This window comes from Zingiber officinale, chromosome 1A (genome assembly GCF_018446385.1).
Source record: "Zingiber officinale cultivar Zhangliang chromosome 1A, Zo_v1.1, whole genome shotgun sequence".
In the NCBI taxonomy this organism is placed as follows: domain Eukaryota; kingdom Viridiplantae; phylum Streptophyta; class Magnoliopsida; order Zingiberales; family Zingiberaceae; genus Zingiber; species Zingiber officinale.
Window position 1 is genome coordinate 192947759 of NC_055987.1, and position 71834 is coordinate 193019592.

Sequence of the window (71834 nt, forward strand, 5' to 3'; positions counted from 1 at the left end):
TGTCAATATATACAAGATTAATTAAATAAACAAATTTGAACAGCTCGTTAAACTAAACAAATAAGCTTGAACACATATGTGTTCAGTTCGTTAACATTCGTGAACAATATTCGCGAACAATGTTCACGAATCATATTCATTAATAAAACTCTTTTCAATATGTTAAATAAATAATAAAATAAACTAAAACAAATAAATAAGTTTAAATTATCAAGCTCAATAATCAATCAAACAATTAAAGTTTTCAAACAATCAAACAAGCTTGAATTGAGAGCTCGATAACATCTAAACAAATCAAGCTCGAACCAAGCTCAAGCTAAGCTTGAATTGAGAGCTCGATAACATCTAAACAAGCCAAACTCAAGCCAACCTTCAAACAAGCTCAAACTCATAAAAAATAAACCAAGCCAAGCTTGAACAATCATTTCAAAAGTTTGGTTCATTTTAAGCTCGGCTCGGCTCGCTTACCTTATCAAACAAGCTTTAACATTTCAAAATTTGACTCGGCTCGACATGTTTACAGCACCTAACTAGAACACAAGATTACCATCAAAACAAATAATAAGCTAAAGTATGAAACTTGGTGGAGAATGAAGAAAATCATTTTTTCTGGTTATATCTAGTTAGGATGAAAAATGAGAGTTTTGGTGAAAGGTGAAATTGTTATTATATTGGGGGGGGGGGGGCGAAAATATTCACTCAAACGCCTTAAAAAACAGTGTTTATGCACTAATAAAATAACAGATTTTCTAAAAAAAAAACTCTAACAAACTTGTATAAAAAAACTACATAAACCATTGTTTTGAAACACAAACTTTTAGATTTTTTTTAAAATAAACTAACTCTTTTTTGGTTTTTACAGTCTTTTATATATATATATATATAATCGGAGATTTGAAGGGGAAACGATGATTTTTGTCCTATAAGAGCGTAAAAAAAATGATAAAAATTTAAATCCTTTTAAAGTTAAAAGAATAAAAAAAAAATTAACTTCGGCGCGGGCGACCTGCGAGTCGCAGCTACCATTCGTCGAGCCCTCACTTCGTCCTGGCCGCGGTATTCCTTGATATATTTCCCTGCCGGAGAGTCGACGAAAATGGATATGGCAATCGCGATCGAAGCCGATTCAAGTGTCGATCTCTCATGGAACTGCCTTCTACTGCTCCACCGAATTTCTATGATTTTCTCAATCGGATTCGCCATCCCACTGCTGCCGATCTCATTCGCTCCATCAAAAGGTTCTCCCAGTTATTTTTTTTTTTTTTGCTAAATCCATGGATTCCCTTGTCTTCAATCTGCGGTTGATTTTGGGGCTTTAGTTTGTAGATAACTTAGTGGACCGCCATGGCTCCTGTGACGCTTAGATCGAGGTTTCGAAATCATTCTATCATGGGCTTCTAGGGTTTAATCGTTTTTGTTCAGATTGGTATTTATGAAGACGAGACTCCCAAGTTTTTTTTCCCTCTCAATAAATATTTCAGGTCATTAATTATTTCTTGGGTTAACTAAGTGGGAGTATACTGGTTGCGGTTTCTAAGTGAGTTCCTACCTTTCGTTTTTCATTCGGGAATTTTTCAGAAGTTTGTAGATTTTGCCAGTTCGAAATTCCTTGAAGTCATGCGCCAAATCCGCCGAAGTTTTTCTGTTTCTCTTTTGAACTTCTCGGCTTTGCTTATCCCTTCAGAATCTCTGTTGTACGTACTTGTATATTCTCTGATTTTGGTCCTACCTTAGTGTAATATTGTTACTGAAATTATGTGTAGTTAGAATCATTTATTTGCTGTGCGATTCTGGTTAAAACTACTTCTCTTTCCGTAATTGCAGTTTCATCGTGTCATTCCCATTTGAAAATTCTGATGCTGAAGATGAAGGCCAAAGGGTACAAGCTTTCCTGGCTAGAATGGAGACTACCATCAAGGAGCATCCTTTGTGGGCTCATGCTGCACATCAAGAAATAGATAATGCAATGGAGGTAACCACGAAGCTAAGTATTTAACATTTTTTTAGCTAACTTTTCTTGCTGCATGTTTCTCTCCCCCTTTCTACACTGATATATATACTTTTATCTTCTTATTTTCATTGCATGCCCAATCTCTGATCCATATAGCTGACTCCAAATAACTAGGACATTTTTTAGTGTCCGTCTTTAATTTTGTGGACCATAAACTCTGATGTTTGTTTAAGATAAACAGATACCGATTCCTTGAAGGAAGAGAGATGGACACAAGGGAACAAGGAGAGACTCCTATGAAGTACGAGAGTAAAAGAAAAAAAAAAATATTGGAAATGAACTTGAAACGTGTAGTGATTTTAGGAATAAATACAATTGGAGAGGAGCATTCGTTTCATGCAGCTTTCCCGAGAGAAAAAAAAACACACTTGTTTCATGTCATTCATTTGCATCATGCCCATGCCAATATGCAATCATAACCAGCTAGTTCCCAATCTTGACTTCATCTTGCCTATTGGAGCAGAGTGCTAGACAGGGAAAATATTCTATTCACCCATGATTGTTGACCAATGCGAGGTGGTCATTGGGAAACTTGGGAACAGATGTTCAATTGCTCATAATCTTCTTTGTTTTGATCTGTTGTCCACTAATGACTTTCTTACTATCTAATATATCAGGCAAACTTATTTCATCTCATTTCATTTCAAAAAAGTTTATTTTTCACTGGTTTAGTTTGTCAAAATCATGTACTAGTTGTTTAGAACATAAAAGCTAGTATTATAGACTAGACAAAAAGTATTGTTGAGGTCATCAAATATAATAAGCCTTGATTGTACTGTGTAATAAATTGTGAACCTAGTTCTACGATTTATCCAACATGGCCCTATTTCACTTTGTAGTTGTCATATGTGAATGTTTTACTTTCTATGCAGGGCCTAGAGAAGTTCATTATGACGAAATTATTTGATGGTACATTTGCTTCTTCCTCAGAAGATGTGAAGTTGGACCAAGAGATTTCTGAGAAAATTTGCTTGCTGCAGCATTTTGTTACACCAGATCAATTGGATGTGCCTAGAGTTCTCCAAAATGAAGCTTCATGGCTGGTATAACTCTAACACAAATTCCTCAGTGCTCATATTCTTGCTCGTGTGACTCTTCATATCCATAATGGCTCACCAGTAAGAATGACTCTTGTGTAATAAGTTGCATAACGGATTTATACTAACCACTACTTATTTACCTGATTCTTATGTGAATCTTTCATAGTTTCTATAAATTGAAAAAGAACCCTGTGAATATGGTTATAAATATGTTTCCTAGGTATCAACCTTTATGGCTATCCTTTTTTGTTTTGCAGTAGAGATGAGTATTTATCAAGTCCCACATCCAAGTTATAATCCAAGTGTCAATTCAAGGTTTAAATTATGGTCCCAGTACTAGTGTTGACCCTTTTTTACACACAATATTGGTCATCACAGATCAGTCATTCCAACAGTGCAGGATGAGAGATAAGAAGAGCAAATGGAAGAAGATGAGGAAGCGGAAGAAGAGAAGGAAGAGGAAAAAATAAGGGGAATAGCTGACGAGGGGAATGGAGATGACTCATCATACCATTGATGCCTCTCTCAAGGGGTGGGAAGTTGGTTGTGAGTGGGCAGGGGAGGTTGATTGTTCTCAATTAAGAATAATCCTTTACTCTTGATCGAGAGAAGTTGTTTGAAATTGGAACACAGATAGGGTTATGCGATTAAGGTAATTACAAGCCCCCCTCAACGAAGTTGTTGGCAGAGATTGGCTACGTCAAGCCCCCTCAATGAATCTTAGGTAAACAGCAACAATGCATTTGAGGTAGGCCGGCCTAATTTTTGTCCATTTCTGCTTGTTTTCCTTAGTATGATCCAAAATATACCCATGCATTGCCTATTGTATGCAATAGAATCTTGTTTACAAGCTGCAGGAGCAAGCTAAGTATAACCTCCTGGGTCGATCCCATTTCAATTTGGATTCACAGAACGATAACTCATGCTGTGCCAATTGAAACAAAGTGATATTTTGAAACTGTTACAATTGGCAACGGTATCATCTCTGCAAACAGTAGGCTGCGACAAACCGGTTGGGGATCCAAGTCAAGAGGTTTACTAGTTCAATCACATTGGCTCTTTGACTAAAGAGATAGTAAAATATATAATTTCAAACTAAAATTGAAAATTCAAGTCAACAGGACTAATTCTGTAAGCACTACTCAAGGTAAATAATTCTATGGATATCAATTCTAATAATCTTTTTGAACAAAATACAAAAATGTGTTCATTGTAGCTAATAAGATGGTTTATGAGTTATTGCACGCCTCATTGCATGTATTTTTGTTTCTCCCTAAATAATTTCCCTTCATGTTTTTTTTCTCTCTGCGTCGTCACACAAACTTAACTGAAACATGACTTCAAGCATTGTGCCATTAAGGATGAACACACACAAGCACAATACTCGTTTTGTTTGAACAAATGCCTAGCATCTTATCAATAGTGTAATGAGTACCTGAAAGGTCTATATGAAACTTTGATATGCATAAATTTGAAGGAATAAATAAACAGGAATAACTTGAAACATGAATTGTTCTAGCAAGAACGATATGCAAGAAAAGATTCTTTAATGTGTGTTTTTAAATCTACCAACAAATTGATTTCATGGTTTTTAAATTGATTGTTAATGCTGTTTCAATTGTGTTGTAGTGGATCATGGATAAGGTGTAAATATCACAATAACCAGCGTAACTATTATTTAGTGGATCTGAAATTAATGGTAAAAAGAAAAATTTAATAAATCAGATTCTTGATCTGACACTTCATAGGTTTTTTTTTAAAAAATTTGTCTCTAAATTTCTATGGACACTTCTAGTTATTATAACCAATTTGCTCCTGCTGGGTTATTGGGCTAACTTGTTTTCTCTCTACTCTTACCAGTTTGCAGCAAAAGAGCTCCAAAAGATTAATTCTTTTAAAGCTCCACGGGATAAACTGCACTGCATTATGAATTGCTGTCGTATCATAAACAATTTATTGCTTGAGATTTCAATGACAACAAATCACAAACCAGCTGGGGCTGATGATTTTCTTCCAATTCTTATATTCACTACAATCAAGGCAAACTATCTTTCATTCTAATTTAAAATTTTCCAAATGTTACCGTTCCTAAAAATTAGCTTTGTAATCGTTTTGCTTGGTAGTTCCTTTTTTAGTCTATGTTTAAGATTCAGTTATTTATGTGGGTCATTTTTCCTTTCATCCTATGGAAAATGATGTGACTTCTTTTTTGTGCAAATATCTAGGCCAATCCACCCCACTTGCATTCAAACCTTAAATTTATTCAGCTCTTTAGGAAGCATTCCAAACTCGTTTCAGAAGTGGAATACTACCTTACCAATCTGATTTCAGCAAAAACATTCATAGCAAATATCAATGCTAGTTCACTGTCCATGGATGAGAGTGAATTTCACAAAAATATGCAATTAGCTAGATCAACAAATGAGATGACTATCAATGAGCCTAGTGCTATGGTCCACTCATCTGAAGCTAACTCCAGCACACCGAGAAGTCATGGCAAAGAGATTATTGCCAAAGGTAGCTACTTATTCACTATAATGTTATGTTAAAGTTTACAGAGATCATGTGATAGCCTTGTATACTATGTTTTCAATCTGTAGTTATTAGCTGTAACCTGAAAACGATTCTTTGGATTTGATTCATGTATCATTGTGATTTTACAAGGACTTTATTACCTCAACAAACTATATTTTGCCCATAGGCATATGATTTATGCATACCTATATGGTTTTATCTCGTGATTACTTCCATACTTGCAACATTCAGTTAATCTCGTCACTTGATTCCATATTTTCCTAGATTCTAAAGCCGCAAAGCAAAGTGGTATTTACAGAGTTTATTTTGTGACTCGGCATAGGAAAAATCGTATTAATGACCACTTACTCAACTTTGCTTGGTGCATACATATTGGTGGGATATCCAAGTAAATGAGCTAACTATATATAAAAAAAGTAATGCATGAAGCACCAAAGGCAACAAAGGATGATAAGGCCATAGATATGTCAAGCATATTCCCTAAGACCAACTTTAACATGTTATGAGTCAAAGTTGAACTGTCATTTACAAGATTCAGCCTCCAAGTTTGGTATCGTAGAGAATTTTTACTTGAGTGAGAGCAGAGATGATAAATTGATTGAAGTGCATGCTTTGTTCATAGCAGCTCAAATCCTCTAGTGCCATTCCTACTCAATGTTGTCTTGTCACCACAGAATGTGCTTTCAAGGGTGCATTTCTGATAAGCTACAATTACCTATATTGTTTCCAGAATCAAGTTTCAAATCTCTTTCGTATCTAATGAATTACAATAAAACGTTTTGCAATTCTAATATTTTTTTACTGAGTCCATGTTGAGATTAATAGTATTGACTTTGTTAACTGAGAATCTATCTGTTTTGCCAGACTACAGATATCCATTCATGGAAGCCAAAGCACAGGATCTCAGGTTCGAGGACGTGCAGAAGTTGCTGGGCTTGTATAAACACATTGTAACAAAGTACGCGGCACTGTCAGATGCGCTCAGCCGGCTTTCCATCGACCAAAATCACCTCCTTCTTGCTCTCCAAAATCCAAAAAGCAAGGCCAAGATGAAAGAGCAGATTGATAAAGGTACTGAAAGAACTAATCTTGATTTCTGATCTGTCTATTTCCTCCAATTCATGTCAACTTCACACATTCCATTTCTTTGTATGGTACAGCCATCAATAATAGAACTTCAAGGATGCATCCTTTTGATGAAGAGACTGACTGAGACATTACAGTGGCTTTATCCTTCGATCTGTAATATGTACATAGTTCCTTCACTTCGTCCTCGTGTCCATTTTCAGTTGCAATTACCAAACCAGAACGGACTGGTAACTTCTTGTTTTTCAGATGAAGTGTTTACAATAGTGTAACAGTCGGGAATAATATAATGTTTATTTTAAAAAGAATACAAACCGCTTTGTTAATATTAATTTTCATTCCTCTCATCCTAAATAAAAAAAAAAAAAAACAAAACTGGCAGCCACTTGAGGTGAGTCGACTGTTAGTTGGCCGTCCACCAAACTGACGGTGTCAAATTAATCCTGAAAATAGATGGCGCTTGAAAGCAAAGGTTATTATTCGATAATTTATGAAAAGACGTATTTAAATTTTTAAATTTATTAAAAGGGGTATACCATTTTAATATTTATTAAAGGGTATATTTTTTTACAATGGTCTTCTTATTCTACCTTCCTGATAAATTTAATTGATTTTTTTTTTTTTTTGTCATTTTTCTCTCTTTTCTTCCATACTATGCATGCAACGTATTTTCCTTTTCTTGTTCTCTTTTTTATCTTCTCTTCTTTTTTTTTTTTTCAATTTTTTTCTCAAATATGTTATAGGAGATCAGAACCATGTTGGGCTTGATATCTCTCCATATCAAGTCTAATATGAGCTTGATATGAGGAGGTATCAAGCCTAATAACAAAAAGAAAGAAAGAAAGAAAGAAAGAGATATTTGGATTTTTCAAAACCTCTAGTCCACTATTAGGAATGTCGAAAATAACAATGAAGAGTATATTTGTACTTCTTGTAATTTTAGAAATCCACAGGAATTGAAATGACTGCAATATGAGATCTCTAGATCGATCAGTGGATTTCGATCAAATATATTCTCCATTGTTATTTTCGACATTCCTAGGATCAGAAGTTTTGAAAAAGCTAAATCTCTCTCTCTCTCTCTCTTTTTTTTTTGTTATTGAGCTTGATACGAAGAGATATCATGCCAAATGTGGGCATGATATGGGGAGATATCAGGCCTAACAACAGAAAAAAAGAAAAAAAGAAAAAAAGAAAAAAAGAAAAAAAAAAGAAAGAAAGAAAGAGAGATTTAGATCTTTCAAAACCTCTGGTCTACCATTAGGAATGCCAAAAATAACAATGGAGAGCATATTTGAACTCTTTGTAATTTTAGAAATCCGCAGGACCTGAAATGGCTACAATCTGAGGTCTCTAGGTCGATTAGTGAGTTTTGGTCAAAATTCACTGATGGACCTAGAGAGCTCTGATTGCATCCATTTCAGTTTTTGTAGATTACTGATGTTGCAAGGAGTTTAAATATGCTATCTATTATTTATTTCAACTTCTAAAAGATGTTAAAATATAATAAGAAAGAATCAGCAAAACAATCCTCATGGTTTTAGGTTTTTCAAAACCTCTAGTCCACCACTAGGAATGCTGAAAGTAACAATGGAGAGCATATTTGAACTCTTTACAACATCATAAATCTACAAAAACTTAAATGGGGTGCAATCGGAGCTCTCTAGGTCCATCAGTGGATTTTAACCAAAACTCACTAATCGACCTAGAGACCTCAGATTGCAGTCATTTCAGGTTTTGTGGATTTTTAAAATTGCAAGGAGTCCAAATATACTCTTCATTGTTATTTTCGACATTCTTAGTGGTAGACCAGAGGTTTTGAAAAACCTAAATCTCTTTTATTTTTCCTTTTTTTATTGGGTCTAATATCTCCTCATATCAAGCCTAACAATAGAAAAAAAGGAAAAAAAAAGGAGAGATTTAAGTTTTTCAAAACTTCTTGTCCACCACTAGGAATGTCAAAAATAACAATGGAGAGCATATTTGGACTCCTTGCAATTTTAGAAATTCACAGGACCTGAAATGACTACAATCTGAGATCTCTAGGACGATCAGTGAGTTTCGATCAAAATCCACTGATGGATCTAGAGAGCTCCGATTGCACTCATTTCAGTTCTTATGGATTTCTGATGTTGCAAGAAGTTCAAATATGTTATATATTATTTATTTCAACTTCTAAAATATGTTAAAATATAATAAAAAAAGAATCAACAAAATAATCCCCATACGTTGGGTCTGATATTGGGCCTGATATGATTCATATCAGGTCCACACATAATGATTTTTGTCAATTTATCATTATTACAATTTTATACCTCCATAGAAGCTGAAATAAATAATGGATCAGTCTCTGTTAATTTATAGGGTTGTAAAGAAGTCAAATACGTCATCTATTGATTATTTCGACTTCTCTAAATGTATTTCTAAACGTTGTGGGTCTGATATGATGTATATATCAAACCTATGTTATGCATACACGTATGGAAAAAAAGAGAGAGAAAAGAGAAGAGTAGAGAGAAAAAATTAAATTGTTACATGCATATGAGAAAGTAAATAGAAGAGAGAGTGAAAAATGACAGTGAAAAAAAAAAATAAATTTGTCATAAGAATAAAAATAAAAAATGTATTTAGAAAGATATGTTTTTGGTAAATAATAAAGTAACGTAAGTTTTTGTTAACTTTAGATCTCTGTACGCGTTCTTTGATAAATTACCTATTATTATTTTAGTTGAGCCAATTTTCACCCGATCATCTCAATTTGGGTGGAATCTTTTTTTTATTAAAATTACTATAATTGTTATTATTATTTTCCTTTTTTGCTCCTCAAAATTCCATACCATGCCGCTCTCGTCCTCTTCATGCGCGCTGGAGTTACTCTCACGTTACCAGTTACGATAGGATGTCTGGGATCGTGGGTCCTGGAGATTATAGCCAATGACGGGTCGGGTGCCTTCAGGAAAAGTTTGTCGAGTACTAACTTTGATGGCGGGCCGACCGTTTTACCATAAGCGACTTGGTGGAGACTTATATGAAAGGTGGACGGTGACAAGGTGGAGAGAGGAGGTCCGATCAACGATCTCGTCTTCTCCCTTTGCTTTGCTCGTCTTCATGCGCTTCTTCTGATCGAGGTCGAGTATAAGTTCGCTCGCTCTTCTTCTCTTTATACTCCGCCCTTGGGTACCTCTTCGATTTCTCGGCGAGCGACGAGAGAGTTTGGATTGGCGTCGATTGATGTATATACTCCGCCCTTTTCTTCTTCTTAGTTTTTTGGGCGGGCGGAGAGGGGGAGTTCTATTTGCTTATTAGGGATTACGGTCGAATTGATGTCTTCTCAGAAGTTTTCATGATTTTCTTTCGGCACTTATTGAAAAAAGTAGATTTTTGGGAGGACCAGTAATTTTTCATGGATGGATCTGATCACCTTTCTTTATTTTGTCATCCTTATTCGTTTTGTTGAATATTCATTCGCAAGATGGGAGCTTCCAGCTTGTTCTCTTTCTGAGCTTTCGTCTGTGTTGCCTTTTGATTTGGTGTTTATTATTTACAGTATCTGCCCGACCAACAAAGGGTCTCAGTTGATTTGATCTCCCTTATTTGTATACTTCTTGATTCTCTAGTTGACCCCAAAAAAATTCAATTTTTTGCAGTAAAAAGGGCAGGAAATAGTTATACAACTTCATTCCAACTGAGACCATTGCTCCTCGATTACGATACCCTTCGCCGGTGAACCAACTCAAAGAATAAGAGATGGGGAACGAGATGAAACTGAGATCAAAGCCAGATCAAGCAGACGTGGATTTCTTTCAATCTTCACCAAAGAAGGACTGCTCGTTCGGCCGACTGGTTAGTCTCGTCTCATTCGTCGTCGTCTTCATGTCTGGCATCGTCTTGGGCTTATCTGGGAGCGCACACTACACTCGGTACTTTGCCTCGCGGACCGAGCTATTCTTCCCGACTACCATCTATTCGACGGAATGCTACAAAGATTCCACAGATTTCAAGACCTTCGCCCAGCCGACCAACTTGGCACATAACATGTCCGACGACGAGCTCTTTTGGAGGGCGTCGTTGGTGCCAAAGATGAAGGAATATCCCTTCCAAAGAGTGCCCAAGGTGGCATTCATGTTCATGACAAGGGGGCCTCTGCCTTTTGCCCCTCTCTGGGAAAGGTTCTTCAAAGACCACAAGGGCTTGTTCTCAATCTACGTGCACACCCTTCCAGATTACAGGCTCAATGTACCAGAGACCTCCGTTTTCTTCGGCAGACAAATTCCCAGCGAGGTGAGAAGCTATATCTGATTCTGTTCACTTCCATAACATCACACCATCAAACTTCTGTTTCTTACCTCTTTTTCTATTTGCAGGAGGCATCATGGGGATCCATCACATTAATAGATGGCGAGAAGCGCCTCTTGGCCAATGCTTTATTGGACCTCTACAACGAGCGCTTTGTGCTGCTCTCCGAGAGTTGCATTCCAGTGCACAACTTCCCTACTGTATATGAATACCTCATCAATTCAGCCCACAGCTTCGTCGAGTCCTACGACCAGAACACCCGGCAGGGCCGCGGGCGATACAGCCGGCACATGGCACCCAAGATCATGCTGTATCAGTGGCGGAAAGGCTCTCAGTGGTTCGAGCTCAACCGCAAGCTAGCGGTGAGCATAGTCGCGGACTACAAGTACTACTCCCTCTTCAGAAGGCACTGCAAGCCTTCCTGCTACCCAGATGAGCACTACATTCCGACTTACATGAACATGTTCCATGGATCGTTGACAGCGAACCGGAGCGTGACATGGGTCGACTGGTCCAGGGGCGGCCCTCATCCGGCACGATACGGCGCTCCGAATATCACAGTGGAGTTTATTCAGGCCATAAGAAACAATGGGAGCTTCTGCATGCACAACTCAGTGCCAACCAACATTTGCTTTCTCTTTGCAAGGAAGTTTGCTCCTAGTGCATTGCCTCCTTTGCTCAACCTTACTCAAGCAGTAATGGGATTTTGATTCATTCACTTCATTGCTTCACAAAGTCGTCTATGATCTATCCATATGTTCATTGATTTGTTTAGATATAAATTATGTGAATAACAACAATCAATCACTTCATAGTTTATATTCTAGTTGTTAGATTAGACTGTAGCAGTGGTTGATTGTGGAGTTGGAATATAAGCTCATCTAATAATACAATTTGATTTTTTTTTTCTTCTTCCTACGGGCTGTAAACAAGCCGACTGGAGGTTTGAGGTGTTCAAGCGTGTTTAATAAGGTAATCAAGCCGAGTCGAGCCGAACTTAAAATGAACCAAGCTTTTGAAATAAGTGTTCAAACTTAGCTTGGTTTATTTTTTTATAAGTTTGAGCTTGTTTGAAGCTTGACTTGAGCTTGATTTGTTTAGATATTATCAAACGCTCAATTCAAGTATGGTTTGAGCTTGGTTCATTTAGATATTATCAAGCTCTTAATTCATGCTTATTTGATTGGTTGAAACTTTTAGTTGTTTGATTAGTTATTGAGTTTGATAATTTAAATTTATTTATTTATTTTATTTTATTTTATTATTTATTTAACATATTATAAAGAGTTTTATTAATGATTATAGTTCGTGAACATTGTTCGTGAATGTTCACGAATGTTATTCACGAACGTTAACGAGCTGAACACATATGCGTTCAAGCTTGTTTGTTTAGTTTAACAAGCTGTTCAAGTTTGTTTATTTAATTAATCTTATTTATATTGAACGAACATAAATAAGTTCCTATCAAGTCGAATACCAAACTTGTTCATAAATACTTGGTTCATTTACAACACTATTCCAAACTGTTGATTTATTTTCTTGTTGTCAATGTTTGTTTATTTGCTGAGTTGGTTGAGATCAGGTCACCAATTATCCAAATAATGATGGTTAAGTAAGGCCAACTAATGTATGATGTGTGACTTCACTCAGATTTTAGTTATGAACTGCCTCAAGTTAATAATTTAGGCAAATTATCTAGTTAAGCTTGTTCACCAGCCATTTACAAGGGTATCTTTTTATTCTATTGACTAGAGCAGGTCAATTTGAGTTGGGTCATCGGATTGGTCCGTCTTACCAAATAATTTAAAGAGATTAAGTTAAAATTATAAAATACGGTACCAAATAATAATAAAATAATAAGGTTATTTGAGAAAATAAGCTTATTGAATTTTTTAGAAATTTTTAGAATTTTTTTTGGAATTAATCGAAGCTCGACGTATTTAGAGGGGATGCACTTATAGGCTCGAGAAAAGTCTGTTTGGAATACCCGGAGATAGGAGTTGATTGAGGAATTGATCTAGCGTTCAATTTACAAATCCAAAATTATCCCCGTGGCCTAGTTCCCACACCCGCCGAACTCCTCTTCCCCCAAGCCCTTGCGCGCCGCTCCACCTTCCGACGCTGCCTCCCTTCCTTCGCCAAACCCTCTCCTCTTCAAAAACCGCCGGCCTCTTTCTCTCAGGCGAGCACCAGCCGATCCTCTCTCGCGATTTTTCTCCCCAAATCCACCGTTGACTCCTTCTTCCCTCTCCCTCTCGCGAGTTCCGTCACCCTCATCGGTCTCTTCTCCTCACGCGAGCATCACAGCCACGACTCTCTCTCCCTTGCACAAGCACCACAGACTGCAGCCGCCAGCCTCTCCTCACGCGAGCACCAGAGATGAACGCCACCGCACTTGATCGCACGGCGTTGCTTAGGCCGTCGCCCGCCGGAGCCTTCTAATCCCTCAACCTCTCATCTACAACTCCGCCAGGTACACCTCTCCTCGGCTCTCTTCCGCATAGCTCGATCTTCAGCGGAAGGGGTGGGAAATCTGAGCCCTAGCTTCGCTGGACTTGGAGCTTGCTTGAATTGAGGGTGGTCGGCATTCCAGACGGTGATCTCTTGCTCCAGAACCTTGATTTCGAGCTACAACTGTTGGCACATCCCTGTCGATCTCAATAGCAACTTGCTGTGTTTTTGGTTGGAGAGGAAATTTGGGATAAGATATTTACAGCTTTGGATGATAGATTTGTAGATTGGGGTGTTGGTTTCAGTATGGATTACGTGCTGATTGGATTGATTGTGGATAATGGTGTTAAGTGCAATCGTTAATTTGTTGTGATTTAGGGTGTTGATTTGGAGATGGTAAAGAAATAAGGAAATTTGGGATAAGATATTTACAGCTTTGGATGATAGATCTGTAGATTAGGGTGTTGGTTTCAGTATGGATTACGTGCTGATTGGATTGATTGTGGATAATGGTGTTAAGTGCAATCGTCAATTTGTTGTGATTTAGGGTGTTGATTTGGAGATGGTAAAGAAATAATGAGCCCGCCCATAGTTTTCCAGCAGCAAGTTTCTCCGGTTGTGAATCAACAGTAGTGCATCCAGATTTGGGTAAGTTTTAGAGTTGATGTCATTTCTTATTGAATTTAATTAGTGTGATAATGAAATAGTGGAGATTGATAGGTGGATTATTGTGCTTGTGGTTATAATGGGATTGATTTGGATTTCTTTACCAGACTAGAGAGTGTTAATCGGTTATTGTTGATAGGGATTCGATCTCAGTTTCTTATGGTGATTGGGTTAATCGATTGTAGGTTGACTTGAATGATTTCATGAGCAATAATAGGAAATCATTAATTGTTATTGTGATAAGTAATGAAAGGATCCATGGATGATTCGATTATGGTTTTTCCTAATTAGTTTGGGTTGAGATTTAGTTAGTTATTGCACATATGATTAGCTAAACTGTAAATTATATGATTATGCAGAACTTTGATTCGCTGATGCTGTTGTTGCTTACTTATGCTGCTGTTGCTAGTTTATGCTACTGTTGCTTACTTATGCTAATAGGTTTACATAGGTTGAGATTTATACTTGTGACATGGGTTTAGGCACTAACTTACTTATTGTTAATATGTTTTGACCTCACATGATACCTTCGTAGTGATGAACAATTCAGTAGTCAATTAGTATTTCTCTTGATCTTCTATTACTTAGCCTAGGATATGGTTTCAGGTATGAGCATATATTATAATTTTATTTTAGTATCTGCTATTTATATTATGAGACTGTATACTGTTGGCACTCTCTATTTGTATATCATGTTCATGCACTATCTTCCTTTTACTCGTTGAGTTCCAATACTCACCACCCCACAAATTGAGTTTTTCTTTTGCCAGGCAACAGGTAGATGAGTCATGGATGCTTGGAGAGATGTTGCCTGCCAGTCCTGTGTCATATCCGAGGAATGATTTTGGTTTTGTTTCTCTTTACTTGCATTTCGTATTCGTTGGATTTGGTGCTATGGGAACTAACTATATTTTGATACTTGTTTTGTGGACTTTGTATCTGTGATATTTTGTGGACTTTGCATTTGTGGATTTTCTTTCCATTATTCCGCTGTGTTTTCAGTGCAGTCGTGTGGGTTGTTAGTATTTTAAACTGCGTGGATATTGTTGTTTTGTTCCAGCCGAGTAGACCGTATTATATAAACTGTGTGGTTATGTGTATTCCAGTCGTATGGGCTGATGAATATGTTATCATGTATTTTGTATGTATATATGTGTCAGATTATCACTGGTATAGGGAAGATGCTGCCGGATTTTTGTCTGGCAGAGACTCCTTTGGGGCGTGATAAAAATTTTATCAATCCATTTAGAGACAGATTCAAATGGGCCAACTCTGCCTAGACTTGCAACCCAGGCCAGTTGACTTGCGGGTTGAGGAAATACTGAAACAGTAAATCATGCAAATAGCACATTTGTTACTCCTTTATATTGCATTGATGCAATTGGGGTTACTAAATCATGCAAAGAGCACATTTATTACTCTTTTATATTGCATTGATGTAATTAGGGCTACTAGATTAATTTATAACCATCTATAGTAAACTTTCTTAACTTGGTTCAGAGCATCCACATTAACTATCCTATCTAAAAATTTTATCCTAAATTTTGGATAGGTTAACTAAAAATTCTCTACATTATCCTATCTATTCCCTAAATTTAGATTTGATAAATAGTGATTCTCTAAATTTAGGGAATAAAACCTCTACCTTAAAAATAAAATAATATTTCTTTTTAATCTCTCTTCTTCCACTCAATCTTTTCAATCTCTCTTCTTCCACTCATTTCATAAATATAATAATAAAAAATAAAAAAGGAAGAAAATAATAAAAAAAATTAAGCATGATGAAAATTTTAAGATAGTTGATATATTGTAGAGTAAAAGTTAATTATCTAAATTTAATAAAATAAAATATTTATCCTAAATTTTAGATATAAAAGAAACTAAGGGGGCGTTTGGTACGCGCGTTTTCCATTTTCATTTTCTGGAAAACGCGCGTTTTCTGAAAAACGTTGTTTGGTTTGCGTTTTTCGCGCACGTTTTCTAAAAAATTAGCTATCGTTTTCTAGAAAAACAGAGAATGACAAAAAGTCATTTTCTGTTTTCTAGTAAACGCGCGTTTTCCAGAAAATGAAAATGAAAACGGTGCAAACCAAACACACCCTAAACATTTTCTTTTCACGGTCCAAACCCACCATAGACTTATTTTATTTTTGATTGGGTTCCTGGATTAGTCTATCTATCCCAATCCGTTAAGATGATAAGCCGATCCATTTTGCAACGGGTCGACCTGTCACCACGAATACTGACATGTACCTTAAATTATTGAGACGAAGATTATTTTTTTTTTACTTTTAGTATTTACTAAAAAAATAATCTATTTTTACTTATCCGGCAAGCAAATTCGCTATTCACATTTTTTAAAACGGTCATTAAAATCGTGGTCGGCAGGATTCGAACCTGCGCGGGCAGAGCCCACATGATTTCTAGTCATGCCCGATAACCACTCCGGCACGACCACAAGGAATATTAACAGCTGTGTCAATAATCAATTAATAAAATATATATAGCTTTTAACTGATCTTTTAACTTTTATTTCAACACATCAAATTACAAAGCTATCAATAATTTTACTTTTAAATGCCAATGTTTAGTTTAACTTTATGACCTATGTTTATTTACATCCAAATTGTATATAACATCTGAAAAGTGGAAACCATAGATTTACTAAGTTATACGATAATCTTGTTTGTAATTTAGCTTTTCAATTAATAATCTTATGTGAACTCCTTAAGATAATATAACAAACTACCTAGAAGATAATACTTTCAATAAATAAATACAAAACATAGAACATTTGATCTTGTTCGAGAGTCGAGTCGACGAATGCTGGAGAGATGATGCTCACGTTGATTGAATATAGACTGAAGATGACGTGGGTCTCCGAAGAGTTAAGCCTGTAACCACAAGTCGTTAGTGCCGAGCCGGGGAGGGGTTCTTCGATGATGATCCTCCGACGCTCAAGTCAGTCACCGACGACAAGCAAATGAAGTGGAGAAGAGAAAAGAGCAGCAGCGTAACTATACCTACAGTGGTCGTGAACATACCTCCGTCGAAGTCTGGGTCCTTATATAGGGCTCCCGAGAGGTGCACACACGCTTCCCAATACGTGCATGCTCCTCATAGCATACCTGAAAAGGATGTGTCAGAAAAGCGTGTCTGACGTCATACCTTAACAACCCGAGCATATTCCTGCCGTGATAGTGGAAGCTTCCACCGTACGATTCTCTGTCTGACCATGCCGCCAACCATGCCGTCTGTCGGCAACACTGGTTCCTAGGAAGATATTCCCAACTGCTCCTTTTGTTCTTTATTGGACCGAGAGGGAGAGCCGCTCGGCCAGTCTGACGTCCAGGTGTTACCATGGCTGGGCCGAGAGGGAGAGCCGCTCGGCCAGTCTGACGTCCAGGTGTTACCATGGCTGAGCCGAGTGGGAGAGCCGCTCGGCTAGTCCGTTGTGCGGGCGATATCGTGGCCGGGCCGAACATCCGCTCGACCAATAGTCTTTTGTCCGGCTCTGTCCTGTCGAGCAAGGGAGCCCTGCCTGCTTGGTCGGGGCTGTGTCGACCGTTTAATCGAGCAAGACAGCCGCTCAGCCCTCGTCCTTCGATGCTTGAGCTTTTTGAGCGTCGGAAGCTCGATATTTGATCGAGCTGTCGAATTGTCGGATCAACTACTCTTCAAGCCGACTGGGAAGGTGGTTCACCCGATCAGACGAGTACTCAAGACGTTGACCACTTTGATTATGATCCTCCATGTGACAATGACCACATATAAGACGGACCTCACTCTTATCATCGGATCAACATTCATTACTGATTTTAAGCGTAGACTAATATCAACTTAATAATAAGACTAAATAATAAAAAGAAAATCATTGCACATACATGAAACCAAATGACAAAGAAAATAAATTTCCATGATCAATTAGAGACTCAGAGCTTTCTTGAAAATATAATTTCCACTGTTTTGACAACCGGATTCGACCAGCCGATTCGACCCATTAAATCGGGAACGAAGCCTTCCGCCATAATAAATTGTAAAAAAAGTCGTGGTCGGCAGGATTCGAACATGCACGGCAGAGCCCACATGATTTCTAATCATGCCCAATAACCACTCCAGCACAACCACAACGAACATTCAAGGTTCTATCAGTAATCAATTAATAAAATATATATAGCTTTTATCTGATCTTTAACTTTTATTTTAACACAAAATTTATCCATCTTTTAACGCATCGAACTACAAAGGTAATAAGCTTGCTCATTAATGTGTGTAGTTCATCAATAATTTTACTTTTAGATCTCGATGTTTGGTTTAATTTTATGGCTTATGTTTATTTACATCCAAGTTGTATATAACATCTGAAAAATGAAAATCATAAATTTACTAAGTTATATATGACAATCTTGTTTGTGATTTAGTTTTTCAATTAATAATCTTCATAATATTTTGTGAGCTCCTTAAGATAATATAACAATTCATTTTATGTAGAATTTGCTTGTTTATTAGCTAATTGTTCCATTGTTTTGAACGCTAAAGGCATAGGCCAATAAAGTCTATGCCTAGGGTCTCAATATAATTAGGACCCATTAATATTACATTTTAAAAAAATATATTTAATAATTAAAATTTAATTTTAATTAGAATCGGACGTTTCATTTCAAGCATACCGTTTCGGCACTTCGATTTCCGTTCAGACATGCACAGTAATATATACGGTACCACCATCAATTGAAATTGCACACTGTACAATATATACTTCGATTTCCTATGTGCACACTGTACAACCATGTACATCCATCTCTTCAAGACTTGAACTTTTGAAGATTGCCATTGCCGCTTCGATTTCCATGTACAGTAATTCACTGTACAACCATCTATTTCAATGAAAAACTCAATTAATTATATCATTCTCCTAGAAATCTAGAAATTCTATATAAAACCATTGCAGAATTTAATTTGCTCATGTTTTCATTCTCTAAGTCACATACTTTCATCCTGCTCATATTTTCATCCTCTAAATTTCATCCTCTTTAATCTATATTTTTTTGTCTCTCATTATCTCGACGATGATTCTGTATACGACAAAACGTCCTTCGCATTCCTTAATCGTCAGGTAATATTTTTTTTATTTTTTTCTTCATTCTTGAAATGTTCTTTATTGTTTTATATAAATAATAAATTATTGATGAAATAGACCCAAATATGAAAAATGGTTGGAAAAATAGATTACTAGCAGTTGTGTGAAATTTTTTTTTTCTCATTTTTCTCTCTAGTAAACAAATTACTACCATCGCAAACCTGATTTATGCACTTATCTCATTAATTATATATTTATTAAGTATAGTTTATTATAAAATATAAACTGCTTAAATTAACCGATTCAAATCAAATTTAATATTTTATATTTTTTATTATATTTGTGTTGATAATACTCATTAATCAGTTTAAAATATCATCAAATTAAAATTACACGACATAAATCAGGTTTTATTGTTCATTTAATTCTAAGTAATTTTATTTTGATAAAATAATAGAGATTTATATTTTCTTTTTTAATATGATTTTAATATAAATATGTCTATGAAAAAAATATGATTCTAGATATGTGAAATGTACAAAAAAAAAAAAAAAAATAGAAGAATTTATTCAATCTCAAAAAGGTGCACTCGATAGATTTATTATTAATAATCAAAATCAAAAGTCAGAAAATAATATAATTGAAAACTTAAATGAAAAATTAATTGAATTTTCACGGAAGATAATACTTGACAAAAAAAAATATATATCAAGAACTTTCTAATAATCACAAAACAAATTCATCAAATATTAATAAAGAAAATAATTATAATTCAAAAGAAGAAAAAGACAACTTAATAAATCATGAAGATAATTTTTTTAATAATATTGATGAAACTATTATTCAAAATATATATGATCCAGCACAATGAAAAAATATAAATACAAATTTAATAGATTTATTAGTTGAAAAGGGTCCAATTAGAGAAATCAATATTTCTTTTCCAAATGATGAAAATTCTAGACATTGTTCTATGATTCATTACATTCTAAAATTACTAATGTCTTGTTGTTCTTGTATTGCATCCTGGTCACTGACAGGAATAAAATCCTGATCATTATCTGAAACAATCAAAGGAATATAAGTCATTTCCTCTTGAAGAGAAGTGGGAATACATTCCTCCTCAAAGACAAGGTTGGTTACTTTATTCTTCCCCCAAACTCAATATCCTCAAAGAACGTTGTGGTTCCCATCTCAAAGATGGTCATTACTTTGGGATCATAAAATCTATAGCCCCGTGATCGCTCAGAATATCTAATAAAGTAGCTACTCACAGTTCTAAAGTCGAGTTTCTTTTCATGTGGCCTATACGGTCTAGCCTCAGCTGGACATCCCCAAATATGAAAATGTTTGAGACTTGGCTTTCGCCTTTCCAAAGCTCAAAAGGTGTTTTAGTAGCTTCTTTAGTAGGTACTCGATTTAGAATGTAAGTTGTTGTCTTTAATGCTTCTCCCCAGAGTGGCATTGGTAAGGTTGAATGACTAATCATACTCCTTACCATATCCTTAAGAGTTTGATTACGTCGTTCAGCTACACCATTCATGCTTGGTGAGCATGGCATTGTGTACTGTGGGACGATTCCACACTCCTCTAGGTATTAAGCAAAAGGTCCTAGACGTTGCTCACCTGAACCATTATATCTACCGTAGTATTCACCACCACGATCAGATCTAACTTTCTTAATTCTTTTGTCTAGTTGGTTCTCAACTTCATCCTTAAATGATTTGAAAACGTCCAATGTTTGAGTCTTCTCATAAATAAGAAATATGTATGCATATCGAGAATAATCATCAATGAATAATACAAAATATTGTTGACCATTCCAAGAAGGTGTTGAAAATGGTCCACAAACATCTATATGTATCAATTCCAATACTTCTGTAGCTCTATATGCACCCTCTTTCTTCCTTTTGGTTTGTTTGTCCTTAATGCATTCAACACAAACATTTAGGTCTGTAAAATCAATGAAGTGTAAAATTCCATCCAATACAAGTCGTTCAACTCTATTTCTAGAGATGTGTCATAAACGTTTGTGCCATAAGGTACCTGAATTTTCATTATTAAATTTACGCTTAGTACTATGTGATTCCACATTCAGGGTTTCAATATAAGAAGCATTTATATTAAGCATATATAGATTGTCATAAATTATAAGTGAACCGGTTATAACAACAGTAGAATTAATAGATAAACTGAACTGACCGTTTCCAAACGAACAATAGTAACCTAATTTATCCAAATGAGAAACTGAAACCAAATACTGTCTAAATGACGGTACAACAAAAGTATCTATTAAGTATAAATAATAACCAGTGTTTAACAACAATCTAAAATGTGCTATTGCTTCCACCTCAACCGACTTGCCATCACCCACATAAATGCATCTTTCAGCATCAGTTGGCTTTCGGTAGCTCAGACAACCCTGCATTGAAACACTGATATTAGTAGCAGCACCAGAGTCTGACCACCTGTGTTTCGAGGTAATGAAGCTAAATTTACTTCAGAACAAACCAAACTGGAAAATGTACCCATTTTCGCACGTCATGCATGGTACTTAAGACATTCTTTCTTGACATGATTAGGCTTGTTACAGAAGAAACAATCTTTCTTGTCAGTATCCTGCTTTTGTTTCTTCACATAAGGACCTTTAGTAGCCTCATTCTTTCTTTTCTTGCCCTTATCTTTAGGGGTGCTTGCCAAATAGGCACTTTTAGCCTTGATTTGCTTCAACCTCTCTCCCTCTTGAACACAGTATGAAATGAGCTCATTAAGAGTCCATTTCTCCCTTTGACAGTTATAATTGATCTGAAACTGACTAAATTGGTTCGGAAGAGAAATAAGCAGTGAATGCACAAGCACGTCATCCGACAATTCAAGATTAAGTGTTTTCAATTTTGATGCAAGGTGGGACATTTTCATAATATATTCCCGAATATTTCCCTTGCCTTTATACTTCATGGAAATCAAGCTCTTCAGAATTGTGCTTGTTTCCACCTTATCGCTTTTGGCAAAGCGCTTTTCAATCTCATCGAGATATTCCTTAGCTTTGGTGACATTATTGAACATCGCGCCCCTAAAAGCCTCAGGTATGCTGCGCTTGATGATCATAAGACTCATGTAGTTAGAGCGATCTCACTTCTCATATTTAGCCTTCAGTTCAGAGGAACTAGTATCTGTAGGAGCAGTGAGTTGTTCTGTCCTAAGCATAAGATCTAGATCCATGCAGCCAAGAACAATTAAAATGTTCTCCTTCCAATCCTTAAAATTTGTACCATTAAAGATCGACACTGAACTTAAGTTAGCAGAACTAGTAGCAACATTTGCTAAAAAGAGAACACAAGAATTATAACATAAATAACATGCTCATTTTGAATCAATTAAAACAAATGATAAATCACATCTAAAGATACCTAGTGCAACAACAATATCAAGTCTTTGGACAGTAATATTATTTTGCAAGTGGTACTTTGGTTGTAATAATCAAACACTAATAATAATACATGACAAATAATAAACTTATCTTTGGATCGATATATTATATGCATGAAACATAACAAATAAAATCTGATAATTGTTACGTGTTTATTATCATAAGTAAATATATAATTTATAGAGTATAAATATTCTTTTGAGCCGATTAATACTCACATAAATATATCTATTTACATTTTAATTAATACCTCAATAATATCTCAATATTTCAAATAAAATTAAATTCAAATAATACATGTCACTTTGGTGACATATAATTTAAATTTAATTTAATTTAATTTAAAATAATGGATGTTAATAGAATCCATATAATCTAATTAAATTAATACTATTAAATAATTTACTGAATTTATTTATCCAAATAAAAAAATTAATGGATTATCATTTAATGGGATAAAATATATTACTTACGTGTAATATTTTGATTCCCTCTTTAAATAAAAAAAATGCACCAATTGTTTGTCAAAATTCAAAAAATATGAAATTGGGCAAAACTGTTTCTCCCTAAATGTGGCCTCACTCCACATTCCACGGACGTGACCATCACGCCATGTACGTGGCATTTTTTTTATATATAAAAGAAAATCTTTTACGAAGAAACGAATCGTTTCTTCACCTGCTTTGCCACCCGCGCCCACGCCACACGAACTGCCACAACCGCAATTGCCAACCGCGACAGCCAATCGACGGGATACCAGGGCAGTCGGCGGCCCTTTCCAGCGCCGGACCGCTGGTGACCTTTGTCGCTGGCGTCTATTTGCGCAAAAAAACAGAAAGAGGAACTCGTCAGCCAACTGTAACGTCTTATCTTACCTCGGAAAACTACCTCCAACATGACGCCTGTTGCCAGTGGCCCAATGTTGGTCATCTGCACTTGCTCACGATGAGCAGAAAACGCGAGAAGCGGCGTTTAGCGTGTTGCCTGTCATCTTGGATGTTGTTGCTGACCTAGGAAATCGGTTGCAAGCAACCTCCCATGACGCTTTCCCTTTCCCGGTGGAATTTGTGATATTGTCGCAAATTTTTTCAACCGGTTGCGACATAGAACAGTGCCGAAAATCATGATGAATAAAATCACAACATGATATATCATGAACCAAAATCGAGATTACACAAAGATAAAACTTTGTATTCAAAAGTTCTTTTCCTAAGAATTTAGAATAGAAGACTCTGATACCAATTGATAGAAAAATAAGTTGAGAAATCTCAACGTAAATCCTATGTATTCTATTCAATTCTTAAGAAATTATAAACGAAATATATAAAATAACAGAAGTGTACCAGAATCCATAGTATGCAGTCGATTTTGAGCAAGATCTTCAATTTGTAGATTTTTCTTAGTATCCAGATAGTTTTGTCTATGACGAAACAAAACAAAAGTCTCATCTGTAAACTGAGACCATAACCCTTATTTATAAAAACATAAGTTTATCTAGTTTTAATTTGACCCCTCAACAAATTAAAAATTACACATGGTATGTATATTAATTTATTCATAATAATTAAACACTTAAGTCATATTCTTTAATCATAAATTTGATCACATTAAATTATGACTTCTTTAATGGATGACATCATATATTTATAATTACACTTATTATCCCAAAATTCTTAACATCATGTCCTCTTGTAGTGAAAGAAGCCATTGTCGATAGACCTCCGTTTGAGGTTATCAGCCTTGCCGGATCTATTGCCAATGCCTTCCAAATTTGAAATAAATGTACTTGTTCAAAAGGTTTATTGAGAGAAATAAATCACATGGTTTTGTAATATCGTTTTGCAAATTATAATAAAATGGATACATAGGTTTTTTTTTTTTTTTTTTTTTTTTTTTTTTTTTTTTTTTTGCTCTTTTGATAATTTGGAAAATCTAAAACATATCATTTTGTTCTTCTGATTAATCTTTGTGCCAAATTCAAGAATATTAATTTTTTTTTGTGTGTGTTAAAATCCATGCACGTAGAATTTTGAACATATTGCATATGGTAGAAAAAAATAAAAAGAGAAATAACAAAAATATTTTAAAACGCTAAACTTAGCTTATTTGTTATATGGAATTTCTCGATTGAGGAGTTGTTTCACTCGATTGAATTTATTTTCAAAATTCAGAAATTCATTTAAAAACTAATAATAATTTAAAAATCACTAATATATCATGAAACAAATGGGCAATCAGAGATGTTATTTTCTATAACAATGTCGATTACCAGAATTAAGTAATCTCTAGTTTACAAAGTTTTGTAGCACCCACCCTTGCAATAAGATCATCCGATAGAAGTTTACATGTACCTGATATGGTATAATTTTTTCGGAGAGGAACACAACCAATTGAAAGCTGGACTTTGTTGTTCTGGTTGTCAAAGATCACCGATTTCCCGAACAAATCTCATTACTAAAAAGAGAGACCGAATGAGCAACTAATAACTAATTGGCGTTGTTGCAATTGCAGTGACAAATAATGAATTATCAGACGATGAAACAAGTGGAAGCTCAGAGTGTTGGCAACTATTCGTCGTCTTCCAATATGCTATAAATCATCCTACACACGCACACAAAGGCAACAATTAGATTATGTCGTGAGCATAAGACTCAACCGTATGCAACAAATGCAGTTTACCAGAACAACGACAGGAAGAGAAGGATAACAAGGTTGATGAGCTTGAAGAGGCGTCTTTTCTTTTCTTGATTGAGCTGGTTAAAGATCTCCGTAACGTCTATCAGATGTTGCCGCCTCTGGTACCTGTAAGTAGATATTATCCAATGGCAGATAAGACATTCGGTTCGACTGCACATACACAGCTGCTTCCAAAAGCAATTACTAATGATCAGGAGATTTGTGTAAACGGAGTAGCTTGACTAATGTATCGTCGTATCAAATTGCATACAAGGTAACTTCAAAAAATCACAAGTGTACAAAAAAACAGTGACCAGGTGCACTATCTTCCATCCAAGCAAAGTTGTGGAGGATCAAACAAAAGCTTAGCCTTATTCAAGAAAGCAATAAGTTATTTTGCAACATAGAAAGTTTTATTTTAGTTTGCCCTGTCATCAAGGTTCAATCCCCTAATAATAGTTACTGTCCAAACACTATGATTTTCCAAAATACAAAAAAGAAATGCAAACTACAAAGCAGTGTTCGAAATATCGCCCTAGGCGCCGCCTAGGCGTTGTGTGGCGGCAGGCCACGCTGGAAACCAGCCAGGCGGAAGACCTAGGCGGCTGGGCCGCCTAGTCGATCCTCAGCGGCCCTCGGTGGTCCTCGACGGGCTTCGGTGGCCATCGCGGGCTTCAGCGGGCTCGGTGGGCCTAGGTATTTTAGGCATATTTTAGGTTTTTTAATACTAAATCGGATTTGCCTAGGCACTTCGTCTTCTTTCATCGCAGATTCTTCGTCTTCTCTCATCGCGGTGTGCTTCCGGTAAGTTTTTATTTTTTTGTTTCTGTTAATTTATGTTTTTGTTTCTTCGTCGTCGCGGCAACTCTCCGGCAACACTAGACGCGTCGCAGGGCGTCAGACGCCGCTAAAAGCGTTGTCGGACGCACCTGACGAAGTCTGGCGTTGCTTCCAGCGTCACAGGTAGCGTCGCGATGCTTCTGGCTGCGTCGAAAGCTTTCCATGACGCTACCAGCGCCGCTGGAAGCAACGCCAGACTCGTCCGACGACGCTTCCGGCGGCGTCGGAGGCCTCCCGGGAGGTGCCGATGGGACGGCGCGGACGGCGTTTTTTTTTTGTTTTGTAATTCTTTTAGATTTAAAAAATTAAAATAATTCTTAACTGGGATAATTTCAAAAATAAGGTCCAAAAAGCTTAATAGGATAATAGGATTCAATAATAGATTTAATTTTTTTAATAAATTTTATTAAATATTAATTTATATAACAGATTTAAAAAATTATAAAAAATATTATCATTTATCAGATTTAAAAATTATATAAATTAATAATATTAAAAATTTTATATATTATTAATTTATATTAATCAGATTTATAAATATTAAAATTATTAATTATATTAAAATTTTAAAAATTCTAATAAATATTATTAATTTATATAAATCAGTTTTAAAAATATGAAAATTAAATTAAATTTTTAAAAATTCCAATAAATATGATTAATTTAATAATTTATATATAAAACAGATTTAAAAATATAAAAAATATATCTAAAATTTAAATTTTTTAACAAATATCTAATAAATTTTATTAATTAGATTAAGATATATAAAAAAATATTCTCAGATTTATTAATGCTATATTTCATTATTTTGTATCGTATGATATAATTAAATTTTATTATCATATTATGTTGTTATATATAATTTTTTTCAGGTTATTTGTTATCATAATGGCAAGCAATCCATCTTCGACAACATTTGCCACTCAACTCGAATCCGGGATTCTTAAAAGAAAGTCAAATGACATTGGATGGGAGTTTGGGATATTGATTGATCCTAAGAACCTCAATAAAATTAAATACAAGTTATGTGGAAAAACAATGTCGGGGTGTGTATAGGATAAAGGAGCACATTGGAAATATACCTGGAAATGTATCTGGTTGTCGAAAAGCATCTCAAGAAGACAAAAATAAGTGCAAACAGGCTATTTTAGAAGGGAGGAACAGAAAGAAGAACAAAATAATAAAAGAACGAAGTTGTAGAGCAGAGGTAGCTATTTCTCTAGACGAAGTACAAGGTATTGAAATTGAAGGGATGGATAGAATTAAAAAACCTCTTCCACTTGGCCCCATGGATAGATATGCATCGGTAATTGCTTTAGAAAATGCAGGCTCTAGTGGAAGTAAAGTGCTTCACCAAAAAAATATAAATGAGGCTCTTTTCAAAGAGAGAACTCAACAAGTTCAACAATATGTTGGGAGATGGGTTTATGAAAATAGAATCTCATTCAATGTTGTTGATAATGTTAGCTTCAAGCAACTAATGGAGGCAGTGGGTCAATTTGGACCAGGATTCAAGCCTCCAACTCAATATCAACTTAGGGAGTCACTATTGAAAGTCGAAGTTGAAAGAACAAAACAATTGCTGAAGAAACATGAAGAAGAATGGGTAAAGAATAGATGTTCGATCATAACAGATGCATGGAGTGATAGAAAAAGAAGAAGCATCTTAAATTTGTGTGTTAATTGCAATAAGGGTACTACATTTTTAGAATATAAGGAATCTTGCTATGAAATTGTTTAAGACAACATTTAAATTTGCATGTGATATTGTCCACAGTCCACATAAAACAAGGGATATCGAGGAATCCGCCTAGCGGCGCCTAGTCCCCGCCTAGGCGCTAGGTGCTGGTCTGCCGCCCGACTAGCGCCTAGCGAATTTTAGAACCTTGCTACAAAGATAAACTGCTTGTTCTCAGTTGAACAATGCCTCAATTCTTCTATTTCAAATGCATGAAATATGTTATAAGGATCTAATGAGTAAACAAAATTTGACAGATTTGATCAGATCCCAATCCTACCTAACCTTTTGAGAACATAAAACAATAGATTCTAATTTTCATTTCTTGTTCATCAAAGACACGAATCAGATACAACAGTTGAAAAAGAATTTCAATTCCATAAAAATTGATGATTCCTAAAAAAAATTGCAACTGTTCCAGCTCACATCCCACCGTAACTGTCACTATTATCCTTCGCTTAAAGTTCAGACTTATCAATTATTGAAGAAGTGGTTCCTTAATAAACAACTATTGGTCAAGAAATGCTCTTCCTGCCTTTTTTTTTTCTCTGTGCAGAGCACGAAAGAAACTTATCCAATCAACCGCTTTCAAGTTCTATTCAACCAGATACAGAATTAGATCATTTCTACTGAGGTTTTGCTTGAATCAACCAAAACAAAAACTAAAGATCAGTCAATCTATTCAGAAATTAAAAAAAAAAAACCATCCACTTCAATTCTAAGTTGTGCTATCCTTACTGTTCAATTATCCAATCCCTCTTCATTATGCTTTCTATCCACTAGTTTTGAGATGCATTTAAAGCATCTAAATAAATTAAAAATCACTAGAGGGTGTGAAACAACAATCTAATGTGTTTGAAATTACCAGATCCTCTAAACCATCTACTATGTGGTGGCTTAACCTGCTGGTAAAAGGTACAATTCTATCCAAAGGGAACACTGATCATTAACGGAGGGTGATAGCCATGAGATACTAAGCATGACTTTGTGTTATCCTTCTAGATCTGTCAATCTCCAATTCTTGTCTTGTTTATCTAAAGTGTCTAATTTAATATCTTCAAAAGGCACTCTTCTGGCATGCTTTGCAGATTTATTGATCAAAAAAGTGGAGAAGAATTTCTTTGAAAAGGCTTTAAGCACTTAATGTTGAGAGGCTGATTTGGACAAGTGCCACTAAACTAATTTACTTTTCCCTATATGTATATCATATATGAACAAAAGAATTGATTTGCTCTTCTTCTTGTGGCATTTGACATCAGCAGCAACTTGACAAGATATCCACCAAAAATTCTAAATGAATAATGTAAACCAGTATAGATGGCTTTAAGCCAACACCATAAGATATTTAAGGTTTTCTGAAAGAAATGCTTGACAATAAATTAAGAATTTGTTTCCTTCTAAAATACTTAGCAACCAGAAACTTACAATCTTGCATTGTAGTAGAGGTATGGAACAGAAAGCAAAACCATCCACCAATTTCCAGACATCAGAAAGAGTAGGCACAAAAATCCTTGCAAACCAAACTCTGGATATATCACTTTATTTATTTGTGAGGCTGAATCATAAGGATTGATATGATCAAATTCTAGGTCAGCCAAACACATAAGCTGCACACAAAAAAAATGCAGACAATTTATCAGTGTTACATAAAAAGTGGCAAAAAAAAAAGTGAGTAAACATAAATGATTATGTTCAAACTGCTACTTATCTTGGTAGGATAATAAGAAATTTTGTTCATGTTTGAAGTAAAAACATATATAACAAATAAAGTCAAGATATCAGCAGATTTAGCTTGACAATGAACATTAAACAATACCATCACACATACACTCTATAACGGTTAACCAACTGGTCCAAGCATTTCCAGGCTAGCCATCTTCAGGAAATGCAACATCACTCAGCCATAAATCAGGCCATAACAATGTATCTATCTGAATGAAACCAATGACATAGTGAAATTCTTGAATTTGGGCCTGTAATTCCACTCAAGAGTTACAGGAAACAGGAAATTAATAACTTGAAATTTTACCAAAAGTGAATTTACATCAAAATGGTTGTGTGAAACGAGAGCTCTTTGGAGAAATCTCTCTCTTACGGATCAGAGAAAAAATATACTCGTAGAATACCACACTATTATCAATTATCACCCAACATCCTCATCATAAATACATTTTTGATCTCTCTCGGAATAATTAATATGAGATAAAAGATTCCCAGCGGCTCTAATCGGCAGCCATGCGAACTAAACTAGTTGAAACCCCTGGTTCCAACAAAAGCTATAATAAAATCCCTTCCATTTAGAGCATCCGGCTCACAACCAAAGCAGTCTAAGCCTCAATTCCATCCCAACCAGTCGAGACGCGGACAAAGAACTAAAAAGGTCAGATTTTTTTTTTTCCAATCGTCTGAATGAGATAAGCTATGAGCCTCCAAAGGATTTAGGGCGGGAAAAAAGTATAATTTATATACCATTATTAGGGAAAGAAAGAGAGGGCACCTGGTAGATGACGAGAACGATGAGGGCGACGATGAGGAAGAAGGCGGTGAGCCAGAAGTACACCATTGCCTCCCTGTCTACTCCACCGCCGACAAAGCTCTGGGTAGGAGCGGCAGCAGCAAATCGAGCTTCTCCTTGCGATATCGAATGGACATTGGGGGAGGTAGGTCAAAAGGGATGGTCTGACGAACAAACCCCAAGTAACGAATTACCAAATCTAAAAATGTATAGAGTATCAAAAGGTTTAAATATACTCCTAATAAAATAAAAATATTTACCACATTTTACTATCGATAGAAATTTCGAAAGTATTTTAAAGAAATTATTATATATACATATATCATTTTTTCTTACATTATTAAGATAATACATAATAAAGTTTTTAAAAAAAAAATACTGAAAATCTCAAATGAGCATTTTTGGAGCTTGAGATCATGGAAGTTTTGAGAAATTTGTAGTCTGAAACAGGCCATAGAGTTGAAAGAAAGAAATATATAAGAAATCAGACCGAAAAGAAATATATAACAATATTTATGAGGGCAAAAGTGCACCTCTCTTTTTTTTATCTTCTACCAGTTTCAATTTACTATTTACCCATGTATAATTATCCAAATATCTTTTAGTACAGTTTAATATTATTATTTTCCTATCTAAATTTTGAATAAATAGACCAACAATTATAATGATCACGTCCGAAAGTTAAAAAGATGGAAAATTGAGAATATAGTACTTCCACTGACTATCCGTAAATTCCACTCCGACCTGCAACACAGATGACGTCAGTGCTGAGTTAGGGAAGGGGTCCCCGGCGTTGGCCCTCCGACGCTCAAGTCAGTCACCGACAATGAAGAAGAAGGCGGAGCAACAAGAACAATGAACAGTAGCAACAACAATGTATTGCGCATACCTTCGTCGATACTTGGACCCCCCCTCTCCTTTATATAGAGCTCCTGTAGCACGCATGCACACTTCCCAAGGTGAGCACACCTCCCCAAGTTTTCCCTGAAAAGACTTGTCAGTAAAGTGTCCCTGACACAATACCTTAACAGACCGAGCATATCTCCGAAGTGATAGTGGAAACTTCCATCGTACGATCTTCTGGTTGTCCATGCCCGGTGTCGGCGACACTAACTCCCAAAAAGATGTCGTTAGATACCAGAGAGAGTATGCTGCTAGACCGAATGGGTTGGCCGCTCGGCCGGAACTTCGCTGTTCTTGTATCTCGTTTGCTTGGCCGGAGCCCGACCGTGCTTGTACCACGTCCGCTCGGCTGTATTTCACTATGTTTGTGTTGCATCCTGCTTCTCGGCCGAGCGGGATAGCCGCTCGGCAGAAGTTAAGCTCTGCCAATGCCGAAGCTTGCTACTTGGTCGAGCGGGATAGCTACTCGACCGAAGTTCCGTTCTGCTAATGTTGAGCTTTGCTGCTTGCCCGAGCTAGGTAGCCGCTCGGCCCGGCTTCTGCACATCGTTTTCTCCTCCGTTCGGCGTCCCATACTCCATTGAGTGTCGATCATTTGACACCTCCCCGTGTCGAAGGCGGGATCATATCAAGACCTTCTCCCCGCCCCCCGGTCAGGGCATGCTCGTCCGACCGGCCGATGCTATCTGCGCGTTGACCGTCTTGAGTTTGACCTCCACCGTGGCAATTACCCTCCGCAAGGTGGGGCCCCTTCTTATCACCGCATCAAATGCCTGCCTCTCATGTCTAGTCGAAGGAGACTGCAAGTCTGACTGACTAGACAATTGTCTGTGAAGCGTGCCACCCGATTGGCTTCGTCACTCCTTGATTTCTGATCGGGCTAACGCGGCGCAACGGTCGGCTGTGTGACCGCTCTCTACCGGCCGGCTTGTTGAAACTTGTCATTCGGCCGTAGGTTTGTTCCCTTAAGCTGATCGACACAATGAACATCTATACTTGTGAAATCTTTTCTTGAGTTGTCTTGGACGAGCGCGATCTTGGCTAACGTCACCCAGATTTCTAGGAAATCATGCAAATCTCTTCGCATTAAGGTTGAGCCCACCCCCATGCCTTTTAATTGCCTTCATTAAATGTCGGCCCGTGGCAATGTGCCACGTATCACGCCTGTTGTTGTCGCAAGCTTGATGTGACAGGCGGATATTCGCTAGCGATGTGATGTTTAACAGTTCAAATTCAACGGCCCGATCTTTACCTGGGTTTCCGAGACCTAGATCGGACAGCTCCGATCGGCCAACCCGGGGGTTTATAAACATCGCCTGCTTCATCTTCGTTACCTTGCATCGTCTTCGTTTGCAAGCTTCTCGGTGACACTGCGATCTACTCCATCACCCCCTTTCTCCGACAACCTTCTGCGATCTCTAGTAAACTTCCTTCCAATCGTACTTTGCTTTTTTCCTTCATACTTCCGCGTCTTCGAGTTTTTCTGCGTTTCTTAGTGTTCCGGCGATAATTCTGTCAGTAGGCTTCCTTCCCTTCGCACCTCTTCACCCTCCATTATTTTTGCGATGGCGAGTTCCTTCCAGCCTCCCACCAGCATCCCTGGGCTCTGGAACAGCTCTATCGAGTCTCGATTTGACGCCGACGACGCTGAGAGTTTGATCGCTGCCTTTGAATTTCCTCACGGTTAGTTGTTCTTCCTTCCCCTTCTGATCAGCCACACTCTCCACTGCTCGGCTATCTTATCTTCTTTAGAGATCAAATTACCGTCGATCTGCGGTTTCCCATTCATCCCTTTTTTCCAACCGTTTGTAAATACTTTGTCATCTCCCATCACCAATTAGTGTCGAACTCCTTTCGACTACTGCGTGGGATAGTTGTTCTATTCCGCCTGCACAACATTCCTCTCACTCCCAGATCTTCCACTATTTTTATTATCCAAAATTGTCCGAGTCGGAGACTTTCCTTTTCTAAGCCCGAGTGGACTTGGTTTTCTTTGACAAGATGCCAACCTCCAACAAGCATTGGAGAGAATACTACTTTTTTGTATGTCTTCTTGAGCGGCTAGACTTCCCGACCCAGTGGCAGCTCGAAGTGGTGAATCAGCCTCCCCTGAAACAGGACAAGAGCCATCGGACTATCTCAACGCCGTTTCCATGTTGCTGGTCAGATGTATGACATCCACAAATTACTATTGGAGGGTGTCCTCTACATCTTCGGCCTGAGTCTAATCCACACCCAGCTTCCGTCCAACTTAGGTATGCAACTTCTTCAATCCTTCTTTTCGATTCTAACGGATTTTTCTTCTTCTTTGGTAGCCGAAGTCATGCTACGTGCACGTTTGGTCGGCAAGGCGAAGCTTGCAGATGCCGCGATCAATGCGGCTGCTGTGGAAGAATTGGAGAGTCGCAGCCTGCAGTCAATCGGCTCACAAGAAGAGACACAAGATGAAAGCGAAGCGGCTCCCATTTTGGTAAGCGGAGGGGCAGCCAGTCGTACACCTAGTCGCAGAGCGACTGAGGGATCACATCCTGCCTCTGAATGGCTTCAGGTTGTTCAAGTAGCGGGGGTGTCTAGCTCGGCCTCCTCAGGAGAGCCATTGATTAGGCGCAAGAGACGTCGGGCGGAGACATCATGGTGCTTTGCTTCCTCAGCGATGTTGTCCGCCGAGCGGGTTGGGACTTTGACCCCTGCTCCAGTTCAAGAGACGACGGCTCCCACGTCTTCTGATCGGACTCCTTCCCTGTCCGGTCTGCCACAAGGAACTGTATGCGCATCGCCGGTGGCCTTTATGCCACCAAAATCGAAGGTCAAAAAATCTGGCATCCGTCCAGCGTCTTCGTCTCGGTCGTCCGGGCGAGCAACTTCTGCCCAATCAGCCCCGAGCGGCCAATGACATATAACGACGGTGCTTCATCTACCGACTAAGGAGTGACACGAGTCTAGCGTTAAATCTCGAGCCCCCCGAGCACCAGATAATCATCCAAGGGTCGCTCGTCGGATATGGGCGGATGCCCGAGCCCGCGCAGTGATGATGCCTTCGGGGGCGCTCGCAGATAGCCACAACCAAATGTCCATTGGGCTAAGTGTTGCATTTTCATAATTTTATCTCCGATCGGTACTTCTTCTATCGGTTATTTGCAGTATTGGGTGGAGAGTATGACCATGTACCAAAGGCTCACCTTTTTGGAGGAGGAATTGAAGAAAATGAAGGCGTCGAGCGGCTAGTCATCCACCTCTCAGCAGCAGATGAATGCTGAAGTGGATAAGCTAAGGGCCGGCTTAGAGAAGAGCAACAAGCTTCTAGAAGCCAAGCGGGGAAAAAGCGTAGAGCATGCCACTCTACTGGCTCGGCTCAACAAGCAGGTGAGCACGTTTGACGCTAAGATCGAGTCGGTCAATGCGAGAAAGCTTCGGGCCATCGAAGAGCTCGACCTAAAGAATAAGGAGGCCTAGGCTCTCGCCAAAAAACTCAAGGAAGCTAAGGATTTTCTGGTCACTAAGCGGAACAACCGATCGACCGAAGAAGCAGCCCTTCGAGGCCAACTCTCCGTCAAAGATGAGCTGGCCACCACGAAGGACGAGATGGAGGCCTCTCGAGTGGCTTTGAAGACTTACCAAGATGTTGAGGCCGGCCGGTTCGAGACCTTGAAGAAGAATTACATCCGTTCGGATGCTTTCAACGACAAAGTTACCGATCGGGCACTTCGCCTGTTCGACCTGGCGATCGACGGGACGATCGACCAGCTCAGAGAAGGAAGTTACCTGTCGGCTGCTCTGACCAGCATCATCGTCAGCCGAGATAAACTTACTGTGTCACTGCCTGAAGACGCTTTAGATTACCTTGAGTGAGGTTGAGAGTTCCTCCCTATAATTTTTTTGAAGTTTTAATGAACACTTGTCCGTCCTGCCAAGCTTGATCTCCATGTATTTGTTTTTTCAACTCGTGGCCTCGTGACTCCTCCGATCGTCCATGATTAGTCTATCCGGTCGATTGATCCATTTCGTTTTCTGAGTTGCTCATTATGATTTTGGACTTTTCGATTAGTGACTAAGTATTCTGAAGAATAATCCTGAACGGTCGCTATGTTTCTCGGTCGACCGTTTGTTATTCCTGAGTTGAGATCGCCTGACCACTTATCGAAACAAGGGTTTAAGGTCGTCACTCGACCATTGAGGAAGACAAGGGTTTAAGGTCGTTGCTCGATCGTTGATGAAGAATAGGCGAAGACTTGGGTTTAAGGTCACCGCTCGACCGTTGATGAAAAATAGGCGAAGACTCGGGTTTAAGGTCGTCGCTCGACCGCTGACGTAGATAAGTTGACTGGCGTTTAAGGTCGTCGCTCGACCATTGTCGCAAATTATGCGAAGTCTGGCATTTAAGGTCACCGCTCAACCGTTGGGGAAGACGAGGGTTTAAGGTCGTCGCTCGACCATTGATGAAGATGAGGGTTTAAGGTTACCGCTCGACCGTTGATGAAAATGAGGATTTAAGGTCACCGCTCGACTGTTGACGAAGATGAAGGTTCAAGGTCGTCGCTCGACCGTTGATAATGACTAGAGTTTAAGGTCGTCGTTCGATCGTTAATGTAGACTGGGGGTTAAGATCGTCACTCGACCATTGGTGAAGACAAGAGGTTAAGGTCATCACTCGACTGTTAACGAAGACGAGGGTTTAAGGTTGTCACTCGACCGTTGATGACAACTAGAGTTTAAGGTCACCGCTCAACCGCTAATGTAGACCAGGGTTTGAGGTCGTTGCTCGACCGTTGGTGAAGATAAGAGTTTAAGGTCGACACTCGATCACTGATGTAGACCAGGGATTAAGGTCACCGCTCAACCGTTGAGGAAGATGCATCTCAAGAGGTCTTCGCTTTTTATTCATATTTTTCCCTACATTCGGGAAACATACAAAAATGTTAGGATCCTTTGTACGGCTAGAGAGGGGGGGTGTAAATAGCCGACCCCAAACTTTCGCGTTTCTTCCTACGATTAGGTTAGTGCAGCGGAATACAACGTAGAAAGAAAACAGGAGAAGAAAGACAAACCATATAACGAGGTTCGGAGATGATACTCCTACTCCTCGGCGTGTCCGTAAGGTGGACGAGCCCTGTCAATCCGTCGGTGGATGAATCCCCGGAAACCCGGCTAAAATATACTCCTTCTGGGTGGAGAAACCTCGCCACAAAATCTTGCAACAGCAAGCAAAGAGTACACGAGATACAACAAGAAATACAAGACAATATGAATGCAACAACACTAGCTTGCCTTCTCGTTGTCGACTGAAGTCCCAGATGAAGCAACAACTTCACGGACGGATGCCAACAAGCAACTCAGGGGTGATCCAGTCGTGGAATGAAGCTCACGCGAAGCTTCGAAGAAGAGCTCAACAAAGCTCAAGCACCAGCAGCACATAGCGGAAAAGAAGAGGAAGAAGTTCTCGCGCGGCAGCAGCCCTCGACCCCTTTATAAGAAGACAGTGAAGAAACTAGCCGTTGCGTCGCAGCGGCTCCCGATCGGTCTATGGACCGATCAGCCAGGCTGATCGGTCCCGGCATCGACGCTTAGTCGACGTAACCTTCATGCGTACTACGACTCGATGCGTGGACCGATCGAGGATCGGTCCACGCATCGATCCCAGCCCGCCTGGCTGACATCGTCTCTGATCGGTCCCGGGCCGATCAGGGACATCTTTGATCGATGTGGACGATCGGCTACCTGCTCACCGCCTCTGTTAACTGGCGATCGGTCACACCGATCGATGAATCAACAGAGTTTCTCGATATCGATCGGTCACGCATGATCGAGCAAACATATCACCGGATCGGTCTAGTGACCGATCCAGTGCTTTTTTGCCCAAACCAAGTCCCAAGACTTCCAAACCAATATCCGGTCAACCTTGACCTATTGGTACTTCATCCCTAGCATCCGGTCACTCCCTTGACTGCTAGAACTCCCCCGCCAAGTGTCGGTCAATCCTTTGACCTACTTGGACTTTCCAACACCAAGTCCGATCATCCCCGATCCATCCGATTTTCCCTTGCCGGCTTTACTCACCAGACTTTCCACCGCTTCACTCACCAGATTTCCAACGCCTAACATCCCGTTAGGACTTTCCCAACCGCCCGGCTTCACTCACGGGACTTTCCCTGCCAAGTCTCTATACTTGGACTTTTCGGCCAAGTCTCCATACTTGGACTTTTCCAAGTCTCCATACTTGGACTTTTCGCGCAAGCTCCTGCTTGGACTTTTCCGTGCCAAGTCTCCATACTTGAACTTTTCGGTGCCAAGCTCCCTACTTGGACTTTTCCGTGCCAAGTCTCCATACTTGGACTTTTCCGAATCAGGTCAACCAAGTCTGACCCACGGTTGCACCAATAATCTCCCAAACATCTATTCTTGTCCCACATCAAGAATAGAACTCTCTCACGAGTGTCAAACATCAACATGCAACACAACTAGGTCAACCTTGACCTAAGGTCAACCGACAATCTTCCCAAGTCAAACATCAAAATACAACTCGAGTCACGTCAACTCGAGTCTGGTCAACCAGTCAACCTTGACCTAAGGTTGCACCAACAATCTCCCCCTTTTTGATGTTTGACAAAACCATAATCAAGTTAGGTTAACCCGATAACCTAACTTAGGTTTTCAATCATCTTCCAATGTCCAATGTTCTTTCTTTGAACATTCTCTGGACATTCTCCCCTTAGGTTAACCCAAAAACCTAACTTGGGCTCTCCAATAATTCTCCCCCTTTTTGACACACATCAAAAAGAATTCCAATGTTCTTCCTTGAACATTCCTTGACATTCTTTCCCTAGCTTAGGTTAACCCGATAACCTAACTTGGGTTCTCCAATAATTCTCCAATGAATACTCTCCCCTTTTTGACACACATCAAAAAGACAAAGGAGAGTATCAAGGTCAAGAGTTTCTTCCTAATGAAAGTCCCATACCTTTCATTGAAACTCTTAATTTCCCCCCTTGATACTAAACTCAACAATCAACTTAGTGATAATCCCATATCACTAATCCTCAAGAGTCTTAAGGAGTACAAACTCCCCCTAAAAGTCAACTCCTCTTGACAATTAGGTAAGACTCCCCCTAGAGGTCAACTCCCCCTTGACCATTGCACCAACAATGTCTTTGAGAGTTCCAAACCTTAGAAATCCACAAAACCCAACTTCCAGCTGAAATTTCAGACCAACAGCTGAAAAATCAGAAACTGGCACGCACTGATCGGTCCCCAGACCGATCAGAATCCCCCTGGATCGGTCCCCAGACCGATCCACGCTTCACTGATCGCACTGGATCGTCACTGATCGGTCACCAGACCGATCAGAACTTTCCTGGATCGGTCCGGTGACCGATCCACACTCTGAAATCAGAGATTTTTGATTTCCCTTCCCGGAAATTCAGAAACTCCTAAAAAATTCCAGAAAATTTGAAAAAATGTGAAATTTTGAGGATACATTCCTCATAACATATACTATCATGGAAAAATAGTTTTCTATGAGAATAACTTCCATTTTCAAATCTTGATACAAAATTCAAAAACTTTGAAATAATTCAAAGTTAAGTCAACTTTGTATCACAATGTTCAATGATGAATGCTATCACTAGGAAAGCTTCATCAAGGTTTTTCAAAACAATTTTGAAATGATTTCAAACCCTTTAATTTGGGACCACAATCTTAGGGCTATATGTACATGACTTGTACACAAGCTTTCCCTATGATCCTCCTTTTCTTGAATTAGGCTCATCTAGGTACAAAAACTATGCACCTTGATCCTAACTCATGATCCTAATATCTCACACACATCTAAGGTGTATCAAACCACATTCAAGTCAATTTGATGTGAGATATGGGTTAAGGTCAACTTAGGCTAAGTTCTCATGCATTTTCTAAACTACACTTTTGATCTCAATACCAAAATGTGTTTTTATCCTTAAATCAATTTCATTGATTCTTAATGCAAGAGATGATGACATGGCATAAATTAATAACATAAATGAAAACATGTGCCAATGTCATGATGTCATGGCATAAAGTTTGAAACGAAACTAACACATGACATATAGATAACCTAAGCATTATCATGACATTTCAAATGATAATAAAATAAGTATGATGTCATGGCATGGCATATGGCAACCAATCATGGGAAGTTAGCACAAATAAAATGCCTAAATTCCCTATCTAAGTATCCTTAGCCTTAGCTAACTTAGAATCTAACCCTAGATTGCCCATATATCCCTTAGAGAAAAACCAAAATCCCAATTATGGTATTTCTCTAGGTTTTCTTAAATTGTGCCAAATAAGATTGAAATCGATATTTTTCAAATATGACACAATTTACTCTTTATGGAGTAAATAATAATTCTTTTTCATTTTCAAAGGTTATCAAAACCTTGAAAATGCTCCTTGAGTGTCAATTTCCTCAAAGTTGGGTTAACTACCCTTCTTATTGGAGTTGACACTCTCTAACCCATCTATGGGGTAGAGAAAATGCTCCTAGGAACCCAATACCTACTTGAGCTCATTGGGTTCACTAAATATTCACTAGGGATAACTTCCCTAGCAACCCTCCTAATGACCCTCTTAGGCTTTAAAGCCTTGGCCATTTGGGACTCATCAAGATCAACTCTAGGGGTGACTCCCCTTGTGACCTTGGTGTTGGTCTTCCTAGCCCTAGGTTTTGTTCCATAATCGAATGGAACATCATGATATGTGGGCTTGACCATTTGGGACTAAGGTTTGTGACTCAAACCTTTCTTGTCCTTGGACTTTTGACCCTTAGGCCCTAGAGTTGACTTCTCTAAACTTTTAAGGGCCTTTTCTAGGGTATCAAGCCTTGACCTCAAGACTTGATTCTCCTTTTCTAATACCTCAATTTTTGATTTATCACTCTTCCTTGAGGTATTCCTAGGCATATGTCTAGTTGATTTAGGGTTTCTACCTAGGTTTTTCTTAACCTTAGAAGTGTTAAACCTAGGGTTAGCATTCCTAGTAGTATCCCTATCTAGGCTAACATGTTTAGCTCCTAAGCACATGTATTGGTTCCTAAAGTTAACATGCTTATCATTATTAACAATTGCAACAAAACTACTAGCATGAGTTTTATTAGAATTGCAATAATGAACCTTAGAGGTTACCTTAGGGTTTGCCTTAGCTCCCCCTATCGATGTGCATCCCTTGTCCTTGTGAGGTTTCCTCCCCTTCGGACATTGGCTCCTATAGTGTCCCCGTTGCTTGCATTGAAAGCACACCACGTGCTTCTTGCCTTTGCGTGTCGGGACTCCGGCTTCCTTGACCTTTGGCGCCGGTGGAGTCTTTCTTACCCTCTTCGGACACTTACTCTTGTAATGTCCATGTTCCCTACACTCAAAGCACATAATGTGTAATTTAATTGAACTTAAATTGCTTGAGTTACCTATGGTTGAGGGTGGATGCGAGCTCTCTTCTTCATCCCTTTCGGAGGTAGAAGCTTCTTCTTCTTGCTCCGAACTTGAACACGAGGAACTCTCCTCCTCTTCTTCCTTGGATATTGAGTAGCCCTCAACTTCCAATTCGCTCCCTCCATGATGTGAGCTACTTGGCTCACTAGGCTCCTCTTCATGGCTTGAGGTGGAGCTCTCCTCATGGTACTTGGCCAAGTTGTTCCACAACTCCTTGGCATTGTTGTATCCTATCTTACACAAAATGTTAGTAGGCAATGAAAATTCAATTATTCTCGTTACCTCTTCGTTGATTTCGGATTTGTGAATTTGTTCTCTTGTCCACTCCTTCTTCTCAAGTGGTTTCCCTTCTTCATCCACCGGAGGAGTAAAACCTTCTTGTACACAAAACCAATTCATTATGTTAGTCATAAGAAAATACTTCATCCTTACCTTCCAATACGCGAAGTCGCCGCATTCGTAGAAAGGTGGAATGGTGACATCTTCTCCATAGAGATCCATTCTCTAGCTTTGCTCCCACGGGTGTTGATCCGTCGAAGAGCGGCCTCGCTCTGATACCACTTGTTAGGATCCTTTGTACGGCTAGAGAGGGGGGGTGTGAATAGCCGACCCTAAACTTTCGCGTTTCTTCCTACGATTAGGTTAGTGCAGCGGAAATACAACGTAGAAAGAAAACAGGAGAAGAAAGACAAACCATATAACGAGGTTCGGAGATGATACTCCTACTCCTCGGCGTGTCCGTAAGGTGGACGAGCCTTGTCAATCCGTCGGTGGATGAATCCCCGGAAACCCGGCTAAAATATACTCCTTCTGGGTGGAGAAACCTCGCCACAAAATCTTGCAACAGCAAGCAAAGAGTACACGAGATACAACAAGAAATACAAGACAATATGAATGCAACAACACTAGCTTGCCTTCTCGTTGTCGACTGAAGTCCCAGATGAAGCAACAACTTCACGGACGGATGCCAACAAGCAACTCAGCAGCAGCTGATCCAGTCGTGGAATGAAGCTCACGCGAAGCTTGCGAAGAAGAGCTCAACAAAGCTCAAGCACCAGAACAGCAGCTCTGTAGCAGAAAAGAAGAGGAAGAAGTTCTCGCGCAGCAGCAGCCCTCGACCCCTTTATACCTGCGAAGAAGACAGCGAAGAAACTAGCCGTTGCGTCGCAACGGCTAGAACCCTGATCGGTCTATGGACCGATCAGGGCCTCCTGATCGGTCCATGGACTGATCAGGGAACCTCATGATCGGTCGTGTGGACCGATCAGGCTCTATGCTGATCGGTCCCCAGACCGATCAGACTGCTTTCACAGAGATTGCCACTCTCTGTGCGTACCCCGATCAGCATCTGATCGATGCGTGGACCGATCGGCTGCCTTCTTTCGCCTCTGACTGGCGATCGGTCACGGGCCGATCGATGAACAGAGTTTATTCGATCCGATCGGTCACCGGCCGATCGTAGCAAACATATCACCGGATCGGTCTAGTGACCAATCCGAGCTTGGTTTTGCCCAAACCAAGTCCCAAGACTTCAAACCAATATCCGGTCAACCTTGACCTATTGGTACTTCATCCCTAGCATCTGGTCACTCCCTTGACTGCTAGAACTCCACCAAGTGTCGGTCAATCCCTTTGACCTACTTGGACTTTCCAACACCAGTAGTCCGATCATGATCCATCTGGATTTTCCTTGCCCGGCTTTACTCACCAAGACTTTCCACCGCTTCACTCACCAGATTTCAATCCGCCTAACATCATTAGGACTTTCCCACCGCCTAGCTTTGGACTTTCCGTGCAAGTCTCTATACTTGGACTTTTCCATGCAAGTCTCCATACTTGGACTTTTCGATGCCAAGTCTCCATACTTGGACTTTTCCAAGCAAGTCTCCATACTTGGACTTTTCGCGTGCCAACCCCGCTTGGACTTTTCCGTGCCAAGTCTCCATACTTGAACTTTTCGGCCAAGCTCCCTACTTGGACTTTTCCGTGCCAAGTCTCCATACTTGGACTTTTCCCGAATCAGGTCAACCAGGTCAACCCTGACCTACGGTTGCACCAATAATCTCCCAAACATCTATTCTTGTCCCACATCAAGAATAGAACTCTCTCACGAGTGTCAAACATCAACATACAACACAACTAGGTCAACCTTGACCTAAGGTTGCACCGACAATCTTCCCAAGTCAAACATCAAAATACAACTCGAGTCACGTCAACTCGAGTCGGGTCAACCAGGTCAACCTTGACCTAAGGTTGCACCAACAAAAAATACATGTATTCACTCGCGCAGCTCTCATATGACCTTGTAGGGTTGGAGATTATTCGCACTCCATGGCGAGCTGGGAGTCCGAGTGGATAAGGACTTTAATAGCTCCCACATACCGAGCTGCCTGTAGGCCGACTATCAATGTCTCATACTCTTCTTCGTTATTAGTGGCTCTGTAGTTCAGCCAAACGGAAAGCTGCATCCGGTCTTCCCGTGGTGAGATGAGCAATATGCTGAGTCCGCTGCCTTACCGAGTGCATGAGATGTCCATATATATCATTCACGTTGCCTCCGGCTCGACATTCTGGACCTCTATGACGAAATCTGCCAAGGCCTGAGCCTTGATTGCCGCTTGAGATTGATATTGTATATCGAATTCGCTTAGCTTGGTCGTCCATTTGATTAGTCTTCCTGATTCCTCGAGGTTGAGGAGAACCCATCCCAAGGAATTGTTAGTTAGCACGATGATATTTGTGTGCGCTAGGAAGTACGGACGAAGCCTCCGAGCGGCAAAAATCAAAGCATAAGCAAATTTTTCAAGACCGGTGTAGCGAGACTCTGCATCCTTCAATATATGACTCAAAAAGTATGCAGGCTGCTGTTCTTGGCCATTCTGTCGAACTAGAGCTGATCCAACGGCATGTTCGTTGGATGATAAATAAATCCAAAGTGCCTCACCAACAACCGACTTACCCAATACAGGCAAGGAGTTAAGATATTCCTTAAGCTCTCCCAATGCCCGATCGTACTCGGCGTCCCACTGAAAGTTTGTAACTCGAAGAAGCTCTTTGAAGAACAGTAGGCTCCGGTCGGATGACTTGATATGAATCTGGACAGCGTCATGATCCGATTGGTCAACCGTTAAGATTCCTTCAAGTTATGAGGCGGCGACATGTCTTGCAAAGCTTTGACCTTGCTCGAATTGACTTCAATGCCCCGCTCGGTGACGATGTAACCCAGGAAGCGACCACTCTTCACGTCGAACAGACACTTGCTCGGGTTCAACTTTATTCCATAGGTCCTCAGCGTTCAGCAGGTCTCGTTGATGTCTGCGCATAGGTCAGCAGCTCGGAGGGATTTAATTAATAAGTTGTCGACGTATACTGCCATATTACGGTCAATCTACCGTCGGAACACCTTTTCATCAACCTCTGGTAAGTGGCTTCGACGTTCTTAAGTCTGAATGGCATGACGTTATAGTAGTACATTCCATCGGTCGTAATGAAGTTGACCTTCTTCTGGTCTTTGCGGGCGAGCGACACTTGGTGATACCCTTAGTATGCGTCGAGCATGCAGATCAGCTCGCAACCCGCCGTTGAGTCCACCATCTGTTCTATCCTGGGCAACGGATAGAAGTCTTTTGAGCACGCCTTGTTCAAATTGCGAAAGTCAATGCAGACCCGTTATTTTTTTTCCCGGCTTGGAGACTAACATGACATTGGCTAGCCAGTTCGGGAATTGAACTTCCCTAATATGGTCGGCCTCCAACAATTTCTCTATCTCCGCCTGGATGATCAAAATTTTCTCTGCGCTGAAGTTCCTCTTTCTTTATTTCACCAGCCGAGCGTCCTGTCAGACATGAAGCTCATGCTGAACCACACTCGGGGAGATACCGGGGAGCTCGTGTGTCGACCATGCGAACACATCATGATTTTGTATAAGGCAGGTGATCAACTCTGCCTTCTTCTCCACCTCCAGGTCGGCGGCAATAAAACTTGTTGCTTCCGCTCGGTCGGTGTGGATCTGAACCTCGTCCTTTTCTTCGTACACCAATGTAGGAGGTTTTTCAGTGATCGCGTTTACCTCCAAGCGCAGATTCTTCCAAGCGCTTCTTGCTTCGGCCTTGACCATCTCGACGTAGCATCGCCGAGCGGCCAGCTGATCGCCTTTGACTTCACCCATCCGATCGTCCACCGGGAACTTGATCTTTTGGCAGTAAGTAGACACCACCGTCCGGAACTCGTTGAGGGCCGGTCGGCCCAAAATGACGTTATAGGCCGACAGTGCATCCACCACGATGAGGTTCGTGGTTCTGGTTCTCCTTAGTGGCTCTTCCCCGAGCGAGATGGCCAATCGGGCCTGTCCGAGTGGCAGTTCTTCGGTGCTCGTGAAACCGTCATCATGGGCAGCAACTCCTTTCGATCAATTTGTAATTGATCAAACGCTTTCTTGAAGATGATGTTCACCGAACTCCCTGTATCAACAAAAGTTCAATGAATAGTGTAATTAGCAATTACCGTCCAGAGGATCAACGCGTCGTCATGAGGGATCTCCACTCCCTCCAAATCATTGGGGTCGAAGCTGATCTTGGACCCTTCGGCTTTCTCATTGTTGCACCCTACCGCGTGGATCTTCAGCCGCCGAGCGTATGACTTCCTGCCCTGTTGGAGTCGTCATTAGTTGGCCCTCCGACGATCATGCCTATTTCTCCTCGGGGTGTGTTGCTTCTGTTTTCTTCTTCCCGAGCGAAGGGTCTACTTAGCTCGGTCGGGACTCGGGAGGGGTCAGTGTCATCCTTCCACTAATGTTGATGGTACCGCTCGGGCGCCCTTCTTTCGTCCTCTCGCAACCCAGTAGATGGATGTCTTTGTCGGCGATTGGGAGAAGGAGATCGGCAGCAGAATCCTCTTGGAGTCGGTCGGTTAACGATTGGTATTAGGTTGCGGCAATCACGTGTGTTATGGGTCGTCGAGTGATGGAAAGAACAAAACATCGGCATCCACACCTCGCCTTTTGCCGCCTTCTGCCGACCGTAAGCCACATGTTGCACGACATGTGTCCTGGTCTCCTGGTGCGGCCGTGCTCCTTTGGCTCTCGGCCCTTTGCGTGGCTGATGGCTGCTTGATGGTCGGTGCTCGGTCGGCGCTGAGGGTTCGGTCGGCGCCTTTTTCTTTTGGCCGCTTGGGCTTCTTCCACATTTATATATTCGTTGGCCTTCTTGAGCATGTGGTCAAAGTCCCTGGGCGGCTTCCTGATGAGCGATCAGAATAAATCTCCCTCGACGAGCCCTTGAGTGAATGCATTCATCATTGTCTCGGATGAGACCGAGGGGATATCCATGTCTACCTGATTGAAACGTTGTATGTAGGCTTGGAGTGTTTCTTTCGATCCTTGCTCCATGGAGAAGAGGCTGACGCTTGTCTTCTGATAGCGTCGGCTGCTGGCGAAATAATGTAAGAAGGTAGCTCGGAAGTCCTTGAAGCTGCGTATAGACCCGTCCGACAATCATCTGAACCAACACTGCGGTGATCCGGAGAGGGTAGTAAGAAAGACTCGACATTTTACCCCATCTGTATAATGGTGCAATGTGGCTTCATTATCGAACTTATCCAGATGATCATCTGGATCGATCGATCCGTTGTATGTATCGATCGCCAGCGAGGTATAGTGTCTGGGCAGAGGGTCTTGTAAGATCTCTTCGGAGAACTATCGATTGATCCGTTCTGGTGACACCTTGCTTCGAGGCACCTTGCCTTTTCGTGCATCCCGAATGGGCGCATTGTCCGAAGATGATCCTCGTTCCTGATTTGCTTGGGCTATTTCTGAGGGGGTTTGAAACAAGGCACAATGGAAGGGGATCACTGCAGGCAGCGCTTCCTCTTGTGTGCCGGTCAACCTTCTATTTTGCCCCCATACGGAGATTTGCTTCTCCCGGTCTTCCTGCCCACTCGTCTCCCGGCTGTCGATATCGCAGGCTGCGATGCTAGCCGATCGGCTAAAGCTTGTTATTGCTGTTGCTCGATCATCTTTGCCGCTCGGGCTTGCACGAACATGTCCAGCCCTTCCTGGATAAGCATCACGGTGGTGAGTCGTCCAGCGTCCTCCATCTTTTCGGCTCGGATACAGGTTAAGTTCCCACAGACGGCGCCAAATATGATCTTGTCTGAAAGTTGAAGAGATGGAGAGATGTGGATGTGGTGCTCCCACTGACTGTCGGTAGACTCCGCTCCGACTTGCAACACAGATGACGTCAGTGCCGAGACAGGGAAGGGGTCCTTGGCGTTGACTCTCCGACACTCAAGTCAGTCACTGGTGATGAAATTAAAGGCGGAGCAACAAGAATAATGAACAATAGCAATAGTGTATTGCACATACCTCCGTCGATGCTTGGATCCCCTCTTTATATAGAGCTCTTGTAGCGCACGTGCACACTTCCCAAGGTGAGCACACTTCCCCAAATTTTCCCTGAAAAGACTTATCAGTAAAGTGTCCCTGACACCGTACCTTAACAGGTCGAGCATATCTCTGAAGTGACAGTGGAAGCTTCTGCCGTACGATCTTCTGGTTGTCCATGCCCGGTGTCGGTGGTACTAACTCCCAAAAGGATGTTGCTGAATACCAGAGAGAGAGTATGCTGCTAGGCCGAGCAAGTTGGCCGCTCGACCGAAACTTCGCTGTTTCTGTATCTCATCCGCTCGGTCGGAGCCTGACCGTGCTTGTACCATGTTCGCTCGACCATATTTCACTATATTTGTGTCGCGTCCTGCTACCCGACCGAGCGGGATAGCCGCTCGGCAGAAGTTGAGCTCTGCCAATGTCGAAGCCTGCTGCTTGGTCGAGTGTAGTAGCCGCTCGACCAAAGTTCCACTCTGCTAATGTCGAGCTCTGCAACCTGGCCGAGCAGGGTAGCCGTTCGATCCCACTTCTGCACATCGTCTTCTCCTCCGTTGGGCGTCCCATACTCCATTGAGTGTCGGTCATTTGACACCTCCTCGTATCGAAAGCGGGATCATACCTGGACCTCCCCCCCCCAATCAGGGCATGCTTATCCGACCGATCGATGTTATCTGCACGTTGACCGCCTTGACTTTGACCTCTATTGTGACAACTACCCACCGCGAGATGAGACCCCTCCTTATTACCTCATCATATAACATATTATAACAACTATAATTTTATAACTACTATAATACATACTTAAATCGCTATATTTCTACCATTCAAGTCATAACATCTACAAAACTATATTAGAAACATCTACAAAACAATAGTTACAATAAAATCAATAACATGAATTCTTATCATTCACATCATAACAATTATAAAATAGTAACGGCCACCATACAAATTTAACATGTTCATCTAAGAGTAATGATATGCATAAGCAAAATTATTAAGAAAATATTACACATAAATTTATGATCAATTATTTCACTTTTTATATGAATCCCATTATTTTATAAATTTACCCTTAAATTTTTCCTTAATTTTTTGATTGAGCATTTCATTTTTCCTCATTCTAATATTCACACGGCCAATCAGTTCAAAAATTAGATGGAAAAAAAATTAAACCGTACAAAAAAAAATAATTAAATAATTATACATGATTGAAAAATAAAACATCCTTTTGATTAAAAAAAAATAACAGTGATCGCTCTGATGATTTGAAGAAAAAAAACAGCTTTTCGATTTTTACCTGTATATAGGAATAATTTATCTCCATGAATAATTTAAAACAGAATGTCTTAAACGGGACAAATTTATCTCATGCATTTTACACAAGCAACACTTCACACACTAATGGAACAATGTAATGGTGTTAGACTCCGTGATTATTTTAATATAATTAACTAAGTTAGGTTAGATTTTATTTAATTTTAATTTCTGTATCTAAGTGTGTAGGAACTTAGGATCATAGAAAGTTGAGCAGAAGACATAGGTAACAGTAAAGATGGCACGGGAAGAGAACTGACGGGCTCGGTGCATCTGAGGGATGAAAAGTCTACGAAAGAGTACACCAATGGACAAGAAGAACGTATGCGACGTTCGAAGGATGAGAAGCCGGAGCGAAAGCCTGCTCAAAGAGAAGGTCGGAAATTGGATTCGGGTGAGCCCTATTCCGATGGCCGAAATCACCCAGGAGATCGCAATAGCAAAGGAGTGAAATGGAACTGCAAGTGCTGTTGGAGGCGCCTTCAAAGGCTGTTGAAGTCACCTCCGCGCCTTCTGTGGAAGGCGCCTTCCATGGCTAGAAGGCGCCTTCGATGAATAGAACGAAGGCGCCTTCCATAGCCATGGAAGGCGCCTTTGGCTAGTCAAACTAGACGTTGGCAGTGGATAAAGCTTTATCCACTGTGCCTCGCTGGAACGCCCTCCAACCCCTTTTGAGGCGCCTTCAGCTTTCGGATAAGAATTTTCAGGGGCTATAAAAAGACCATTGGACCTAAGAAATATGTATCAACTCTAGCTTTCATTTCCTAGCACATTCCTGAGCTTTTGAATGATGTAACAGGCTTCTCCGCCTACACGAAAGATATCTTTCAGTGCTCTCTTTTGTCTTGGATTAACAACCACCTAAGTTGTAACCAAGTAAATCCTTTGTGTCTTTTTGATTTATTAGTTACTTAATTTCATTTATATAAGTGTGCTACTAATCTCAATTGAAAGACGAGGAAGGGATGTTGAAGGCGCCTCCGCGCCTTCGAAGAACAGTGCGAAGGCGCCTTCCAAGGCTATGGAAGGCACCTTCGGCCAATCAAATTGACTGTTGGCAGTGGATAAAGCCTTATCCGATGTTGCCTTGCTAGAGGCGCCTTCCATCCACCTTGGAGGCGCCCTCAAGCTTAGGGTAGAATTTTCAGGAGCTATAAAAAGACCCCTAGAGTTAGGAAATTGAACAACAATTTGAGAACAATTACTGTAATCATTTCCTAGTCTTTTCTAAGCTTTTCAAAGAGTGTAAGAGGCTTCTCCGCCTACAGAGGAGATTTTTTTAGTAGAGCTTTGCAACCGCCTTGGATTAACAACCACCTACATTGTAAAGTCAAATTTGTTTGCCTCTTTTTTTTATTAGTTGTTCATTTTTGAGATTATAATTACTATGAAAGTGCTACTAATCTGAGTTGAAAAACATAGAAAGGTTTTTATTTTTTTTTTTTACAGACGTTACGTCCTCTTATCGGCCCCACTGCGCCAACAAGTGGTATTAGAGCCCAACCACCTCAGAAGGACTAACCACCGACTAAAGCATCAAGTCAAGACGATGGCCGGTACAAGCATTCACCCACCAAAATTCGAGGGAGACTTTGCACAATGGAAACGTCGGATGAAGGTATTCTTCAAAACAGATTCCGAAATTCTATTAATAATGAAATATGATTTTGTGATTCCGAAAGACAAAGAAGAATATCAGTGGACAAAAAGGGAACAAGCCGACTTCATGGCGAATGGTAAAACAGAATTTCATCTACTCAACATTCTTCCGCCCCAGGAGGTCAATCGAATCAGCAGTTACAACTCAACAAAGGAACTTTGGGAGAAGTTCTTGGAACTGCATGAAGGAACTTCTGAAACAAAGCTAGAAAATGGGACGTGCTCCGGAATCAACTGACGGACCTCCGGATGGTAGAAGGAGAGTCAATAACACAACTACACGGAAGAATCAAAGAGCTGATCACCGGACTAATAAACCTCGAAGAAACGGTAACGAATCGGGAAGCACAAAGCTATGCTTTAAATGCGTTTTCAAGACCACCTGAATGGACAACTATAGTAGACTCCTACTATATATCCAAGGACCTCGAGATAAGTACTTTAGAAAGTCTTTTCTCTACTTTTGAATTACACGAATCTCGATATGCAGGCTAAAAAAAAGGGCTAAGTCAGAATGTTACCCTGAAGGCAAAAATAAACGATTCAAACTCTGACGAATCTATTGATGAAAATGAAGCAGCCCTAATAGTAAGAAAGTTCAATAAATTTATTAAATCTAATAAAATTAAATCACAGACAAAGAGGGATTACTGAAACAAAAGGAAGGTCCGATGCTATAATTGTAACGAAGGACACATCAAAGATGACTACTCGAAACTGAAGAACAAAGACAAGGAAAAGAATAAGAAGTCAACTCGACCCAAACATAATCTCAAAGTCACATGGGACGAGTCGTCATCCTCCGAATATGAAATCGAAGCATACGCCGGACTAGCCCTAACGACAATCCATCAAGAAGAAGATGAGACCAGCTCAGAGATGAACATAGATGAAGGGGGAGGATCATCGGAAGAAAGCAGCGATGAAGGGGGAGTATCAAAAATTGAGGTAAGTGAGGTATGCGCTCTCTCTCCCAAGCAGTCCTTTAATTTTATTAATATTCTTAATAAAGATCTAGTGAAATTAGAAAAGGAAAATGCTGAGTTAAAATTGAACTTAGCAAAAGCATATCATCTAGAATTGTATGATAATCTAAGATTAGAAAATTAAAAATTAAAAATTAAAAATCGAAATCGAAAAATTGAAAAATGACCATGCATGCTTGAAACTAAATAACTTTCAAAAATCAAAACTTAGAATTTATGGTAGATTAAGTTAGTATATTAGACATCACCAAGGTCAACTTAGAAAAATTTCCAGAGAATATTTACGCTCAAATTCTTAGTTAACCCAATAGGAAGGAACCTATATTGGGTTCCAAAGTCTTACTTAGATTAAACATTTTTTTAGATTTTCAGAAAATATTAAATGTTTAAATTCTTTAAAAGTCTTTGTGTAGAAGCGATTGATGATTCAATAACCAAGAAGATCTAGTGTCTCGTCACAGTCTGGAAGCCGATTATTGAGTTAAATATTTAATTGACAAACTGATAAGCTTGTGAAATTAATTAAGATAATTACTTGCAATGTTTGTCAGTTTTTGGAAAACTTGATAAATTAGAAATTATTTTAAATTTCTTTTACTTGTTTTTATTAAATCGAGTTTTTTTCCTAAAACTTAAATTTTCATATTTTTTGATGTGATCAAAGGGGGAGGAATAGATATAAGTTTAGGGACAGTAGAGGAGTTAGAATTTTTTTCAAAATTCTAAATTTTGCTAACTCTATTTTTCTGAATTTTGATAAATGAGTTTATTTTATACTTAGTGTTGTAATTTTTTTATTGCAAACTTTTATTTGCAATTGCATTTATTACTATTTGATTATTTTTACCCTAAATTGAACTTTGATTGATGCATATAAAAAAAAAAAAAGATTGTTGGACCCCCGTAATTGTTTTGATGTGATCAGCCAAGTTAGGTTAGGTCATGTTTGGTTTTGATCCATGTGTCTAAGTGTCCATGAACTTAGGAGCACAGGAAGTCGAGCAGAAGACGCAGCTAGCGAGAAGGATAGCACGGGAAAGGAGCCGACGGGCTCGGTGCATCTGAGGGATGAAAAGACTGTGGAAGGGTACACCGGTGAACGAAAAGAACGTACGTGACGTTCGAGGGATGAGAAGCCGGAGCGGAAGCATGCTCAAGGAGAAGGCCGGAAATTGGGTTCGGATGAGCCCTATTCCGATAGCCGAAATCACCCAGGAGATCGCAGCAACAAAGGAGTGAAATGGAGCTGCAAATGTTGCTGGAGGTGCCTTCAAAGGTTGTTGAAGGCGCCTCCGCGCCTTCTGTGGAAGACACCTTCCATGGCTGGAAGACGCCTTCAATGAGCAGTGTGAAAGCACCTTCCAAGGCTACGGAAGGCGCATTCGACCAGGCAAATTAGACATTGGTAGTGGATAAAGTTTTATCCACTGCGCTTCACTGGAGGAGCCCTCCAATCCCTTTTGAGACACCTTCAACTTTCGGATAAGATTTTTCAGAAACTATAAAAAGACATCTGGACCTAGAAAACATATATCAACTCTAGCTTTCATTTCCTAGCACATTCCTAAGCTTTTTAAGAGTGTAATAGACTTCTCCACCTACATGAAAGAGATCTTTCAGTACTCTTTTTTACCTTGGATTAACAACCACCTAAGTTGTAACTAAATAATTTCTGTCTTTTTAATTTATTAGTTACTTAATTTCATTTATATAAATGTGCTACTAATCTCAGTTGAAGAACAAGAAAGGATTTTATTTTTCTATTTCAAGTAATTCATCTCTCCACTCTTGCCGGTCCCGCTGTGCCAACAGTTTGGAAACACTAAGAAACACTTCGACACATTTAAAACGATTTGAGATAATTTGGAAGAAAAAAATGTAAATTTTATGGGGCGAAATGATTTTACACCAACATGATCATAGACCCACCTTTTGACAGCATAACAGAAGTTAAAACATAACAAATACGTATCATTCAAAGTTAAAACTGAACAAACAGGTGGGAATCTGGAAACACGGATCTCTGTTAGTGGTAGAAACTTTATACAAAACGCTACAAGTTAATGGTACTTAACTTTGCTGAACCCTGCTGCTAATTGTTTAAGTATAGAGTTCCAAGGCTTTCATCCATGAAAGATGAATCTTAGTCACATTCGCCCGATGATGAGCGATACCCTTTCAAAGAAATCACGACACATGACTGCGCTAAATATGATGTCTTCCTTCATCCAATCCCAAGCTATGCTCTCTAAAGTCCCTAGTGAAGAAACATGATACATCCACTCACCTTCATCACCTTCATGTTATATCCATGTTAAGCTAAAGCTGTAACCTGGGGCAGACCATAGTCACATTAGCATGAACAATATAAATTCATATCCTTTAGGTATACAATGATCTTATAATGCAATAGCGAATCACAATTGGGTGTACAAGGATCTACTTAAAATAGCAGAAGATGCAATCTTCGCCGACTCGAAAGTAAGCACAAGCATTTGATAATACAGGGAAAGTGACAAAGAAATGTTAGGGAACTAATTATTTGTCTAGGCATAGCAAAGGATGTATTACCACTAGTTTTGTGAACCACCAAAATTGAGGGGCTTTCAGTTTGATTATCGACATAAAGATCCATGCCCACTAAGAACCTCATAAGAGTCTGGAATATGAAATTGCTGCGATCATCTGATTGCTTACCTACAGATAATGAAATAAATTCAATAAACTTGTGAATGATGAAGAAAAATCAATCATAAACACAGATACCTTTATCCTCTATAAGAATGTATAATAGACTAGACAAAGTTACAAATATGCCATGAGCTGGCACAAAAGGCACCATAGAAATCAAACTTGCTACAAATATCAATTCTAAGATCTCATTAAAATTTGATTAGCAAATTTTCCATTTAGTATTAGAACTTATAGGACACGTAACAATCTCTATAAGTTGCAAATTCATAATGTAAAAAATGAAATTTTATTTCTATCCTCGGTATTATCATGGAAGACTAGGCTATAAAGGCAATGTGCAATAGAACTAATACCAAGCTCAACCATTAGGTGTTTGGGCAAAACAAGCTCAAACACAGTACTTTAGAAGACTTGACAATCTCCATAAGCTGTATATTTATTATGGAAAAAAAAAATGAAAATCTGTTTCTATGCTTCACCATGGCAATGCGATTATCATACCATAGCTTCATTGATTCAATAGGACTAATACCCAGCTCACCATTAGGTATTTGGGCCAAACAAGCTCATACATAATCATCTCACATCATATATACAAGAGATATTTGTTATGGTCCTGAGTGCATGATCGAGTCACGGGGCAAGATCTGGATCCGTACTTGGTCATGCAACACGTAAGGGGAAAAGGAAGAGAGAAAGACTCGTCCTAAAACAAAGTCCAATTACACGCAAGGGAGGAAGGGAGGGGAAAGACTCGTCCTAGACAGAGTCCAATTACTCAATTTTTCTTTTTCTCTTTATTAATAATAACACTCATTATATAAGGAGTCAAACATGACACGATTTAGGAAAGACCAAAAATAGAAAAGTTAATTAGTTCATTGTTTGTTTCTACTATAGCAGTAGTTAAATTAAGTCATTATTTAATTTCTACTAATTAGGCAATAACTAATTTATTTCTACTATAACAATAGCTAATTAAGCATTAACTATTTGCTTCCAATTATAGCGGCATCCAACAAAGGCGTCCACATCATCACTCCCCTCCTTGTCCTCAAGCTCAAAAGAGTGGTATAACGCCACTAATAGCATGGAGGGAAATTTCCTAAGCCACTTCCCCCTCTTCCTCACCTTTCCTATCATCATTAGGCACTTCAATCCAAAATAGGCGTTTACACTTATGACCCGTTGAGTAGGACTCATCACAGTTAAAACAGAGGTCCTTGGCTCTCCTTTCTGCCATCTCAACGTTTGAAGAATGAAGTAAGTGGAGTCTCCTTGCTAATGTCCCCCGTTGTCTTGGTCTTTGCTAAAGGAGGGCCTCCACTACTAGTGTTAAGCTTGGTTGTGGTCCCGCCCTCATTCGTGCGCAACAACCCCCCGCCTTGATAGAAGCACTGCTTCCGTTCTAATACCCGGGTCATATTCATTGCAATGCCTAGGTTTTCAAGCTTCTGTTGTTCAATGTCGATGTGGAGATCTTCGACTAGCCCTGCAGTGAACAAGCAACCTGTTGTTGTGGTCAAAGGTGGCGAGTTGGGACTGGAACTGCCGCTCGTAGTCTTCTACCGAGCTTGTCTGCTTCAGATTGCTAACTCTTCCAGAGGGTTGTTGCTCATAGGCGGCCCAAAGCAGATATGACAATGATTTTTGAATTGCTTCCAAATCATATCTGGCTCTTCCTGTTCCATTTGATCAAACCAAAGTTGGTTTCCCCTACGAAATGGAAGGCAGCAAGGCTAACCTTGTCAATTTATTTGGTCCTTTGGTTGGCAAAGAATTTTTCGCACCTTTTAATCCAACCCAATAGATCCCCTTCTCTAGAATAGGTGGGAATTCCATCTTCGAGTACCATGAAACCAGGGTGCCACTAATTGGCGGTTGAAGTCTGACCTCCGAGGCTTTGGAAGGGTCACACTCCACGCTAGGAGGGTAGTTTACGGTGGGCACCAGCTGTCGTCTTGTCTCTTGAATAGTACGGGATAACTCGATCATCTGCTCCTCTAGTCCTCGCTAGCGGAAGGTTATCTGCTCCATGAAAACTTGCTGTTGTGAGATCAATCTTTTTCCATGAAGGCATCGAGTTTGGATGTGATAGGATCCGTGTCACCCATGATCAGCTCTAATACCAAGTTGTTATGGTCCCGAGTGCAGGATTGAGTCACATGTCAAGATCCGGATCCGTACTTAGTCATGCAACACATAAGGAGAAAAGGGAGGGGGAAAGACTCATCCAAAGACAAAGCCCAATTACATGTAAGGGGGGAAGAGAGGGGAAAGACTCGTCCCAAACAGAATCCAATTACTCAATTTTTCTTCTTCTCTTTATTAATAATAGCACTCCTTATATAAAAAGTCAAACATGATTCAGGAAAGACTAGCCCATAATGGAAACAAGGAATCAAAAATAGAAAAGCTAATTAGGCCATTATTTGTTTCTACTATAGCAGTAGTTAAATTAGGTCATTGTTTATTTTCTACTAATTAGGCAATAGCTAATAGCTAATTTATTTCTACTATGGCAGTAGCCACTTAGACAGTAACTAATTTGCTTCCAACTATAGCGGTGTCCAACAAAGGCATCCACCTCGGTGCCCACATCAATATCATCTATAAATTCATGTTTGTGATGAAATTTCGCTGCACAAGAAACAACAAAAGATACTCATGAGAGTAGGATCAGTAGCCTAGCTAAGTAGGGTTGAGTATTGTTTTTTTACAATGCAATTTTATCTCATTTAAAAAAATTATCAGTTTTGTCAGACAACCTTATCTTGATCCATGAACCAAATTTTGTTGTCCCCTCGGATGGGTCTAGTGGCTAGCGCATGAGGTGTTGCCATCATGAGGTTTCGAATCTCGACAAAGCCGAGGTAAAATACCTCCCTTATGTGCTAGTCACTATTCCAAAGGCTAGTAGCCGCCCGTGATTTACCTCCTCCGTGTTGGCCCTGGGACGGGTTGGCGGGGGCGCTGGAGGTGAGCGTATTCACCTTTTGCCATCATGAACCAAACTTTGTCAGCAGTAGCCCAAGAGGATTAATTTTTCCACTTGAATTTCTCTGTAGTGATAGTCTGATCACTTACAAAAGGGATCAGTGGGAAAAATGGCAAAGTCTCTCGATTTAAAGAGCACAATAAGGGAAACAACAACAGCAGTGACAGATTGTAGTTGATTGCAGTTGCAAGAATAGTAACTCTGGTGTGAATAATGTTCAAAATAATCTAACGTCTAGATATTAGACTAGTTATAATTACAGATATTTCCCTATATAATTACATATTCACAAATAGGCCCTCAACAAAACTCACCAAAAATGTAAGCGATTTAGCATACCTGGACTGCTGAAGTTTCTCTTGTAGTATTCTTTCTGTTCAATGGTGAAGAGATGAAATTTGATTATGATATTAGTCAATTAGGATGTCTATTCTACATATATGCACAAAAGTAATATATTAGAGGCTAGAAGTCTTTACTTACCATACTGGTACCAGTTTTTTTGTTATTATAAGTAACGACTGTCAGCACTTTGTGTTGAGTTCCATTTTCCCCACATGATTCTGTTATTCTCTGTCCTGGAGGGCTTTTAGATATTTCTTCAGATCTAACTTTAGAACTTGTACACGGAGATGAAAACAACAGAGCATTATTCATTTCTTTCTTCTTCAATAAAAGATTCTGAAGTTTTTCAACTTCATCCGAGAGCTCTTTGGCTGTGAAGAAAGTTTTTTAAGGTTCAAATTTTATCAGCAATGTAAAACTAAAAGGAGAAAAAAACTTCCAAATTATGAACATATGAGTACACATCACCAAGAAACAACCGGTTCAATCTAATGCATTAATTAAGAGATAGAAATTGAATGCATAAGAAGGAATCACAAGTTCACAACAAAATGATTGCTTGGTAACAGAGTTATGAAAGTCAGTAACCAATTTTTGATAACCAATATGATCGTATAAATTCACTTGCCGTTGGGTCACATAATCATACCACCATCTACCAACCAAACAATAAATAATTGAAATGCAAGTATAAGCGCAATTTCATTGTCAAACAGGTAAACAGTGGTAAATATGTGCACCTTTTTGAAAATATTGTTCAGAAAAGAAGGCATATTGATCTGTTTATTTCAAATATGCAACTGTTATTCAGATCCCTGGTATAAATGTTGAATCACTACATATTGACCAGTTCTGCTATGTAGAGTTACATTACAAAAATAAATGACATTTGTTCTGTAGTTCCTAAATAAGTCTGATTATCTTCACACTTAAAATTCCTCATGCTTGACCCTGTCCCTGATTAGACTAGTTAGATAGGAAAGTTACATGAAAGTCTATAATAGACTAAGTTGAGCAATTTTGGAATAAAGCACGAGGTATTAATTTAAAGAGGACTAACATGCTGCAAGCATTCACTAACCAAAGAGAATCAAGAGATGACTTAAGAGTAACAACTAAAGAATTCAAAAAAATGTACATAGAATTATGAAAGGTTATAGAGGTATTAAAATAACTTGCGTTGAATACTAACCCGCTAAGCCATAGGTCTATAGAATGTTTGACTTATAAGTGAATCACATTTTTAGTAAATACAACGAAAAAAACAAGACCAAATCTGCATGTAGCCCTAGTTTGGCATGTAAGTGCATTCAGCTAACAAATAAAGGGCCCTAGAAGTCGATTAAAGAAATTTTGTATAACCACTAGTTATACAAAAGAGGCACAAGCACAAGCTGATAAAGTTTTTTTTTTGTTGAAACTGTGGCATGTCTTGAAAAGCTAGTGAAGGCTCAACCTAACAGCATTAAGTCAAACATCTTCAGCCTCCATAAGGTATATTTTATCTAAATGCTCTGGATTGGAATGTCATAAAGCTAATTTGTCACACATGATACATTGTTAAACTAGAATCAGGCAACAGTCATTTTAGTAGCAATTCTTAAAGACAACTTATCCCAAATGAGGCTAAACAAGTGTATGACAAAACACATCTACATTCAAAAAAGAAAGAAATGCACTCTCACATTTCTTGCCCTCTTCAAGCAGTAACATTCTACATTCATCATATTTCTCCTGAAATGAATCCCTGCAATCAGATTATCTTAGAAACTACTTCCCTGTTTCTGAATAATACAGCTCCAGCCACTTATTAATGGATATTTAATAAATTCTTACAACTGTTGATGAAGCCCCTTGTTTTCTTTATTCAACTCTTCTATCAAGTCCTCCACAGCTACAAGAAGCCAAAATGTCAAGTACATCATTCCTATGCCATATAAAAGGCATCTCTATAAAAAGACCCATAAGAATGCTGAGAAACTTTCTAGATCATACCAGACTGAAAACTTCTCGATTCAGCATCTCTTGTATGGTTCCACTCCTCCTCCTCTGTGAACTTTCTTTTCTGAGCATAGTGAGCTCAAAATCACAAAAGGAATCATTTTAGAGAATCAAGAATTCAGCTAAAAGGTAAAGCACCTTCAAATTCTTGTATTTCTCATAGAGTTTGACATCGAGTGGTTCCATCTGTGCCAAGGACATCAAAAGCATTAAGCAATTAAGAAAATGTACATGAGATCCATTGTGATGATGTCACGCTCCGCTGGTGTAGTTCATGGTGACAATATAATAACAGAAACCTTAGGAATCATTTAAATAGAATAATGAGAAAATTCTTCAACTTTATATATCATATTCTTCCTAGACAACAACACAATACAGATAAAACGACATATGAAACAAAACGTAAAGACAACAATGAAACCAAACCAGGAATCAGCAAGTCAAAACCATAGTTGTGAAAAGCGAGCACTTGGCTGCGCCTAGGCGCAAGACACAGCCAAGCGCACCATTTGCGCTTGGGCAGTGATCCATGAGCAGTGCTTGAATGAAGCACACGCCTTTTAAGAAGTTAAGGCGTACTTAAGGCACAATTTTCCTTGCTTTATTGAAGTTTTAATTTTTTTTTTAAAAGTCCAACCCATATCTTTAAATACCCTTTAAATTAATTAGGTTGCATTAATTTGCATACATGCGACACATTTTTCTTGCTTAACTCTTCCGCTGCCATAGAAAATGAACATCAACCTTCCCTTGCAAATTTATTTCAGTGATTTTCTCTTGCATCCTCTAACCTCCCCTCCCCTCCCTTCACAGACGTAAACTCTTCTCTCGCCTACAACATCAACATCGATCTTCTAGAATTGGCTACGCTTTCTTGCTTTTCTCCTTTTATTTTGTCATAACGGTATGTTCTTTTCCTCAAAAATATAAGTTCATAAGTTTTCTTATCAATTTTATTTTTTTGTCTCACAAAATCAAATTGTAAATTAGTTCAGAATTTACATTCTAATGATTCTGTATTTTCGTTTCTCAAAAATTCAAATTGTAAATTAGTTTAGAATTTTCATTCCACTAATTTTGATTTTTCTTTAATTTGAAGTTTGATTTTGATTATGAAGATAAACTATTTCAATATTTGAATGTTAATAATTTTTATATTTACATTATTGTTTAATGATTTGTGAAATATTTGAATTTTGTTAGTGAAATATTTTGGCAAAAATTCTTGAAAAAATTTAAATCCTAAGTGTCTTACTTCAATAAGGCGTAAAGCTAAAATCGGCTATAATATCAAAATGATGCATGTGCCAGCAAAACTATAGGCCAAAGGAAGCAGACAGTAAGTCAATTGGCTATGTTGGCAATAAGAATAGATGTGCATGAATTTAATTTTATTTAAAAGGTCAAAGAAGTAGAATAGATCACAATCTCTTATTATAACTTTAAGTTATTCTTAGAGTTCTCCATTTTTACATAAATATATATGTATAATCATTTTCGGCTATCATCATCTATAATCATATAACATTTTTATATTAGAATTTAAAATATCATCTTTATCATCATTTGTTATCATCAATTAAGATAACTTCTCAATTTTTACTATTTAATCAGATATATAGGTCATCCATAGTATAATATCAACATGAGTAAATATCATAAATCATGTGAGTATCAGCATGTATATCAATAATCTAGAGCTGATAAATCAACTAAGAAGTGAACAACCAATATCATCAGTGTAAAACGTCATCTAACGTATGAGTTAACAACCCCTGGAATGCAAAATAAACATTAACCGCGGGCAAACATACTACCACATATCATGTGAGTGGTCAGGTACTCTAGACTGCGGGCGAACACGCTACCACAACAAAACATGTGGTCGGTCCAGTACTATGGTATAAAGTTTGACTCAGAGTTTTCACTTTAATTTTGTTTACCATCAATGTTCAATTCTAAGTTCATATCTTCAATCTAAGTCAACTTCATGATAATTCATTACGGTATCATCATGAGGTTTGCAGGTAAAGGGGCAAGTGTCAACAATATGAAGTATAAAAGGTCAAGCAAATTTAAAGACACGTATTAACAGAAGAGTAGGTTAATTTTTAAAACAACCTTTCCCATTTTAATTCCCATATGAACTCACATGTGAACAAAAAGTACCATCAATTATGTACCCTTCAATAATTTTATTATTTTAACCCATTTCTCTATTTATAATATCATTTTAATGTCCTTTTGAAAATAAATATACAAGTATATATAATCTCATTTATATCTTTATTCATGAACAAGGATAAATGTATAAGAGTCAAATAATAGACATAAAAACTTGATAAATCTTTAATAACATGAAACAGATCAAACCTGCTATCTCGATATAATTCTTATTTCTACACGACACCTGCTACTACTATCGAATAACAACTTGATTTAACCAACTTAAACAGAAATATATACCTCATAATTTCCTTCGACCGATAAAACAATGAAGGTGTTTTGTTGATACAACAAATCAAGTCAATCGAACCTATATGACAAATCGTAATTAGTCCAAATTAACTAATTATTCTTCAACATCAATAAATCAAATTTATCAATGCTTACCCCCAATTGGTCGTTGGACAGACAACAACTCTGTTGATCGAGAATATTGGATAAGGAAACACTTATGATTCCCCTTGGTCTGGGCAATACGAGCGAGTGATAGAAATACCAATGCTTGTTGCGAGGAACAAAAGCAAGCAACAATATTTGTTGCTATTGATTGAAACAAGGAAGAAGAAATAAAAGGAAAGCTACTGAGACAAGAAGGAAGAGAATCTTTCTCCCTTTGCCCAGCAATGTCCTGTAGCTGCTGCGGTTGAAAGAGGGCAGCACCACAGAACAAGGTAAGGGAGGAGAAGAACCTTTCTCCTCTTCGGTGAAGCCGTAGGCTAGCTCCAACCTCTTCCCCATTTCTCCTGCTCCTTTTCTTCTCCTTTCAGCGACATCAAACCCAGCAGCCCCTCCCGCTCCTTCTCTTCTAAGGGCAGGATCTTGCTGCCGCCTCTCCCTTTTCTCCCTCTGCTTCTTGCTCATCTCCATCAAAGAACAGCAACATTTTTTGTTGCCTTCTCCTTCTCCAACAGCCAACAGTAGCCGCTAGGGCTGCTGTCCTTTTTCCCAGCCAGGCATTTCTCTTGCTCCTTTTCTTCTCCTTCCAGCGACATCAAACCAGCAGCCCCTCCCGCTCCTTCTCTTATCAAGGGAATTTCTAGTCTCCATTTAATACCATACCTTCACAAGCTATATATTCTTAATGTCAAAGTCCATCTTTTAATGTTAAGAAAGAAATTTGCACCTTTTCCTCTATGACAAACTTATGTCTAGAAAAATCTTTTACCCACCCCCCACCTCTAGACCCAAGTCATAGAACTCATAATTCACCAAACCATTTGACAGACATTTTACTAGGCTCGCCTGGATGCTATGGGTGACTAGAACAAACAATAGAATTTCTAGTCCAATTAATAATTAAACATATCAAAATCCAAACCACCCTATTTAATCTCATGACCAAGCAGCACTTGAAAGGACCTCAGCAGAACAATACATATTAGCTAAATTGCTTATACTTTACAGGTTGTTAAATGAACAACAGCAGACCCAATATTAATATTCCTTGAGACAAGAGAATGAAGATAAACACCAGTGTTTCTATGCAATTCTCATTCATAGATTAAAACTGATCATTGGCTCTGTTTGATCGAGCAACCAACGAGAAAAAGAATTAACACAGTAAAGTTAGTAGTGAAAATCATGTAGAAAAGAAGAGACTTTGCTTTACCTTAGCCTTTGAAATGGCTAGGTCGCCACCTGTTACTTCTTGTTCCCCCTCCTCTTATATCCTGAGTGCGAGTGTACTCGAATTGCCAACGCCCATCCTCCTCCCTGTCACGTTCTTTCTGACAAATCCGTTCGAGAACACGAAGCTCGCGTCTAGGCCACCGAGGAATGCCAACGCCGCGGCAGATGTAGGAAATTGAAGACGGATTTATGCAGAGCAGTCACAAGCCAAATTAAGGGATGGAAAGCCTCCAGGACAGATCTCGAAACATAGAGCTGGTGGGTTCGACAGTACCAGTCGGTAGCGGTGTTAGGATGTGCACATATGTTGGCGGTGATCAGATTTAGGCCAAACGGCAGCGATTCAGCAGGGCTGGTAGATCTCCGGAGAGGAACAGAGTTCGCCGGCGGGGGCAGAGGCGACAGCGACTCGGGTGAAACGGGCGGGATTCTCTCGTAAAGAAATCCTGGAAGGTTTCAAATATGCATCTGACCTCCGAAATATTATAGATATATACAAGGACGAATATATACACACACAGAGTTGTTAAAATAAGGACCTTGCCATGCGCACTCGTACGCGATCTGCATAAGTTTTTTTTTTTAATGTTTTTTTATTTTTTCAAAAAATCCATGCAGCGGCAGACTTGGTAGCGGCGGAATCCATGCCGCGATCCCCGACGGGTTCACCCCTGGGCTATAGTGTGGGTGGATCCAGGCGGTCGGAGGCCGCCGGCGGTGGGCAGATGGCCGGCGGCCGGCCGGGTGGCGGGTGCATCCATGCCGCGATCCCCGACGGGTTCACCCCCTGGGCTATAGTGTGGGTGGTCCAGGCGGCCGGAGGCTGCCGGCAGTGGGCAGATGGCCGGCGGCCGGGCGGGTGGCGGGCGCATCCATGTCGCGATCCCCGACGAGTTCACCCCCTGGGCTATAGTGTGGGTGGGTCCAAGCGGCCGAAGGCCGCTGGCGGTGGGCATATGGCCGGCGGCCGGGCGGGTGGCGGGCACGCGAGGAGGCACGCGAGGAGGCGCGGTGAGCGGATGGCTGGTGGGCGAGGAGGCGTGGTGAGCAACTTCGGCAAGAGAAAAACTTATATTTAAAAAATAAAAAAATATTAAAAAAAATCAACTTTTGTAAATCGCGAATGAGTCCGCATGGCAAGGTCCTTATTTTAACAAAACTCTCTCTCTCTATATATATATACAGTGAGACTCTCCTGCGATGTTTTTGGTGCGGTTTGGTGTGGCATGGGACAGCGAGGATGCCACGTCAAATGCGGTAAAGGGCATACGAAGCAATCTGCACCAAAAACGCTGCGGTGTTTAACCTCTCCAGACAAAAACCCTAGAGCTCGCCTCTCCTCTCTCGCCGAACCAGATATCTCTCGCTGCGATCTCCCTCGCTCGTTCCCTCGCCTCTCTCGCTGCAACCGCTCACCACTCGCTGTGATCTCCCTCGCTCGTTCCCTCCCTCTCTCGCCTGAAAACACTGCGTCGGGGTTCCCTCCCTCGCTGCGCCTTCCTCACCGGCCTCACTACGATCTCCCTGCCGCATCTCCCTCTCTCGCCAGAAAACACTGCGTCGGGGCTCCCTCCCTCGCTGCGCCTTCCTCACCGTCGCCTACCTCTCAACCGAAGAGAGCCCTAGCTTCTCCCCTGACCGGCTGCCGGTGGAAACGAGGTACCTTGCTACCAATCTAGATCATTAGCTGATCTTTTCTTCATACCCCTTGTTAATTTGCTACCAATCTGGAAACAAGGTACTTTGCTACCAATCTGGATCATTAGCTGATCTTTTCTTCATACCCCTTGTTAATTTGCTAAACAATGTCAGGTCATAGAATTTTGTCATGTTAGCAGGATATGTCTCTGCAAATGGTTTATGTAATTGTATCAGACAACTTAAGTTTATTGATAACAATATCATATTTAGAGTTTGTTGGAATTGTATCAGGTTTAGACAACTTAAGTTTATTGATATATCAGGTTTAGAGTTTGTTGGAAATAATATCAAGTTTAGAAGTATTGTCTGCTGTTGGTGCATGTTTTTTTAGAGTTTGTTGGAATATGCAACTGTTTACTTTTGCTAAGTTGGAGGTAAAAAACTTCTCAACTCCATCTGCAATTAGCTAAATGTGTTGGAAAGTGAAAATTGACATTTATTCCAATTGGCATTCAATGAAACAGCTCACTTTTCAATAATATTGAAAGTGAACACAATGTTTTTCATGGAGATAATCCAGCAATAATCCAAATACCGAAATTCATTTGGATATTAGTAATGGTGAACTTGATTCTCTTAGCCATAATCTTGATTGTGTTGTTAGTTCATCTTGTTAGTTAGTGTTAGGTAATGTTCGTGTTATAATGTAACTTGCTAAATGCTTGTAATTCTGGACGCAAAATTGGTTTGTTAATTGATGTTGGAAACATTAAATATTGTTGTATAATGTTGATATTATAATTGTGGTATGATAATGGTGTTCTTTGTGTTATAGATAATTTATCTGAGTTAAAGTTGAAACATCTTGATTATTGTTATGTTATTTAGTGAAATTCTTGATGCATGTTGAAGGAAATGAAATTTTTTGGTGTTTAAGTGAATCTTGTCCCGTTTGAGATTTTTTTTCACTATGTACTATGTAATTCATGGTTTAAAATATTTATTTCGAATGGATTCTGACTAAACTTAATGTGCATCATTAGCAGCCTACTGGCTGATTAACCAGATTCCATTCTTCGATAACCATCCAAATTAGCAGCATCCTAAATCCCCATGAATCACAACGTCTTCCACGTTCTAGGAATCAATGTGTTTACCATGTGATTGTAGCACAAGATAACCATCCAATTTTACTAGTAGAGCATTCTAGTAAAAGCAAAGCATTCTATGCCTAAAAGCAGAGCATTCTGTATTCTGAAGTCAGGCATTAAGAAAAGGCAAATCGTAGGACTCAACATACATCACGAAACAAAGGCCTGCATAAAGGCCACCTTGGTTCGTTCTCCAATAAATTTCAAGACAATAATTTGCAGGCATAGGCAATTTGTTCATTACTAAGCCTGTAGTTTTCCTAGTTGCTCATGGTGATTGCATCTGGCTTTTCCACTACATCTCATTCTTATTGTTACCTCATTTATATAGAGCACTCATTCTTATTTATATATCAGAGAGTCACTACAATATCATAAAAAAATAACAATGATGGCATCAAAACACAAGAAATTAGATACAAGACATTAAATTAGTGTTATTTCCAGTTACTCTTTCAGTCTTAGTAAACTAAAAACACGACATTAAATCAGTCTTTGAAATCAAAATACAATTCTTCAATTACAATATAATGAAACAAAAAAAGATTTTAATAGCTTCTTTAACACTGGAGCAAAGGGAATAACCACATCGAAACCAAAGCCAAGTCAAAAATGTAATGAGCGTGCAGTTATTGACATCAAGAGCTTTTATCTTTTTCCAAGAGGCAACTATTGACATTGGCACTGAATTAAGAACAGAACAGAACAGAAGAAAATTATATATGATCATTTAATTAGACCAATTGAAATAATATATAACTGAAAAATCAAAATGTATATATTCACCATATCCTTCTGGATCTTTGTTCATAATCTTCATTAGGAAATCATTTGCAACCAGATTGATATCGTTGAACTAGTACTCCACCTGTGATTCGGATTGCAAAAATCATTTAAACATATATACTTTTTAAATATGTGACAAAATGATCAGAACCTGCTTTACTATCTTTTGAGCTAGATCACTGCTGTTCTTGGGGCTTGCTGCTGTTCTTGGTCTGCGAAGTAGAACCATTCTGGTCCCAATGAGCCGCCGTCGCCATTGCCGCCTGATCTGGCGGTAAGAATGGGGGACCCATTTCCTGAAGGGTCTCAGCTTGAGGACCGCTGAAGGGCTGACTAAGCGGTTAATGGCCACGTCGAGTAGCTGAGTAGGTCCGAGCGGAGCTAGAGATAACCCATCCAGGGGCTTGGGTTTCCGACGCCAAGGCAGGAGGATCGAAGGGCCGAGCGGGAGTCCGCTCGGCTGGAACCGAAGGGCCGAGCGGGTTGTCCGTTCGACCAAGATAAGGGCGAGAGTACAAAGGGGGCCGAGCGGCCTATGCGCTCGGCTCGGGATATGGGATATCAGCAGAAGCATGTCTGATGATTAGGCCGTACACAAGATCGCACGATGGAGGACCTTGCCGTCACATCATGGAAAGGTTGATACAGTAGCAGTATGACCTCATGGACATCTTCCTGACAGATCCATATCTGGGCATGGCCCTTCTGACAGACCCATACCTGGGCATAGTCAAAGGCAGGTGGTCGCTTTGATTGGCGCGCCCAGGCTTCTTCAGGAGGTCTATATAAGGCCTCCATTTCTTCACCGGAGGTATAAAAAGATCTTCATCTTCAAAGCCACTTCTTTGCAATTTCCTCGCCTGACTTGAGCGTCGGAGGGCCGTCGCCGGGACACCCCTCCCGGCTCGGTTTTGTTGCAGGTTCGCCGGAGCACCTGAGGATCTAGTAGGGAGCGCCACGTCCCCAGCGTTCGTTGACCCCTGGTTCGGACAGGATTATATATATATATATATATATATATATATATTTATATATATTATATTATATTATATTGTTTGTTGAGTTGAAACCGCAAGCAACAATAACTTCCTACTTATATATCTATATATATATATATATATTATATTGTTTGTTGAGTTGAAACCGCAAGCAACAATAACTTCCTACTCGCCTGTATATAGAAGTATTGCAAACTTTCTTGACTAGGAGATTTTAGGTTCTTTTTAAAATGATCATGTAGTGGGTGCAAATCAATGTACCATTAGTTTTTTGGAGTTGAAAGTTCCTATCTGAAGCAAAAGTTAAGATGATAATACTCATATATTTCACAATGAGGTCTGGAGTTTGAATCTCAATAAAATCAAGGTAAATACCTCCTTTATGTATTAGTCACTATTCCAAAGGCTAGTAGCCGTCCGTGATTTACCTCTTCTGTGTTGACCTTGAGACGGGTTGACGGGGATGCTGAGGGTAAGTATATTCACCTTTTTACCACAATGTATTACATGTCCTCTCCAAGACTTTGGAGAAGAGAGATAAATCATAGTATCACTAGTACCTTCTAAACCGGAAGAACTTATTCTCAAATGGAATGAACAAAAAAAATCACTACAAGAAATCCTCAATATTATTTTAAATTGTATTTGCTGACTTTATTATATATAACATCAAGTTAGCCGACTTATTCTCTGTTTGAAAGGAGGTGAGGGAAGAAGAGGAAAGGGAATTAAGGGAGAACTTTTAATCTTATTTGGGAAAGAGTATGTTAAGTAGGTGAAGAGGAAGGAAGGATAACTCTTAACCTTGCGAGGGGAAAAGAGACCAAATTCCTTACTCCCTATATTAGAGTGTAAGGAAAGCGAAGGGGAAGACAAATAAAATTTCTTCCAATATTATCCTCAGCTAGAGTTTGAGGAAGACATGACCGAGACTCTCTCGGTGGGTAACAACAGTGTAGGTGACACCTAACAGAGCAATCATGCTCGAGGAGGCGATGTCGATGGTGAGGAGACACTGCCGCCGACTATTCTCTGATTGTTTGATGGAGAAGAGGAGGCAACAACAGTAGAGTAGACACGTGGCGGCACGAGCGTGCTCGAGGAGGCGACGCCAATGGTGAGGAGATGCCGACAGTGGCTGTTCTCTGTTCGATGGGAAAGAGGGAAACATACTGTGAGTGCCTCGTAGAGGGAGGGGAGTACGGCACGTGCGAGGGGAGAGGAGAGAATGGCGAAATTAGGTTTTTAATTAATTATTTCAATTAATTTTTAATTTAAATAAGATATTCTCAAAGCCTAATCTAATTGTCTTATTAAAATGTATATAAATTTATTTTCAAATTATAAAAATATTTATTTATTATATATATATATTTTAACTTATTATTATTATTATTAATATTAATTTTATTATTATTAATTTAATTTAGTTTATTTAAAATAAATTTATGTTGATTTGGTAATAAAAATAATTTTATAATTTTATATATTTAACATTCATTCATCTCCTTTTCCCTTAAAAATAGATAACACGTGTAATTAACCTTACATCCTTTCCAAATAAAGAAAATTAAATACTTCCCCTTTCTCCCGTTACTGATGAATTTTTTCCACACCCATCCAAACAGAGGCTCAGAGTACTCCAATTAATTAAACTATAAAAAATCAAACCCAGAAACTTCATCCTTATCTCAAAGAAAATAACTAAATTTTCTGTTCAAAGGTATGACCTCGAATATAATTAAGAGCATAAACTAATCAAAATAGACAGAAAAGTACAAAATCAGTCTAGACCTGGAAAATATTTGCTTAGCTAGTTTGCTATTTTAAGTAAAAGGAACAAAAAAAAAATTCTTCATGCAAATAATGACAAAATTAATTATGACTGGAGAAAATATATGACGGGAAAATATATATACGGAATAGTACTCTTTCTTAATCAAAAAAATAATGGATTTCGTGTTTAGAGAACACTGGTGAAAGTTTGCTGACAAGTCAAAACAAAACCCCAAATTAGTCGGTCCATTATATTTGATCAAAATGTTAATCATTTAATTGAAGTCCACAAAGACTCGCTCTCTCTCTCTCTCTGGCACGGTCAGTTGATAAGATCTTGTTGAGAGTTCGTTCTCTTTCAGAAAATTGAGTTCCCATAACATTTATATATAATCAAACAAGGCAGACCTTTTCAAAAATACGTAGAGATATATGATTTCTCTTATTCATCGATACATGGCATATATATAACATAAAATAAATGGGTCTCATACGACCCATTCTATCGTACTTTAGGATCTTTTCTAATTTATCAAATTTTAATCTCAGAGTTTGATTTTCCAATCTTAAATCCTTAGATTTTGATTTTTCTTGATTCCTATGAACATTTTTATTTTTAAGCTTATATCTAAAATTTTAGAGTTATTATCTAATTAATTATCTATTTTTTAACCTTAGACTGAATAATTTTAGCATGACAAGTTACATAATTTTCCTTAATTCTATCATCCTTCTTATTTTTATGATAAATAACATTAAAATGATATAAACTATTCCTAGCATGCTTTTTATCATTACTTAAAGGAATAAGCTCAACAAATGATATCTTAGATTTGCTCTTGAGAGCTCCTCCTTAACTTTGGTCAGTTTCTTCCCCTTAAGACATTGGCTCCGATAATGTCTTTTCTAATGGCACGAGAAACACACAATGTGTTCCTTGCTCTTTTTTGCCACGAGGTCGACCTTCTTAGGCTTCTCCTTAGCCTTTGGTGCCACTTGACCCTTTTTCTTGGTCAACTTAGGACACTTGCTTTTGTAATGCCCTCTTTTCTTACACTCAAAGCAAATGATATGATTTTTATTATTAACAATTGAAATTGTTATACCTTTACTTGTAGGGGCGACACATGATCCTCCATTTGATTTTTCTTGATTTGTGGAGGTGACATCATCTTCTTCTTCTTCATTTGACCCGGAGGTAGAAGTCTCTTCTTGTTCCGGTGTCACTGAATGACATTCCCCCTTAATCCTAGAGGTGGAGGCCTCTCCATCTTCATCCTCTTACACGTGAAACAAAGAGTATGCTCTCTCTTTGCTCTTTTGGTTGCACTCCTTTGATGATGAAACTTCTTGGACTTCTTCTTCGGAAGTTGAGCATCTCTCAACTTCGGAGTGTTGCAGTGTATACTGAAAGCCTAAGCTTTATAAACATTCATTATGAATAAAGAATCACATTTGGTCAAATTGTCTACATTTAGTTGTAGTTGTTCAATTAATTTATACTGTAGATAACATAGTATGTGGTGCCACATGCAGAAGATGATGTTATCAGTACCTTATAAATTATAAACAGTAGCTCACGACCAAAATGGAAAGGAACAAACCATTAGAAGGTCGTAGTGTAATTAGGTATCAGTTTATCTTGACTGTATAATTACACTAGTACACTTAAAGTGTATTGAGTAGGACCATTTGAGGTCGTTTCTTCTATACTGACTTTATAAAGAAACAAAGACCTCGGTTATTATGGAAGTGTGTGCTCTTAATCCTAATATAATAACAAGCACATATATTTGATATTTATTTCTTTAATTTATCAATGAGTGAGATTTAGTTCGATGAATCAATAAGCCCGATAAGTTGGGAAATATTATCACTTATAGTGTGTGTTGTTGATTATAGAAGGAAACTGTGTCCTAGAGATACTAGGTTGATAATGTCTTTAAGAGGAGCTCATAAGGATTGTCATGTTAAACCCTGCAGGTGGACCTAGTCCGACATGATGATAAGGTTGAGTGGTACTACTCTTGGACTAAGATATTAATTAAATGAGTTGTCAGTAACTCACTTAATTAGTGGACATTCGATATCTTAAACACAGGGAGACTAACACACTCATAATAAGAAGGAGCCCAAAAATGTAATTTGCGATTGGTGTGGTAGTTCAATAATAGTTCTCTAGTGGAATGAATTATTATTGATAAAATTAAGTTGTGTGTTCGGGGCGAACACGGGATGCTTAATTTTATCGGGAGACCAAAACCAATTCCTCCTCTCGGTCCCTATCGTAGCCTCTTATTTATAGAGTACTATACTCACCTATACCCAACTTTTATACCCACCTAAAGGGGGCCGGCCAAGCTAGCTTGGGAACCAAGCTAGGGCCGGCCTAAGTTGGGCCTAGCTTGAACCCAAGCTAGAGGGGCCGGCCAAATTAAATAAAAAAAGAATTTTAATTTTAATTTTTCTTATGTGGAAGATATAATTTATTAAAGAGAATTAAAATTAAATTAT

The 71834-nt window shown here is 39.1% G+C and overlaps 4 protein-coding genes, 1 long non-coding RNA gene and 1 other non-coding gene across 9 annotated transcripts; 3 read left to right on the forward strand and 3 right to left on the reverse strand.

Moving 5' to 3' along the window:
* Positions 1-1001: 1001 nt before the first annotated feature.
* Positions 1002-7004, forward strand: LOC122038971 (vacuolar protein sorting-associated protein 9A-like). Of its 2 annotated transcripts, none has more exons than XM_042598961.1 (7): positions 1002-1238; positions 1866-1972; positions 2884-3054; positions 4912-5091; positions 5277-5568; positions 6451-6657; positions 6747-7004. In XM_042598961.1, the coding sequence occupies exons 1-7, from the start codon at positions 1097-1099 to the stop codon at positions 6797-6799; spliced, it is 1152 nt and encodes a 383-aa protein (XP_042454895.1). In that variant the 5' UTR covers positions 1002-1096; the 3' UTR covers positions 6800-7004. The 2 variants fall into 2 exon arrangements, with proteins under 2 accessions (XP_042454895.1, XP_042454896.1); XM_042598962.1 differs by having other exon boundaries at positions 1005-1238; positions 1825-1972.
* Positions 7005-9698: 2694 nt separating this feature from the next.
* Positions 9699-11884, forward strand: LOC122038972 (glycosyltransferase BC10-like). Of its 2 annotated transcripts, none has more exons than XM_042598964.1 (3): positions 9699-9800; positions 10320-10953; positions 11037-11884. In XM_042598964.1, the coding sequence occupies exons 2-3, from the start codon at positions 10420-10422 to the stop codon at positions 11676-11678; spliced, it is 1176 nt and encodes a 391-aa protein (XP_042454898.1). In that variant the 5' UTR covers positions 9699-9800; positions 10320-10419; the 3' UTR covers positions 11679-11884. The 2 variants fall into 2 exon arrangements, with proteins under 2 accessions (XP_042454898.1, XP_042454897.1); XM_042598963.1 differs by having other exon boundaries at positions 9751-9905.
* A 1032-nt stretch (positions 11885-12916) lies between these two features.
* On the forward strand, positions 12917-15070 carry LOC122038974. Its single transcript, XR_006127979.1, has 2 exons — positions 12917-13564; positions 14856-15070. It is a non-coding gene; the product is annotated as an uncharacterized LOC122038974 (long non-coding RNA).
* A 1391-nt stretch (positions 15071-16461) lies between these two features.
* Positions 16462-16543, reverse strand: TRNAS-AGA. Its single transcript has one exon. It is a non-coding gene; the product is annotated as a tRNA-Ser (tRNA).
* An 8270-nt stretch (positions 16544-24813) lies between these two features.
* Positions 24814-30574, reverse strand: LOC122038975 (protein cornichon homolog 4-like). The gene is made up of 4 exons (XM_042598965.1): positions 30350-30574; positions 29278-29459; positions 25275-25397; positions 24814-25196 (listed from the first exon to the last, which is right to left on the reverse strand). Exons 1-4 carry the CDS (start codon positions 30413-30415, stop codon positions 25163-25165), a joined length of 405 nt encoding a protein of 134 aa, XP_042454899.1. The 5' UTR covers positions 30416-30574; the 3' UTR covers positions 24814-25162.
* Positions 30575-52994: 22420 nt separating this feature from the next.
* Positions 52995-63439, reverse strand: LOC122038976. Of its 2 annotated transcripts, XM_042598967.1 has the most exons (10): positions 61727-62378; positions 61580-61649; positions 59249-59296; positions 59105-59174; positions 58946-59003; positions 58795-58856; positions 57248-57480; positions 57104-57137; positions 53644-53769; positions 52995-53404 (listed from the first exon to the last, which is right to left on the reverse strand). In XM_042598967.1, the coding sequence occupies exons 3-10, from the start codon at positions 59294-59296 to the stop codon at positions 53376-53378; spliced, it is 660 nt and encodes a 219-aa protein (XP_042454901.1). In that variant the 5' UTR covers positions 61580-61649; positions 61727-62378; the 3' UTR covers positions 52995-53375. The 2 variants fall into 2 exon arrangements, with proteins under 2 accessions (XP_042454901.1, XP_042454900.1); XM_042598966.1 differs by lacking the exons at positions 61580-61649; positions 61727-62378 and adding an exon at positions 62949-63439.
* Positions 63440-71834: the final 8395 nt, after the last annotated feature.

Coding starts and splice junctions, on each gene's coding strand:
- LOC122038976 (XM_042598966.1), bottom strand. CDS start 59,296: ATGGAACCACTCGATGTCAAACTCTATGAGAAATACAAGAATTTGAAG. Junction 59,175..59,248: donor AGAAATACAAGAATTTGAAG/GTGCTTTACCTT, acceptor CACTATGCTCAG/AAAAGAAAGTTCACAGAGGA. Junction 53,405..53,643: donor GGTGGTTCACAAAACTAGTG/GTAATACATCCT, acceptor GGTCTGCCCCAG/GTTACAGCTTTAGCTTAACA.
- LOC122038975 (XM_042598965.1), bottom strand. CDS start 30,415: ATGGTGTACTTCTGGCTCACCGCCTTCTTCCTCATCGTCGCCCTCATC. Junction 29,460..30,349: donor TCGTTCTCGTCATCTACCAG/GTGCCCTCTCTT, acceptor TTTTGTGTGCAG/CTTATGTGTTTGGCTGACCT. Junction 25,398..29,277: donor CTCTACTACAATGCAAGATT/GTAAGTTTCTGG, acceptor ATCTACTTACAG/GTACCAGAGGCGGCAACATC.
- LOC122038972 (XM_042598964.1), top strand. CDS start 10,420: ATGGGGAACGAGATGAAACTGAGATCAAAGCCAGATCAAGCAGACGTG. Junction 10,954..11,036: donor GCAGACAAATTCCCAGCGAG/GTGAGAAGCTAT, acceptor TTCTATTTGCAG/GAGGCATCATGGGGATCCAT.
- LOC122038971 (XM_042598961.1), top strand. CDS start 1,097: ATGGATATGGCAATCGCGATCGAAGCCGATTCAAGTGTCGATCTCTCA. Junction 1,239..1,865: donor CTCATTCGCTCCATCAAAAG/GTTCTCCCAGTT, acceptor CTGATGCTGAAG/ATGAAGGCCAAAGGGTACAA. Junction 1,973..2,883: donor AAATAGATAATGCAATGGAG/GTAACCACGAAG, acceptor CTTTCTATGCAG/GGCCTAGAGAAGTTCATTAT.